The sequence below is a fragment of the Salvelinus fontinalis genome, chromosome 8, assembly GCF_029448725.1.
Source record: "Salvelinus fontinalis isolate EN_2023a chromosome 8, ASM2944872v1, whole genome shotgun sequence".
Lineage (NCBI taxonomy): Eukaryota > Metazoa > Chordata > Actinopteri > Salmoniformes > Salmonidae > Salvelinus > Salvelinus fontinalis.
In genome coordinates this window covers 13,940,309-14,012,397 of record NC_074672.1, presented here as the reverse complement: position 1 = coordinate 14,012,397, position 72,089 = coordinate 13,940,309, and the positions used below count along the sequence as shown (strand labels likewise).

The following is a 72,089-nucleotide window of genomic DNA, read 5'->3' as shown; positions in this document are numbered from 1 at the left end:
AAAGGTTGAATTTGAAGGCTAGGGGTTTACCCCTGAACGTGATTACAACTATACAGTCGGCGTGTGCGCTCTCTATGAGAGGATTGTATACAGTTGAAGTTGGAAGTTCACATATACTTAGGTTGGAGTCATTAAATCTCGTTTTTCAACCACTCCACAAATTTCTTGTTAACAAACTATAGTTTTGGCAAGTCGGTTAGGACATCTACTTTGTGCATGACACAAGTAATTCTTCCAACAATTGTTTACAGACAGATTATTTAATTTATAATTCACTGTATCACAATTCCAGTGGGTCAGAAGTTTACATACACTAAGTTGACTGTACCTTTAAACAGCTTGGAAAATTCCAGAAAATTATGTCATGGCTTTAGAAGCTTCTGATAGGTCATTTGAGTCAGTTGGAAGTGTACCTGTGGATGTATTTCAAGGCCTACCTTCAAACTCATTGCCTCTTTGCTTGACATTATGGGGAAATCAAAATAAATCAGACTAGTAGACCTCCACAAAAATCCTTGGGTTCATCCTTGGGAGCAATTTCCAAATGCCTGAAGGTACCAAGTTCATCTGTACAAACAAGATTACGCAAGTATAAACACCATGGGACCATGCAGCCGTCATACCGCTCAGGAAGGAGACGTGTTCTGTTTCCTAGAGATTAACGTACTTTGGTGCGAAAAGTGTAAATCAATCCCAGAACAACAGCAAAAGACCTTGTGAAGATGCTGGAGGAAACAGGTACAAAAGTATCTATATCCACAGTAAAACAAGTCCAATATCGACATAACCTGAAAGGCCGCTCAGCAAGGAAGAAGCCACTGCTCCAAAATCACCATAAAACCAAAACCATCGTAGCCAGACTACCACATGGGGACAAAGATCGTACTTTTTGGAGAAATGTCCTCTGGTCTGATGAAACAAAAAAAGAACAGTTTGGCCATAATGACCTGTGTGAGCCTCCATTTGAAACATTGGTGTCTGTAGACCTGAAGATCCTTTACTACAAGCCTGTCCTGCTCATGACCTTGGCATCAGCCAAGCACTTTGGGGATCTCCAAGCACTTGGTTCTATATGTACACCCTACCTGTTTAGAGTTTGTGCCTGACGATTCCAAAGTGATGTTATGTCCTTATGCAGCTTTTGCTTCGAAGGTTATGCCTATGTCTTACAGGTCCCTGGCTTTTGAGCTGTTCCCTTTCTCATCTGCGTCCAGTGAACAACGGAGGTTGCATGCTCTTTACGCATGTTTATGGATAGAACCAAGGATATCTCCATTTTTTACTAGCTTTTTGTCTGTTTCACTAATCCAGCTTGGGGTAGGGCGCTATCCAAGTAGCGTCTTTCTTATTGGATTGTGGAGGCTATCTCCCCGGCATATGACAGCAAAGGACAAGGGTTGTCTAGTGGTGCACCTAATCACTCCACTAGGGTTCTGGTGTCTTCTTGGGCATTTTTCAGGGGCATGACAATTGCTGATGTTTGTGTTGCAGAGAGCTGGTGTTCCCCACGCACCTTTGTGAGGTTGTGTCACTCGGATGTAACTGCTCCCAGTGTGGCTCATAGTGTTCTTATGGCTGGGTTTGCGGGTTTGTGGGTTTGCACCTCGGGCTGCCGTGGTTCATCGACTCTGGTTGAGGCTATGCAGTGTGCGTGTGCGCTTTACCAAACACACACGCGTTGGTCTTGTTTTGGTCTTGCGGTTCATTGAAATGAGCTCCAAGGTACGTATTGTTCTTGGAACCATGGCTTCTATGGACTTGGGCTGCAGTGGCAGCATGTCAGCGCTAAGTTGCAGCAGGTTCTGGCTCCCTATATGGGGCTCTGACAGTTCTCTGGTAAGTTTTTGTGAAAAAGGTGGCATCTGTAACCCCTTTTTGGAGCCAGTGGAACCTGTGTGTGCTTGGGCTGCCGTGTGCCTTCTAGTTTAGTACCCCGTGAGCCTGCTTGGGGTGTGACTATATGTCCCCATAGTATGTTATACCGAGTGACCGACTGAAAGGGAACGTACAGTTATGAATATTACCACTGATCCCTGAGACAAGGTATAACATATTTTGGCCCCTCACCATCAGGAGAGCGATACCTCCATTGGCCCGTTGGGCGTGATTTCAGGTTCCTTCAGGTTGATATGATTGGTCGTTGACTCCCCATAGTATATTTTACCTTATTCTCTCCTTCAGGGAACAGTAGTTATATTCATAACTGTACATTTATGAGCCAATCTTGTGAACTCTGGGCTTACTGTTGCACAGGACTTTTTGGGGCTTTTGGACTTGTGACTCTGCTCAGGATGTGGGGAGAAAAGATAGAAAGACACTATTTGTTGATCTGAAACGTATAGATCTGTGAATATACGACTTGCGATTAGCTAAAAGAATGCTTAATTTTATTTACCTGCTACAAGTGTAGAGAAGGTCAAGTTTAACATCAATCGAACTTACCTGAATTTGCCTAGTGTTGAGAATATAGCTAGTCTTCGTCACTTCAACAACAACTACCCTAAGTTTTGTAGGAACGGGGGCTGCAGAGGACAGCTTTGTTTCGATAAGGGGTTGCTCCCTCTGCTGTTTCCTGAAGTCCACGATCATCTCCTTTGTTTTGTTGATGTTGAGTGAGAGGTTGTTCCCCTGACACCACACTCCGAGTGCCCTCACCTCCTCCCTGTAGGCTGTCTCGTCATTGTTGGTAATCAAGCCCACTACTGTTGTGTTGTCTGCAAACTTGATGATTGAGTTGGAGGCGTGCATGGCCACGCAGTCGTGGGTGAACAGGAGTGTACAGGAGGGGGCTGAGCACGCACCCTTTTGGGGCCTCAGTGTTGAGGGTCAGCTGTTGAGGGTCATCGAAGTGCAGATGGGGGCGGCCCGCCAGAAAGTCCAGGACCCAATTGCACAGGGCGGGGTTGAGACCCAAGGCCTCCAGCTTGATGATGAGCTTGGAGGGTACTATGGTGTTGAATGCTGAGCTGTAGTCAATGAACAGAATTCTTACATAGGTATTCCTTTTGTCCAGATTGGATGGGGCAGTGTGCAGTGTGATGCCTATTGCGTCGTCTGTGGACCTGTTGGGGCGGTATGCAAACTGAAGTGGTTCTAGGGTGGCCGGTAAGGTGGAGGTGATACGATCCTTGACTAGTCTCTCATAGCACTTCATGATGACAGAAGTGAGTGCTACGGGGCAGTAGTCATTTAGTTCAGTAATCTTTGCCTTCTTGGATACAGGAACAAAGGTAGCCATCTTGAAGCATGTGGGGACAACAGACTGGAATGGGGAGCGATTGAATATATTCATAAACACACCAGCCAGCTGGTCTGCGCATGCTTTGAGGACGCAGCTAGGGATGCCGTCTGAGCCGGCAGCCTTGCGAGGGTTAACACGTTTAAATGTTTTACTCACATCAGCCACGGAGAAGGAGAGCAGGGGGGGGGGGGGGGGTAGTCCTTGTTAGTGGGCCACGATGGTGGCACTGTATTATCCTCAAAGCGGGCAAAGAAGGTGTTTAGTTTGTCTGGAAGCGTGACGTCCATGTCTGTGACGTGGCTGGATTTCTTTTTGTAGTCCGTGATTTCCTGTAGGCCCTGCCACATACGTCTTGTGTCTGAACCTTTGAATTGCGACCCAAGTAGGTGTGGTATATGGCCAATATACCACGGCTAATGGCTGTATCCAGGCACTCTGCGTTGCGTTGTGCATATGCATATTGGCCATATACCACACCTACTCGGGCCTTATTGCTTAAATATTCACCTTATGACGGCCTGGCAACAAGGGCACATCCAATTTGATGCGATTGTTTTCGTCATTCCGGACCATTCACAAACAAGCAAAACGTTGTTAAAAATCAATTAAATTTGTAAAACTATTAAATAATGTGCACAGAATTTGAAATATATTTTTATTCTATGTTGAGAAGAATGATTGAAAAAATGTAAAGGTTTGTTTTCACCTAGAATAAGCACTCGATAGCAACGTTCATTAGCATTAGCATTCTCATAGAGAATGACTGGCGGTGTTCAGTAGTTCATTTTGTGGCACAACAGATTGAAAATGTCCAAATGTTTCTCTCTTTTGTCATTGATATACTGTCTAAAAACATTGACACTTCATGCATTGATCTTTGATTGAAAAGGGATACAGCTTGGATAACAACCATTAGATAGTCTAATATGCTAACTAGCTAACACCGCCAGTCATTCTCCAGGAGAATACTAATGCTGATGAACGTCACTATCAATTGCTTACTAGGTAAAAATATTATTTTCCTTGACATAGAATGAATATATCTTGAAAATTATGTGCATGTTATTGAATAGTTTTGACAAATGTTGTATATATATTTAACCTCTCTTGGGCACGTGAGACGGTAGCATCCCACCTCTTCAACAGCCAGTGAAACTGCTGGGCACCAAATTCAAATACAGAAATACTCATTATAAAAATTCAGAAAACAAAACATATTTCACATAGGTTTAAAGATTAACTTATTGTGAATCCAACCACGGTGTCAGATTTAAAAAATGCTTTACGGCGAAAGCATACCTTACGATTATTTGAGAACATAGCCCACTAGACAAATCATTACAAACAGTAGCCAGCCAGGTAGAGCAGTTACACAATTTAGAAATAGAGATAAAATTAATCCCTTACCTTTAATGATCTTCATATGGTTGCACTCAGCAGACATTCATTTACTCAATAAATGTTCCTTTTGTTCGATAAAGTCTCTTTATACCCAAAAACCTCTGTTTTGTTCGCACGTTTTCTTCAGTAATCCACAGGCTCAAACGCAGTCAAAACAGGAAGACAAAAAATCCAAATTGTATCCGTAAAGTTCATAGAAACATGTCAAACGATGTTTATATTCAAACCTCAGGTTGTTTTTAGCCTAAATAATCTATAATATTTCAACCGGAAAATAACGTTGTCAATTTAAAAGGTAAACAAGAAACGCAATCTCTCGGTCGACGCATGAAAAAGCTCTGTGACACGGCAGGGTCCACTCACTCAGACTGCTCTTACTTCTTCATTTTTCAGAATACAAGCCTGAAACAATTTCTGAAGACTGTTGACATCTAGTGGAAGGCATAGAAACTGCAATTTGAGTCCTAAGTCAATGGACACTGTATTGGCATGGAATAGAAAACTACAAAACCAAAAAGAAAACTACTTCCTGAATGGATTTTTCTCAGGTTTTCGCATGCCAAATCAGTTCTGTTATACTCACAGACACTATTTTAACAGGTTTGGAAACGTTAGAGTGTTTTCTATCCAAATCTACCAGTTATATGCATATCATATATTCTGGGCCCGAGAAGCAGGCAGTTTAATTGGGGCATGCATTTCATCCAAAATTCTGAATGCTGCCCCCTACCTTAGAGAAGTTAACTAAGTTTTAGGTAAATATTGTATCTATTAGGAATATTTCTAGCCTCTTGCATTTGCCCCTAGCGAGTCAATATCATACAACTTAATTTAATCACCATTATTCTCATGCTGATCTATTAGAGTCTTCCATCTATCTATCTACAGTGCCTTCAGGAAGTATTCATACCCCTTGACTTATTCCATATTTTGTTGTGTTACAGCCTGAATACAAAGTGGATTAACGTGATAGATGTTTTCTCACCCATCTACACTCAATACCCCATAATGACAAAGTAAAAGCATGTTTTTAGAAATTTTGGCAAATGTATTGAAAATGAACGACAGAAATATCTAATTTACATAAGTATTCACACCCCAGAGTCAATACTTTGTAGACACACTTTTGGCATGATTACATCTGTGAGTCTTTCTGGGTAAGTCTCTAGGAGCTTTCCACACCTGGATCTTTTCAAAATTCTTCAAGCTCTGTTAAGTTGGTGCAGCAGGGTAGGCTAGTGGATAGAGCATTGGACAAGTAACTGAAAGGTTGCAAATTCAAATCCCTGAGCTGACAAGGTACAAATCTGTCGTTCTGCCCCTGAACAGGCAGTTAATAACCCACTGTTCCTAGGCCATCATTGAAAATAAGAATTTACTTCTTAACTAACTTGCCTAGTTAAATAAAGGTACAATTTTAAATTTAAATAAAGTTGTTTGTTAATCCTACCTAGACAGTCATTTTCAGGTCCTGCCATAGATTTTCAAGTAGATTTGAGTAAAAACTGGAACTCAGCCACTCAGGATCATTCACTGTCTTCTTGGTAAGCAACTACAGTGTAGATTTGGCCTTGTGTTTTAGGTTATTGTCCTGCTGAAAGGTGAATACATCTCAGTGTCTTGTGGAAAGCAGGCTGAACAAGGTTTTTATCGGATCTCAGGAAAAGACCCAGATGCAGACAGCTAGAGTCACAGATGTTTATTGACCCAAACAGGGGCCAGGCAAAAGACAGGTCAAAGGCAGGCAGAGGTCCATAATCCAGGGCAGAGTCACTAAGGTACAGAACAGCAGGTAGGCTCTGGGTTAGGACAGGCAGAGGTTTGTAAATGGGTCAGAATCAGGCAGGTACAGAACGGCAGGCAGGCTCTGGGTCAGGGCAGGCAGAATGGTCAGAACTGGGGTAACTAGGAAACAGAACTTGAGAAAGCAGGGAGATGGGAAAACACGCTGGTAAGACCTGACAAGACAAGTCAAACTGGCAACAGACAAACAGAGAACATAGGTATAAATACACTGGGGATAATGAGGAAGATGGGCGACACCTGGTGGGGGTTGAAGACAAGCACAAAAATAGGTGAAACAGATCAGGGTGTGATAGTTTTCCTCTACGATTTTGCCTGTGCTTATCTCTATTCCGTTACTTTATATCTAAAAAAACAAACTCCATAATCCCTGCCCATGACAGGCATACCCATAACATGATGCAGCCATATCATGCTTGAAAATACGAAAAGTGGTACTCAGTGATGTGTTGTGTTGGCTTTGCCCCAAACATAATTCTTTGTATTTAGGACACAAAGTTCATTCTTTGCCAAATTGTTTTCAGGTTAACTTTAGTGCCTTATTGCAAACAGGATGCATGTTTTTGAATATTTTGATTCTGAACAGGCTTCCTTCTTTTCACTCTGTCGTTTAGGTTTGTATTGTGGAGTAACTGCAATGACATTGATCCATCCTCAGTTTTCCCCTATTACAGCCATTAAACTGAAACTGTTTTAAATCCCTGAGAAATCCCTTTCTGCTTTTTAATTTTTTACCAATCTACCACTTTTTGCGAGGCCTTTTAAAACATCCCTGATTTTTCTGGTTGAATCTGCATTTGAAATTCACTGCTCAACTGAGGGACCTTACAGATAATTGTATGTATGGGGTACTGTTCCTAGGCCGTCATTGAAAATAAGAATTTGTTCTTAACTGACTTGCCTAGTTAAATAAATGTAAAATTAAAATAAATAAAACAGAGATGGGGTAGTCATTCAAAAATCATGTTATACATTATTATTGCATACAGAGTCCATGTAACTTATTATGTGACTTGTTAAACACATGCAACTTATTATGTGATGTCATGACTGTCCACGAAAACACGCCCTGTTGTAAATCAAGGGAGAAGATTCTGGTCTGCACTCTCAAGATTCACCAAAGAAATGCCCTTTTTTTCAACAGACTTTTCCCACTGAAACGCTAACACTTTCAAAAGCGAATACTGGAACAATATTTCTAACATAGAACATGGGGAATGGTCAGAGGCGATCTATAGAACACTAATGTAATTTTGTTTGTTATTTTGTGATGTCATTAAAAATGTTATTAAGGAAATACTGTAACTTGGAAAGTATTCCCACTACATGTAAGAAGTTTCCATACTATGTGATGTGCATGTAATATAAAAAATTATGAAAGTGTTTTTTGTTAAGAGAGGGATGTGATTTGAGAAGCTATAAGAGATAATTGTTTTTTATAACTGTGCACAGTAATTAGTCACCGACCCTGAGAGAGGTCATAAAGCGTGTCAGCCTGCCGGAACTGCCCCTTTCCTGCAAACTATAAATGAGCGGTTAAGAAATTAACATACCAGACCAAAAAGATGTGAAGCTGCAGCTGCACGTTTTTTAACTTTGAATCTCAACACGCGGTAGAGATTATATACTCACCTCCCAGACAATCACTGGTATGGCTGATTAGCTCTCCTAAGTAAAGTATCTTTGAAAACAATTTGATGTAGGACCATCCTGTTATTCTGCTCAAACCATCGATACAGCTGGCTAGCCTATCTTCAAAGAAGCCTCTTCAAGAGTGAATGGAAGGGAAGTCAACTCTGTAGTTCTGTTTAGGACTACAAGTCAAGTCACCGGATTCCAGGCAACTGCAGAGGACAGCAGTAGAAGATTTGTCTGAACCATTTCGGACAATCAGAGCCTTACAAGCGTGCAGCGAAAAGGCCCAACTCCCTTTCCAAGAATGCCCTGTTCATCGGGAGAGATCCCCGGCAAACCCAGGCATTTCACGTAAATACATTCATGATTTCTTACTCAATGCGGGTGGTGGTTTGTGTGCAAAGTACATGTATATAGATACTGATGGTGAGAGTACTTTCTGAATGTATCAATGTTAAAGGTCTCTGTCCCTCTCTCTCTCCCTCTCCATCTCTTCTTTAACAAGCAGCCATGTTGTTGTCATTCCGCTAGGGACCTGTTTTCAGCGTATTAAGTCCCCAATCAATAACCTGTGCAAAGTGTGTATGTTTATCCTGTGTTCCCATTTAATTAGCGAGTAAATAAATAATTAAACCAATTTGTGTAATACTGAATCATAAGTAGGGCTTGGATTTTTGCAGATGCAAGGAGGTTAAGACTGTTCAGAATGATAAGATGAAAAGAGTTTCTGATTAATACGTTGACTGTTTATAGATGTGATAGGTAAAGACCTTTTAGAGTTTAATCGGGAGATGGTAAATTCGGGAGATGGTAACTATTTAAAGAACCGCTCTCGTGGTGCCCCAGATCCTAATGATTTAATTGTTACATGATTAATTTAATCGGGTAACAATTAAACATAGTTAATTAGATAAATAACAGTCTTCAGATTAATGTTGAAGTCAAGTCACAACATTTTTACTCCTGAACTTATTTAGGGTTGCCATAACAAAGGGGTTGAATACTTATTGACACAAGACATTTCAGCTTTTCATTTTTTATTAATTTGTAAGTATTTCTAAAAACACAACTCCATTTTGACATTATGGGGTATTGTGTGTGGGCCAGTGACACAAAATCTACATTTAATCAATTTTAAATTCAGGCTGTAGTCGAATATTTTCTGAAGGCATCTATCTATCTATCCGTTATATTACAACATGAAAATATACAATAACTGAACAATACTATAGAGTAGATTCATTATAGGCGCATCATCCCACAGCTGCCATTGGGACTTCCATTAAACCCAGTGTTCCCGGAGACGTTCTGGTCTGATTTGATTCATCAGGACGACGTTGGTTGGCATGATTTATCTATGCCACTTACTTGTTTTCATTTTGCCTGAGGGCTGCTGCCAGCATCAGGGGCTTCTTTTTGCAACCTGACAGCTCCATCTCAAGAGAAAAGACTCCCACAATGCAAAAACAGTGCATCAAAACAAATAAGGCCCAAGCCACTTAAGAGACGTGGCTGCGATCAGTTCCCATTTTCACAACATGTCAACCAAATGATGCAAGAGAACGCATGGAAGTGCACCAATTCTATTTGTATAGGGTATTAGTCTGGCCTTACCCCTCTGTTTGGGTTGGCAGTCTTGTGCATGACCTTATAATATGGATTGTAAAAAATATGGAAAAACTGTATAGCTGTATATTCAAATTGCACCGAATTTGGGATAAACATTTGGATGAATATTACAAATGTAATATGAATATGTTTTGTGTCTATGTAGGAACAGGTTTCCATCCCTACTGTACCTATCACTGTAGCAAAACTGAAATTCTTTGAAAATTCCCCACCACCTCTACAGTACCTACCCCTGCCCTTCCTTTCCCTTCTCTTCCCCAAATCCTGGAGGCAACAGGACGCTCTTGTACATTAAATAAGAACTGTCACCCTGGGCAACTTGCAGCAATGAAGCATTTATTCTGCCTCACATTTCTTTGCACTTAGAATTATTTCCTTCATGCCTGATAACCAAATTACAATATGGCAGGTCTCCCCGGAGCCACGGGATTGTTAGTGCCAGCTCACAACATACTTTCAACTGATGTGGCATTTCATGTACAGCTGCCAATCAAAGACACTGGAGAAGGGAAAGATGTAAATGAGGGCGGGCCCGACGATGTTCAATTACTGCTCTGAGCCCTGCATAATCCCCCCATCCCTGCTACTGACTGACTGACTGACAGAGACAGACAGACAGCTGCACATTTCCTCTGATTCCTAGTTTTCCTCCCCAATTTCAATTCCAACATTTTCACTTAGACCAGGATTAGAACAGCCATTGGAAGTACCTTGGAACAGTGTTTACATTTGGCAATTATTGTTGTATGAAATCTCACACTTATCCGAAGGTTCTTAAAATGTATTGCATTGTGTCCTGTATTCTGAAAAAATATATACGTTCACAATATTCTGACATGAGAGAAAACATGTTGTAATACTTTCTGAGACTTTCACATTTTCACTGAATATCTAAGTGTATTCCGCCCAATAAAGATGGAGGTGGTGGATTACAAGACATTGACATACATTTCAAACCCCTCTTTCAGTCTCAAGGAGCGGATGTCTCTTTACCTGAGAGGGATGAAGTGCTCTGAGCTGCCTGTTCAGCATCAACCTTTAGTAAATAGTCAGATTAAGGAGATTCATGAATAGAATTCGTCTTCCTTTTTCATGTAAAGGGAAGCTTTAAGATTTCCACTAATCCTTGTGTTAAAGGTAAGCCAGCTTAAGCAATGTTCAGCAAGTGTGCCAGAATTCAAAGATGAAGGAAAATATGTCACAGAGAAATGGTTTTATAACGTAGTATATCAACTGATGGACACTGTTTCAGGTAGCCTGACTTTATTCAATTCATGTGTTTTTTCTTCTCTTCTGTCACCTGATTTCATGTCTGGTGTCTCCATTGTCTTCCTTTTCTCCAACCTTCTCTTTTTTTATGCTCTTTTGTTGCATTCCAAGAGGTTGATAAATCAATCCATCAAAAAATTATTTGCGGTGAAACTCAATCAAGAAAGGTCATGTCTGCGGGAAAAGAACAGATTAAATTAGCATTGAATTAGACATGGAAAGTGAGCTCTGTCAAAACCATCACTGTGCTCAGCACAATTAGAATATGTTAATTATGCATTTCATTAAGGGCCTAGGCGCTCTTTGAATGTGAGATGAAATGTCACTGGTGTAGGCAGCCGAAAAATGGAAGATTGCCAGGCACAACTTTCTTTGTGCAGTGTGTGACACCTTCATTAACATCGGGGATTGCTAGTCTGATTAGACTTTTTGTATTAGTTTAAGCCTTTAGGCTTTCAAATGCTCTGGCTTTTTTCTGTTTTTTGATGTGGCAGCCTGTAAAAAGCCGTCTCTGTTTCCTTACAGATATTGTCTATTGGTTTTATTCTTTGTTCAAACATTCCTGAACATAATGTCATGACACTGGATGTAACATCTTGTTGATGTTGAGGTGTTTCATGAGTATTTTGAGTCAATTTAACTGATTACAGTGGTGTAAAGTACTTCAGTAGAAATACTTTAAAGTACTACTTAAGTCGTTTTTGGGGGTATCTGTACTTTACTTTACTATTTACATTTTTCACAACTTTTACTTTTACTTCACTATATTCCTAAAGAAAATAATGTACTTTTTACTCCATACATTTTCCCTGACACCCAGAAGTACTTTACATGATGAATGCATAGCAGGTCAGGAAAATGGTTCAATTCACACACTTATCAAGAGAACACGTGGTCATCCCTACTGCCTCTGATCTGGCAGACTCACTAAATATAAATGCATTGTTTGTAAATAATGTCTGAGTGTTGGAGTGTACCGCTGACTATCCGTACATTTTAAAAACAAGAAAATGGTGCCATCTGCTTTGCTTAATATGAGGAATTTGAAATTATTTGTACTTTTACTTTTGATACTTAAGTATATTTAGAACCAAATACTTTTAGACTTTTACTCAAGTAGTATTTTACTGGATGACTTTCACTTTTACTTGAGTCATTTTCTATTAAGGTATCTTTACTTTTACTCAAGTATGACATTTGGGTACTTTTTTCACCACTGTTAATTTGTGAGTGGTTATTGTGTACATTTAGTGGTATCGTGTTTGCTAGTATGAGTTTATGATAATGCCAAGGAAGTTGGGTTGTCATGCTTTGTTTCTTCCTTTCAATGTATTTTTCTGAGAAGCTTTGGAAACGTGTTTGTTATGGCGATGTTATGGCAATGTTATGGGGATGTTCAGGGAGCATTATGGGAACATTATGTAGATGTTATGGTATGGGGACATTATGGGAACATTATGGGAATGTTATGGGGATATTATGGGAATATTATGGCGATGTTATGGGAAAATCACAGGGACGTCATGGTGATGTTATTGGAACATTGTTGGGACGTTTTGGGGTTGTTATACAGATGTTATGGGAACATTATGTGAATGTTGTGTTGATGTTATGGGAACATTATGGGGATGTTATGGTGATGTTATGGGACATTATTGGTATGTTATGGGAATATTATGGTGATGTTATGGGAACCTTATGGGTACGTTGTTGAAACATTATATGGATGTTGTGGGAACCTTATGGGGATGTGATAGTGATGTTATGGGAACATTATGGGTGTGTGAACATTATGGGGATGTTATGGTGATGTTATGGGAACATTATGGTAATGTAATGGAGAGATTATGGGGATGTTATTATGACGCTATGGGAACGTTATGGAATGGTTATGTTGATTGTTATGGGGATGTTCTGGTGATGTTATGGGAACATTATGGGGACATTATGGGCAGCATTTTTTAAGGAGTTATGGGGCAGTCAGATTTAAATGGTGTTGTTGTTGTTGTCTGTATGATGAGGCATTGTTGCTAAGTCTACCTTTAAAATAAAGAATTGTGGAATATTCCAAACAACGTAATGGTTGAAAATCCCCACACATGAGAGCCATACAGAGAATACATGAGAGGTCGAAAGAATGAAAAGAAAAACTTGGACCGGAACAGCTTACAGATCAGTCAACTTGAGAAATTTCATTAAAACAAAATGAAAGTACTTGCCAGCACACTTAAATTAAATAGAAATGCTTGGGAGAGGGATGATGAGAGCTCAGAGTGGGAGCTGTCTGACAATTTCAGTGTTCACATTCTTTCATGGGCATAAGATGATTCTTTGTGCCGAAAGTGAAACAGAGAAATTATTATCTTTAGAGGACTGCATCCCGCAGATGTAATATAGATGTCTTGAATGAGTGACTACCTGCAGGTCAGGCTACAGTATGTAGCCATAATGGAGATCAGAAATATACAGTACCTGTATGTACTGCCTGTGGAGAGCTGAAAATGTTCACAAGCGCTGTGTTATTTGTCCTGAAGAGCATGATTGAAAACTCAAATACCATTTAACCTATTATGATGAAATAAGAAGAAGATGTTGGAATATGGTGTGACCAGTGTCACTCATAGCTACAACATTTTTCTTTTATCATCTCTTACTGATCTTAATTTCACCTGCATGTATATTGTCAAACGCAAAACAATCCTGCAGCAACAGGATTTGGATGCTTAGCTCATAATGTTGTTTGATCAGTGGATAGGCTATTAGCTAGACAAAAATAGGCTACACGAAACGTGTAATACTGTTAATGATGTGTCAGTGTGGGTTTTCAGTGAATTTCTGTAAATCACGACGCTCATCCGCAATTCTCGGGCAACAAAAGAGTGATAAAATGAAGATCCTATATCTGTATGACAATTGGTTTGCACTTGTTTTCAAAAATATTTTTTACTTATACCACCCAAGTATGTTGGGATTTCATGATATTTCTGACTTCATGAACCATTCTGAGAAAAAGTATTACACCAGGCAACTATGTGACAATTCCATATTCTATGTGGCTATTGTACTTTTTCTTCACTGGTTGGTGTGGTCAGCATTATGTTCCATGTGGTTAATGGTTCTCAAACTCCACAAGGCTGAAGGGCCTGTAAATAATGAAGTCAGATCATTCACTGTTTCATCTCCATCTATGTTTTGGGTTCTGAAGGTTCAAGCAGGACAGAGAACTCTGATGGGGAACATTCAAACTCTTTAGTTTGCCACAGGTGTGTCATTTGCTTTTCTTGCCTTGCTGTCAAACGTTTGTCACATTAAAAACGGAAACAGTTCTGACAGCTACTCCCCTTAGAGAGGCATGATTATTAAAATGTAATACAAAAACAATGACTTTTTTTAGCTCATACACCTACTACTTCTTGTTTGATTTCATAAGGACTGTTACATCACAACAACGATTGAAATGTTAAAAAACAAGAATCTCTACTTATAACAGCACCAACTGCAGGAAGCACTCAATCAAATGAGAGAAATGGAAGCTCACGTCCCGAGTCCTAAATGTATTCCGTGGCCGGAGAATGAACTTGGCGGCCATGTGACACATGATTTACGCACGAAAGGCCACTGACCCTCTACAATGATAGATCTCCGCCTCAGTCTGCTCAGCCTCATTCTATGACATATAATCCTTCTCTTTTAAGCTGTAAAATAGAGATAGATAACAAAACGCTGTATTGATTTCCCTGTCTACAGACTGCCTGGGCTTTTTAAGAGAGCACAAGCACATCATGTCCATGTCTGAATCCTAGGCATAATGACAAGATGACTGCTATTGCAGTTTTTTTCTTATTTTTCTTCTGTTGTAGATAATGTTATTCAACTTTTTACGACTGATGTTTTTACCGATTTTCTATGAATTCCTGTATTCATTCAATAACCATTTTCATTTTGTTTCACACGCTATTATTGTATTGTAAATGTTGAATATAATGCTTATTATGCATATCAACTTTCAGGGCATTACCTTTACACTTCTATTGCATTCAAATAACAGCTGGCGATGGTATTGGATGGAATTTGAATTTGGTTTTGTGAGTAAATTGAAAGCAATAATGTGGGTCATGTACCTGTCCTGAGGTCAGTCGTTTCAGGGCATGGGGAGTGCAGGGCAGGTTGTTCTTTGGCTTTAGGCCTGCTATGTGAACTCTGCCTGTGTTTACAGACTCAGAGAAATGGCTTAAATCTGCTGGCGTCAACCCTGATTCATGTCACTGTGAGTGAAGGGTGACCCAGGAGCCGCTGGTCTGACAGTGAGACGGATTACAAGTGAGCAAAACGCCAACAACCTCTGGCCTGCTGTGGGGCAACAGATGACAGGAGAGGAGGGCAAGAGGTGGAGAGGCAACCCTGGGCCTGCACTCGTACTCCCATCCCCCCTTTTATTTATCTCTGTAAGCTCTTAGACAGACTAGGCCAAATAGACAGAAGAGGGGTTGAAGAGCATCCTGTAGCCTAAATTTCACCTTTCTGTTTTTCATCAATCTAATCATAGACATATCATGAAGTACAGAATGAAGCATTTGCGACATATTATGATATTTGCTTATGAATTATTTCTGAATACTATTATGTAGGCCTTATATAGGTTTTATAATGGCTTCATTAAGGCCTTCATTAATGTTTTGACAATATAGCTGCATCCAGAGTTGGTTTAGTACCCACATTTTGTTCCATCAAACAACCTAATTTGATTCGAATGAACACAGAAATTATTGCAGATGTAACCTCTATTTAAATCTCATCCTTGTCTTTATCTCCTCACACTCTACACACATTTTTACAAGCGTATTAAAGTCGTCTGATAAGCATAGGTGTCACCCCCATCTCTGGCGCCCAGCCATTAGCGTTTGGTCTGTGAGTCCGGAGATGCTTGGGAGGCACAAGCAGCCAGTCGGCATGAATTAGAGAGGCATCCGTGATTGTGCTGACGTCTGCAAGGGGGCTAGGCTGCACATTAGGCCCCAATAAAAATGTGTGATTTGTTGCTTTCATATTTGGGAGATGTCAGCTTCAATTTGAGCCAGCACGCTGCCTTGAGGCACGCTCTGTGACACATTTGAAGGATGCACTGATGAACTGCTGGCAATCAAGTGTTATTTCTCTCATCCAGTATATGATGGCAATGAAACGTTGCCCATGCATTCCTATGCTAAAATTTGTCCACAGTTCTCTGTGACAAACTCATACTGTAAAAAAAACTTTGGAAGGGGAATACAGAAAGATGTGGACTTTAAACAATCTTTTGAATTAAAGCCACCCGTGCAGTCTTTTTAATTGTATTTTTAAATCATCACAATCCCCGTGTGTGTTTATTTCATGAAAATAACAGTTTAGGGAAGGCCCTTTCCTGTTTCAGCATGACAATGCCCCCGTTCACAAAGCGAGGTCCATACAGAAATGGTTTGTCGGCATCGGTGTGGAAGAACTTGTCTGGCCTGTGCAGAGCCCATACATATGGAAGCAAGTCCCCGCAGCAATGTTCCAACATCTAGTGGAATGCCTTCCCGGAAGAGTGGAGGCTGGTATAGCAGCAAAGGGGGGACCAACTCCATATTAATGCCCATTATTTTGGAATGAGATGTTCGACGAGCAGGTGTCCACATACATTTGGTCATGTAGTGTTCTTTGAGAGGGAGGGAGACTCTTTAAAAGTGACTTCAATTGACTGACCGACACATCGGTGAAGCCTTTCAAATGTTATTCTCCTCTCACAGAGAAGTAACAACATGCGTTTTTTTGTTGTTGCGTTGAACACAGAAATGAAACCAAATGAATAATAAAGGACGACCATTACAAGTTGAACCATAAGAGACAGACAGAAAATCACGAGTAGGCCTAAATTCTGAAAACAAAAAGTTTGAACTATTGTGATAGAAAGTTTTGAAGACAACAAAATGGATTATCACACTGTACTCTATACCATCCACTGCATCTTGCCTATGCCGTTTTATACCATCACTCATTCATGTATTTTTTATGTACATATTCTTATTCATTCCTTTAGACTTGTGTGTATAAGGTAATTGTTGTGAAATTGTTAGGTTAAATTACTCGTTGGATATTTCTGCATTGTCGGAACTAGAGGCACAAGCATTTCGCTACACTCGCATTAACATCTGCTAACCATGTGTATGTGACAAATAAAATTTGATTTGACAATAGAAAAAAAGGAAAGTCTATATACAGTGTGTGTAAATGGCATGCGGAGGTAAGGCAATAAATAGGCCATAGTAGCAAAGTATTATCACACACTGTTCCTGGGTTTTCACCTTCACTTTATCAACCCTTATATTTTCTTGTTAGAATCAGGTATCAGGTTACATGATTGATAAAGCATGCATGTGCTATAATTGATAAATGACCAGGAGTTGATATTCATGATGCACGATGAATATGCAGTACCATGTGGCTTAACTGATTCATCAAATGTTTTGCAGTATATTGATCAAGTGTTTCACGTGATTAGCAAATTTGTAACAACACAACAATCTAACAGAAAGACATGACAGATAGGCCTACCCAAAGGTGGTGGAATGGAGATTGCTATTCGTTTAGACCACATCTTCAATCCAGTCATAGCTCATGTAAAACGGCATGTACATGAGAACTGACAATTGAGGCCTGGAAGTAATGACTCACTTGGCACACACTGGTGGAATCAACATTGTTTCCATGTCATTTCAATGAAATTACGTTGAACCAACGTGGAATAGACATTGCATTGACATCTGTGCCCAGTCGGGAGGTGTGATGGTGAGATCCATGATGTCGTAAAAAGGACATCACAAATCATAAGGATTTCAGGGAAGAAGAAATTAAACTCAAGGGCTCGGTTTCTGTCCCTTTTCGCTAACACTGTTAGACTAAAAGGTAATTAAAAAAAAATAGTAATTCATTAAACAAATTAGATTAACATATTATGATGTTGTGTGATGAGCTTTTCTGCCCTCTTTTTCTCTGTGAATCCCAGATAATGCAGAAAACACATCCTTGTCTAAGCCACAGAAGGAAACAAAGTCAGGCAGATAGTAAATGTTTTGTGTGTATCCAAGCAGGCAAATTCCAGTGCACATTTGTCCCATTACAGCACATCAACATCAGAGGGAAGCATGCCAATGTAAGCAAGGAGCGTACACTGATCATTATTTGATAACATGTTTAATGACAGATTGACAAAGGATTTGCAAATGCGAGCTGGCATCAATTTTGCTAAGTTTGGTTTTCACAACCGCCTCTGCAATGCAAGCATACTTATGTGCATAATTTGATTTTTCTACTAAGCTATTAGTACGGTTTTTAAAAAGAATCCCCAAGCCCTGGCCTGTGTGAAGAGTGTAAGCTGTTCTGATGTTTCGTATCCATCAGACTATGAATAATCAGAATCATGACATTTATAGACCTTAAGATGGTTTAAATGGTTCAAAAACAATTTTAGAGCTAGACATACCGCATAATGGTATAGGCAGGCTGTTACTTTTGATTGTCTGCAAAACATTGGGTAAGAATCATTTCTTTAACACGATATGACTAAGACAGAGAATTACACACATACTAATATTTTGCTAAAATGTATTTAATGTACTTTTCCTTCATTCAAGTTTCATGGATGAGAAGGAACGTGATGACACATAATACAATCTAACATCGATAGAACACCACAACTGCTGGATGTACAGTACTGTGTCTCTGCTAACCATGTATAGAGCCCCACAGTGGAGGTGTCATAATACCTATAAAACCTTGTGATCAGCCAGCGAAATGGTTCCAATCGTTTTTCCACCATTCATTTTTCACATAGGGGATTTTACCCTGGCGTGACGTTTTGATAACTTAGCCATGTAAATCTCTCTAGGATAAGGTGACTTTTATCAATATATTTGCCTGTAAGGTGTAAGTAAGTGTATAATTATGGTGTCCCATATTAGATCAACTGTATGGATTGTTTGGTAACGCCACTGACTTGCTTACTTGATATGAGTCCACTTTTTTTGGGTGTGATGAAATGGTATTTTAACCTTGTGGAATATTTGTTTAGCTCATGGTCACATATACTTATCTTTTACTTATAGACTATATCTTCTCTGTACAGTAGCAATACATAGCCAATGTGACACTGACTTATTGAACCAAATTCAGGTAAGAAACAATACTGCTGCATTGATGACAGCATTTAATTTTTGCTAAGCCTATGCCTAATGTGGATCCCTTGCTCAGAGAGCCAAACATTTGTATATGCTTTGAATAATATTGTTTCCCCACATGCAATATTGCAGTGAATTTCTATAGACATTTCAAAAAGGATATAACAACTCAAGCTAAATTGTGTAATTCTAAATGATTACAGCTGCAGCAGTACTGAGGCATATCTCCTTTTTAATAAGCCACTTCAATCTCACATTTCATTTCCATTAATAAACACAAAAGATCTGACTATTGCAATCAGTGTTTCACTATGTTCCACCCATACCTTAGCCTCAATTTAAAATAAGTTGCTACTCTACAACATAATGGCTCGACAGACGAATCAGAGGATCCATTGGTGGGGCGAGACATTAAATCATTTATAGCTTTAATCTGTTCACTGAGGTGTGTGGTCTATGAGAGTAATTATACATGCAAGCAGAAATTATATCTGAATATATTTAACTGCATTAGGAGTCATCTGATGAACAATTGAGATTGCCTGCTCATTTCCAACAATAGAGGGCAAGTTGGTGTCACAGTATTCAAATCACCATAGCGCCCATGTGCTCTTTCTCCATTTGACATCAAATGTCAGTCGCCTGTTATAAAACCTATTTGATGGGTGGTGAAGGGTGGTGGTAATTGATGGACTTGATTGCTTGAAAAACAATTGATTCATTGTCTAAAATGTCTATGAATTTAGCAGGCAATTATTTGTATAGCTGCGAAATAAGAGAGCAAAAGGAAATGTTTAATTGCTATGAAGAACACAGTCACTCCCAACCACACGTTGGTCTATGCATATATTGTTAATCTATTTCAGGAGACATACAGGAGATTCGTGCAAACTTAAAATGAACACAGGCTGGTAGCAAATGTTAAGTCTTTATTTCAGTTGGTAAAAAAGATGCAGGTATCATTTGTCTCACTGTCATCCTTTCAACATGAAACACTAATCATTTTTTTGTCTTAATTTTTCTTGTGTCTTTTACATGTGAGACGTCCTTGTTTCCAACCTGTCTAAATGTGTTGGGTTCATGTACAGAATCTGAGCCTAAACTGGTGATTTAACATTTATTAAAGTGCTTTTCTGTTCTATCATTGCAACACAAAACATTTTTACATAGCAATATACTGTACAGTTCAGTAAATGTGTTAACATGTGTCTGGCTACCTGTTTAAAAAACTGCATATTTATGCAGGTATCATTGGAGTTAAAAATTACAATTTACCCATTACTTTGTCTTTGAAATAATACAACTGAAACTTGACATATCATACAAATAAATAGTAGTCATAGCCATAGCTATTGCATGCAAACATCAGCAATTGTGTTTCAAGCATTAATACATTTCATTACTGGTGATGCATTTGAGCAGGGTGCAAAGGTATAAGTTGGTGTATTATTTAACATTTTAGGGTTTAGTCTAGCCAGTGTGTCCATGTCATCTTCAATTAAATGTTTTCAATCATTATGCATACTACACAATGCTACTGGAAATATGGTTGGAATATCTGACCCGTGTTTTAAAAATCAATAACAAAACATTTAGCAAAAATGAACAACTCCTACTCTTTGTCCATTTCCACATATTGTGAATGGTTCTCAGGGGATTTGCTGTGAGTTTTACTCAAATGGAGTTTAACCGCATGGTTACTAGCAAATGTCCTACAGCACAGCTTACATTTGAACTTAGCGTCAACGTCCTCCTCAGTGACCAGCGTCTCTGTTGCCCGGAAACTGAGAGCCTTAGACAGTTCTGGCTTCTCTACCTTCGTCTGATGTTCGATAGGCAGTTCGCACATATCTTTGATTTGGAACCCTAGGTGTGATTCCAGGTGGGAGATGAAGGCTGGTGGTGTCCTGAACTGGGAAGCACAGTCATTGCAGTAGAAGATCGGATGGCCAGTGTCCATGCTCTTCAGAAACTTGGTTCCCCCTGTTTTCCTAAGTTGGTATTTCACATTTGCCAACCAATGGCTGATGGTTGTCATGGACAGTCCAGTAAACTTGGAGATGTGCATTCGTTCCTGAGGACCAAGATCTGAGAGTAAGTACTTGCCCTCAGAAGTCAGAAAGAGGCTGGAGGCGAACTGGGCTTGGAGGATGAGAAGATGCCGGGGGTTCCAGTTCGACTGCCTTCCCTTACGTTTGTGAACCGAGTATACCTCAGCCGACACATCCTCAAAGCGTCTCACGTCTGTTTCCAGTTTCATGGTGGGTATCCTCGATGGCATGGATGATTTTGGTGTGGTGGCTTTAGGAAGAACCTTGACCATGTCAGCAATGTCAGACAGAGCGTGTTTCTGTGGCATTGGAGCAGATGGCCGTAGATGTGAGGAACTTGGCTTGTTAGGTTTATATTTTGTCAGGTCTATTGGCTGATCATTGCCAGTAAACAGAAAGGCATTGTTAACTCTGTTCCTAGCAGGGGTAGCCTGCACCACTGCTGGTTTCTCCATACTCCGGTTGAGTTCAGCGAATATAGATTGAGAGCAAGCAGAGAGTTGACTGTTTTCAGATCTTGAATTGGTGGGCTTATTTGCTTTACCCAAATGATTGTTCAGAACTGACTGCAGTGCACTTAGAGGGTTTATGCACAGTATTTCTGGGGTGTCATAGACAAGCTCTGAAGTAGCGCTTCGTCCATTGCTGGCAGGAGGGCTTGGTGTCTTGCCTCTGTCTGAGAAATCTGGGCTCAACTTCCCTTTGATCGCATCACTCCCTTCATTCAGACAGTCTGCTTCAAGCTTTGAAGAGGTAGAGAAATTGTCCTGACAATCGCTGTCATCATTCTCCACCAGATCAAACTTAATATTCTGACTTTCTTTACCATCGCTAATGCCAACCTTTTCTTTTTTGATGTCCGCATTTTGATGCTGTTGCTGTCCCTTCTGAGTTTCAACTCCCACAGCACCCTGAAGAAACTTCCCCTTTGGGGCGATCGATCTGAGCTTGTGGTTGAATGTCTGCTTTAGCTGAATAGGGGGAGACACTGAGAAGGGATTGCTGCTCTTGATGATCCCAGAGAGTTGATAGGCAGCATGGATACTGGGGTAGGCACTCCAACTGGGGGTCCCAGTCTGAGCCTTGTTGATTGCAGAGGCCACTGTGTTGGCTAAAGACTTGAGGATATCCCCTCCTCCACCTGATGATCCCTGCTGCTCCAGATCCTCCTCGCGGAGATATGGATATTTAAATGCCCCTTCCCCTGCCTTTTGATCCTTACTCTCATCCTTGTCATCCTTCACTTGACTTTCTTCAATTTTGTCCAATGTGCCTTCCCTCTGGTTATCTTTCTCACTGTCCCCTGGGGAAGCAGTTATTGGAGACACTTTATCACCTTCAGTTTCATTAGCAAGAGGCTCAGCTAATACCTGCATCTTCTCTATAACCAAGGGATCCAGAGCTAACTGTTTCCCCTTCTTAGAGGCTGAGTTTGTAACTTTTATGAAATGTCCAGTGACCATCATATGAGTGGTGAGCTGTTGCAGGGTATCATGTGAGCTTCCACACTCCATGCATTTCAGAATCTGAGACTTGCATGTCTCAAACTGCCAAGTGTAGCTAGCCCCATTCTGATAACCATAACGATTACTGTTAGCATTTGAAATAGCCGCGGACCGTTGGGCCTCGCTGTAACCAGCTAACCCTGTGGTAGAATCAGGAGAACAAGGTCTATTGGCTTCGTAGGCCCGTTTCTTTGCTGGTGGCAGTAATTTGGGTGAGAGTACTGGGATTGGTTCTTTCAAAGGCACTTTTTGGTAATGCTTTGTTTTTATCATATGGACACTCAAGTCTTGAAGGGATTCAAAAGAATGGCCACAGAACATACATTTCAGAACTTTCTGTGCATCGTCTTTCCCTTCCATGTCTTGCAAATTTCTTTTTCTTGATTTGGAGGACGTGGAGGCATTGCTCGGTTTGCCGTGGTTGTTGTCCTGGTAATGTCCGCTCTTGTTCATGTGCACTGTTAAATCCACAATAGAGTCGTAGGCAGCACTGCAGTCCTTACACTTGAATCGACTTGCTCCTGTGAACCCCGTCCCACCTGCTTTGCTGCTCTGTCTGTAGAGGTGGACCGAGCTGAAGAGGTTGGGTTTGTACACAGGCCTTGGGGATTGTGTTTGCTGGAAGGTTTTGGAGAGTGCATCCTGGTGCCAGTCAAATTCACTCTTGGTGCTCCCATTGGTGCTGTCACAGTTGGCTTTGCTGGGTGTTTTGCCAATTTTCAAGTCCATCCCAATCCCTGTCCAGTAGGAATCTGAGAGAAAGTTAGCATACGCAGCCCTCATTCTCTCCAGACTGCTGTGCATGTCATCCTTGTGTTTTGAACCGCTGCTCTCCTCGACTTTCTGACTTTCAGGTGGTGAGGCCATTTTGAAGTCTGAGAGCGACAGTCTATCGCTGGCGTCGCTAAGGCGTGACTCCAACTCGGCCTCTTGATTAGAAAGGACACTGACGGGGGAATTCTGGTTGCTGTAGCTGTTACTGCTTTTGTTGTCCATCTCTTTGTCCTCTGAGGCCTTGGGACTCGTCTTCTCAGAACCCTCCTCTTCAGTTGGAGTGTCATTCTCTCTGTCATCCTCAGGGATGGTCTCTTGCATGATGCCATCTTCATCAGGCTCATATACTAACAGAGAGGGAGAGAGAAGAGATTCAATTTAGTGACCATTTCTTATTACTCTGTACAAGTCTGCTAATAATAGTAAGAAATCGTCATTGGGAGAAGGAAATGATTTGCCTTGCAATCATTACAGGGCGTTTGAAATAGTTCCAATGTAAAACATGCAAGCTATTTTTGAAAAACTGGAAAATCCACACAATGCTGCACAATGCAGGCCAGAGCTACTTGAGAGGATCAACGATATGGACGGACATAATGCCTGTACTAACAAACTGCTGGTGGTCAAACAGCTCCTTGTGATTCACGGCGGGCCATTGACTTAGTGCTGTGTCAAAGGTTTCCCTGCCTCATGTTGAGATGTTTACAACAATCGTTTGACCAATGACTGACAAAATGCAATTGATTTCTCCTGGGGTTTTACTAAGTGTTTTTGCAAATGGCCTATTCCAAAGTGATGAGTGTCTCCAAACTGCAATGAAAAAATGTAAGCTTTCTCTCTTGGATAATATTTTGCCATGCGTGGATCTAACAGATTGTGTTGCAGCATATGACACAGACATAGATAGTCTAATATCCCACAAGTGTTCTATTAATAAATTAAAAAGCCTGAGCCTTGCAAAATGAGAGGTGTTTACTTCAATTTCATATTTTTTGGGGGCTAAAATATATAATTTCTCCATTTAAGTGGTCACAGAGTGTCTGTAACAAAGTACTTCATTTGTGTTGACAGACAAATGTAAACGCTTTATGCTAAATAAAACCTAAATATGGCTAATTATTAACAAATTATATTGTTAATCACAGCAAAGAAACAGTAATATGTTTGAAAATGGATTTACTTAGTATAACTAGATCATTATCTAAAATACCGAGAGATTACTGGCAACCTGTCACTTCGTTATATTGCCCTTGACAGTCTCGTAAACAGCAATTATCTATTTCATTATTCACCTGTTCGTTCACACTCATAGGGCACAAATGCTATTACATCAATTAAGTGATAATTAAACAACAGTATTTTTAAATCAGTAACCATCATCTAATTTGTATTACTTGTGATACAGCATATTAGGCTATTTTGATGAGGTTGGTGGATATGTTAGTCAAAAGGTAATATCAGCAAAACTATAATCAACACAATACAATCAAAATATTCTCTGTTGATTAAGTTGCCTCTTAAATGTTGCCAATCCACAATATGGATACACAGAACACATCAACAGCAGTCACAACACTTTCGAAGAGACATCTTACAGTATATGCAGTTTGTCAGCTTTGTCATATATACTGAACAAAAATATAAACGAAACATGTAAAGTGTTGGTCCCATGTTTCATGAGGTGAAATAAAAGATCCCAGAAATGTTCCATACACATACACATAAAAAATGTGTTTATATCCCTGTTAGTGAGCATTTCTGCTTTGCCAACAGAATCTACCCACCTGTCAGATGTGGCATATCAAGAAGCTGAACAAACTGCATGATCATTACACAGGTGCACCTTGTGCTGGGGACAATAAAAGGCCACTCTAAAATGTGCAGTTTTGTCACATAAAACAATGCCACAGATGTCTCAAGTTTTCAGGGAGCATGCAATTGGCACCCTGACTGCAGGAATGTCCACCAGAGCTGTTTCCAGATACTTGAATGTTAATTTCTCTATCATAAACTGCCTCCAACACCATTTTAGAGAATTTATCAGTACCTCCAACCAGCCTCACAAGTACAGACCATGTGTAACCAGTCCCGGCCAGGACCTCCACATCCAGCTTCCTCACCTGCGGGATCATCTGAGACCAGCCACACGGACAGCTGATGAAACTGAGGATTATTTCTGTCTGTAATAAAGCCCTTTTGTAGGGAAAACCTAATTCTAATTGGCTAGCCTGGCTCCCCAGTGGACGGGCCTTGGTCCCAAGTGGGTGTAAGGCCCGCCCGTGGCTGAGCCCCTGCCCAGTCATGTGAAATCAATAGATTAGCATCTAATTTATTTATTTAAATTGAACTGTTGCATGTTGTGTTCATATTTTTGTTCAGTATATAATCCGTTATGTCCTCTTCGAATTCATGTTTGAAAATGTGCATTTTGGGAGAAGTTATGGCAGATGTGCTTTTAGTTAAGTATAAATAGGACACAATGGCCTTGTCCAGGCACTTATGCATTTCATGTGGGTAATATTTTTTATTTTGAGTTAGGGGCACTCTATGGAGTGGAATGTTGAATGTAAGTAGCACTCAGTACACTGGGTCGGCCCATAGAATGTAGAATGTCATCCTCCTTCGCATTCTGAAAATAAGCCTTTTCTATCAATATTTCACAAGTGCCGCAGGAGAAACCCTGGAGGTGAACTCCTTGCCAGCTAATGGATGAAGATGGAGATGGGACTCAGCCTTTCAAAACAAACATGCAGAATGGGGCCTTTGTGAACAAGGAGCCATGCAGCACACCAGAGGTTCCCCAATGCGCTGTGACCCTGATCTACCGCAGGAGAGATTTCTGGATTGGCCAACCGAGATCGTTGATGGTCTCAAAAACACCCTCTTCCAGGGTGAAGAGGGAGTGAGTTTTGCCAGAGTACAGAGACATGTTTTATTGATAGTTTTATATATAGTTTTCAGTGAAAAACGAGAATACTATCTGCTATGACAAGCTTCTAGTTTATGTCTTCTCTTTTGAAAGTCTTGAGAGAGACTATGGACAGAAGTCAATGTAGCATAGCTTTTTTGCCAAGTTCAAATTATTGTAGAACCTTTTATTTCTGTCTTCCATAACTGAACATTGACTGATAAAATGTGCATTATCAAGTCAAGATTCAAGGAGGTTGTCAAGCATGGTCCTATGGACAATCAATGGAGTAATGATGCCCTACCGTATAACTAAGTTTCCCACGACAAACGTGCATGTTCATGATTCTGTAAAATATCCATCCATATGTAACATTTACATTTGAATGATTTTTTGAGGCGGTAATACAGTATACTGGTGACATATTGCAGATATAGCTAAACTGATTTTCTTCTTCATGGGATACTTTATGGAAATAGCAAGCTCTTATAACTAATTAATGGTTTAGGAATTAGCATGAATAAATATTTAACTAAGAGACACTCCGCAATCATACAGCAATGGAGCATGCGGACACACATCCAATAAATTGTTATTTCATGGCAATTAGATGATACGATTTACCATGTTCAAGTAGCTTTATCTACCCTGCCATAGAGCACTATGAAATCCAGTATTGCTATACAAACAAAAAGTTAATCAAGATAATGTAATTTTATTTTTGATTGGTGTTGACTAAATGCACACATTATGATACAGATTATCACCTGCAGTTTATTAAATAATAATTATACAAAAAAAATTCCCCAATAAATGGTTTGACTGACAAGACTGACAGGCATATATCCACAGAAATTGCCATATACCATTAGCATAATCACTCATTATACTATGGATATATTTCCAGATGACATTGACACAATTAACAGCAATTCCTGCCATTTTGCCCCTTAGATCAGAAGCTCTATACATCTAAAGGCACCAATTAAACTTTGGCAGGGGTCACTCCACCCACACGTCTACTTCCACTACTCACACTATTCACCACTCCAGTTTGCCAACCCTTGGTTGATGCCAAGGAGCATGACTCTTCAATGCAAGATCAAATGCAAGGGCAGAGACATTGTGTAAGCTAGGGCCAGTCTACAAGACCTCATCTCTGACATGAAGAGAATACATGTGTAGCAATAGAACATTGGAATATCCTACACTAGCAATAGATTGTCAACATAATTCCTGTAGTTATAGAATTATAACTGTCAAAATACCAGACGTAATACTACAAGTACATTTTATGACTTTTATTCATTATTCCTAAACTTCAAATTAAGCCTACTGACCAAATGTTGTGACTTTAGTATGTTAAAGGCAGCATTCAGTTCAACTAGGCTTAAAAAATAAGAGGGCTGGCACGCCAGGAATGAGATTTAGCATGTCATAAACCCCTGTAAAGCCTCCAATCTGTGTCACTACAAATGTATATCTTCAGACAGGAGTATGCAGAGGTGAAAAAACCTAGGGTGTCCATCATAAATCAGCTACTTGAAGTGATAATAACACTAATCCGTTTGAACAAACTCCTGGCACAACAAGGCCTGAATATCCAGGAGTGGCAGCCGGTTTGGGAGTCAAGTGCAATTTTACTCAATGTTGAGAGCACAGCTAACTGAATGGGCAGTGGTAGTAGTAGTATAAGAAATCATGTTCTCATACTTACAGGAGTGATTTGTTGTCTGTTAAAGCTATACTGAATGGACAACAATACTAAACATTTTCAAATGTACCACTAAATCCTTACGTTTTTCCTTCAATCTACTCTCAACACAGGACAATCAGAGTGCAGAAATGTGTCAGTATGTTTCCCCAGTAACAGTATTCAATGTCCACTATTAGCCTGCTATTAACTTTTGTAATGGCAAAGATATCAACATTTATCCCATGGAAGGTCAACATTTCCCTTATTAAAGTGACAAGGCAATGTGAGTGAGCAGCCTGAGGGGGTTAGCTAATGGACAGCTTGCTTGTAATACCCTGCGATACTCTGAATATCCCAGGAAATACTATCTCACAGAAGATTGGGTAATTCATATCTGCAAGTGCCAGGTCTGCATGTCTGTGCCACTTTCCCCAACTGGTCTCCGGTTGTCTCAAGCTACAGTTTTCCCTGCTCGCAAATCAATATCTCTTTTTACTTCTCATTGATTGCCTGGCGGTGGACTGACCTAAGCAGGACTGTTATGACATTTCTAGATTTCCCCCTGTCCTTGGAACAATCAATTACACGCACATTGCAATCAAAACCTCTTTGCAAAATGAACCTGCTCCGTGACATTTTCATCTCCCGGATTTATGCCATGCTAGAAAAGAAAAACGAAAAGAAGAAAAAAAACACAGCAGGCCCGTCCGTCTACGGTGTCCCACATAAGAACGTAGCTTCTACACGTTAACAAAGCAGGTCAGGCAAGCGAAGCAATGCACAGACATCTCTCAGCCTGCTAGAGTCCAATCTTCACCCCAACCTCTGGAAGACTGTTGTCGATATACTCGTAAATGAGCCTTCTAATTTGCTGTCACCATAGATCTTTGCTATATTTTTTATTTATTTATTTATTTCACCTTTATTTAACCAGGTAGGCAAGTTGAGAACACGTTCTCATTTACAATTGCGACCTGGCCAAGATAAAGCAAAGCAGTTAGACACATACAACAACACAGAGTTACACATGGAGTAAAACAAACATACAGTCAATAATATAGTAGAAAAATAAGTTTATATACAATGTGAGCAAGTGAGGTGAGATAAGGGAGGTAAAGGCAAAAAAAAGCCATGGTGGCGAAGTAAATACAATATAGCAAGTAAAACACTGGAATGGTTGATTTGCAGTGGAAGAATGTGCAAAGTAGAGATAGAAATAATGGGGTGCAAAGGAGCAAAATAAATAAATAAATAAATACAGTAGGGAAAGAGGTAGTTGTTTAGGCTAAATTATAGATGGGCTATGTACAGGTGCAGTAATCTATGAGCTGCTCTGACAGCTGGTGCTTAAAGCTAGTGAGGGAGATAAGTGTTTCCAGTTTCAGAGATTTTTGTAGTTCGTTCCAGTCATTGGCAGCAGAGAACTGGAAGGAGAGGCGGCCAAAGGAAGAATTGGTTTTGGGGGTGACCAGAGAGATATACCTGCTGGAGCGCGTGCTACAGGTGGGTGCTGCTATGGTGACCAGAGAGATATACCTGCCTATATGATTAAAGTAAGTAAGGTATGTTGTAGGTTGCTTTTCAGAATCCTATAGAGCTGGAGGGCTCAGAAGTTTGGAGGGAGACACACTACTCAAAACGAGTCTGTGGTGGGCCAAACACACTGTACTTTAATCTTGATCAAAAATCTACTAAAACTATACTTTTGTTGTTGACGTCATACTGTCTGCAAGATGGCTACGCACTTACCAGGGTTTCCGTTAGGAAAATGTGGCGCCGGACATTTACCGCAGCACTTTAATTTACCGGACATTTGAGAAATGTACTAAACCCATATGTATTGGGTGCGTAACCTGATTATGGCGTCCACCCACGGTGCTCAGAATGACAGAAATCACATTTAGATTATGCTAATTCATATTAACAGAACATGCAAGTTGATGATGCAACTAGGTGAGGTCTTTCTTACCGAATTCTGATGCTCACTTTGAAGGTGTTAGAATGACTGTCCAGATTTACTTTTCCTCAGCCAACAAGACACGAAACGAACAGCAAAATCAGCCTATGTCAGTCTACTATCCCCCATAGTAGAAAAGTTTACCTATTCTATTGGTCAGCTTGTCAAGAAAGATATAGCCTGTTCCAAACAGACTCTCAGACAGTTGTGGGACGATAGATCCCAAATTCATACAACCAGTAGGCCTAGGCAACATAAAGAGTCTGATGCAACAAATCAGAACAATTAGCATAAAATGTTGATAAACTATTAGTTCTTCATATTACAAGCGAAGCAACGTGCGCAAAGCAGTAGGCTACACGTGAATATTCGTTCAATAATGTAATTACTGGGAAAACCCTGTTGTCAAAAGCGCATCGCACATGCAAGCGGTTTCATGTGACAGAGATTCAAATATCTGTTATATATTCAGAGAGAGGAGAGATCTAATATGCAACAACTAACTAGCATTGGTTGCTAATATGACTGGGATTGTGCCTTTGGCTACTGGACAATGAAAGAAAGTTTATATGAAATCATTTCCTCCATGGATATGATTTTGGCTAGACTACTTTGAAGCAAGGTAAGACATGCCTCATAATATGTAGTGAAACATTCAGGTTTCAAGCAATTAAATAGGTTTTCAAAATGCATACTGCATCCAGCTCATTGCAAAGTGGTGTGTAATGTACTAAAGAAGCTTGTCTTCTACTGCCTATGCATTTGATGTTTAAGATACTGTAGCAGCAGCTCTCGTGCTGTCCGGCTAACGGAAACCCTGACACTTACAAGGTTAGCCATCATTTTGTACAGTATTAACTTCCGCTGGATGCACAAGGCAATCATAAAACTATCTGAGCCCAACATGCCAGAGATGTTATATTTGACAGAGATGTCAGTTAGGTAAAGTCAGGTGTTACAGTACGCTGTTTATCAAGATCAATCTGAGAGCAGGATACATGGCTGACATTGCATGAGTTAATTCTTAACTGATCACATACCGTAACATTGTTGTGAAGCAGTGAACTCTGTAAATACTTTCCTTCATTGTTTCAAGTCAAGATAGAAGACAAATACTCCCTCAAGTGAAGGACACTATAAAATAAGGAAATAATAATTGAACTTACAGTAAGTTATTGTCTCTTATTAATTATTACTGGAAGGTAATACGAAATATATAAAAAACACTTATCTTTATTATTTAATTGTGAATTCAGTAGGCCTAAATAACTTTTATGACCTTTCTCACCACCTAGCCTAATGTGTTAAGCGTTTCCTCATGACCCCAGCTGGTTTATATAGTGAGATACAATACGTTAACCCCACAGTCATAGATATACCCAGAACAACACTGTTATGTTACCAACAACCATAAGATGCAGTCATACAGTGGTTTAAATGCTGTAAAAGGAGTTTAAAAACCTATCTACCTTTCCACAAAGTGGTTATGTTAAGATCTCTCTGAGGGTACTGCCGCAGTGCAAAACCATACGACTCAGAGATTAGTGTTAATTTTTGTATGCATGAAAGGGATGTTACTTAAAGCGCATTACCTACTTCACTAAACAGGGGCTATTCATGCAGATAAATGCCTTGCTTTCATACACCCGCACATTAAATATTTAATAGTCTAATATACTCAAATAGAGAACCTTACCATTTCAAACCAGACAACATGGACAATGTGAAGAAAGGCAGACTGTGAATTTTGCTTAAGGCAGCAGGATGTACTGGGAAGGACTCATACCCAGATTAATATGATAGGATCACAGATATGACACCATATCCTACCATCTGGCTGTTCATTTGGGCAAAAGTGATCACAATAATTATGGCAATTAATCAAAGAATGTTTTTTTTTTCACAAACCAACATTCTGTTCATTAATGACGGTAAAAACTACTTGAAAACGTGACTCTACAACCTTGATAGCAGCCTCTTTTATAATGTCTATAACACATCACAACCCTAACATGCTGACCGCACTGCTCGCGTCGCGTTCGGAGCGTTTCAAAATAAATGTACACATACATGTTATTCAATCATTGCGCCCACGCCGCTCGTGCGCGTCAACGAGCGTCTGCGTGGCCAGGTGCTAAAATAGAACGCGCTGCAAGTCCCGCCTCTCCCATCTCCTCATTGGTTTTTAGGAACATATACCCACGTGAGTGATTGAAAGATGAACTGAGGTCCACACTCCATTGCAGTTGGTGGTGGTAATGGACCTTAAAGTTTGTTGCCAACTGCAATATAAAGTCCAAAAAAGGAGGAAAGATTACTAGAAACAAACTCGGTTTACCCCTTTATCTGTGAATTAATTGTCGGAGTAGAGGCCCTTGTGCATTTCAGGTAAAATAACAACCCAATGTTTAGATCTCAGGAAAAATTGGCTAGCATCAGCAAGCTAGCTAGCTAGCTAAATTGCTATAAATGTTTAATGCTTTTTCGACCTGTCCCCAAATTAATATAATTGGTTCAGAGTTTGGTTTGATATTTCAACCTGCGTGTACTGATCGCGTCTGGTGTTGGCGGACAAAATCAACATGCATGCTATGGCACACGCGGACGCACGCGAGCGAGCGTTCTGGTCAGCATGTAAGACGGCTGTGTTACAATGCTGTAAGAGAAAAATAGTAGCGAGATTTTATTTGGAGATTTTATCTTTTAGATTTGGGATTTTCATGTTACAAAATACAAATGCTCGTATTTGCTAGTGTGTCCCTGTCTCTCCATCGATATTAATCACAATTCTTACTTAGTCACATCAAGCTGTGGCTGCCATCCTACAGTAGCTCCAGGAGTCCTGTCCCTCCCTCCATGATGTTACTGAGCGACGCTGCTCTTTTTGATGCCTGGCTGCTAGAAGCTTCTGCTCCAAGACGCATCACTCGGCCCGCTGCCTAATTGGAAGTGAGCAGCGGGAGAGCATTCCAATCTGCACTCCAGCACCTAAGTCATCATTTTGAGCGTGCCACGGTGCTACCGCCAGCCGCCATGCCGCCTGCCTGCCACCGCCACACAGGCAGTACTATTGCTTCATGTTGCATTTCACCAGAAGAGGGGGGCCACCCTTTCAGGGCTCTCAGGTTTTACAGCCCTTCCCAAAAAATATGGATGGAACCACGTGAATATTGCCTCAATGGCAGTGGCACTGCTCTCCAAGTTCAAGGATTTTAGTTTCTGGCAAATGCTAAATATCCTTTCTTAGAAATAAGAAAACTATATTTAATTATGAACAGAAAAAATTGTCAACATAAACTCAGCAACAACAAAAAAATGTCCCTTTTTCAGGACCCTGTCTTTCAAAGATAATTCGTAAAAATCCAAATAACTTCACAGATCTTCATTGTAAAGGGTTTAAACACTGTTTCCCATGCTTTTTCAATGAACCATAAACAATTAATGAACATGCACCTGTGGAACGGTTGTTAAGACACTAACAGCTTAGACGGTAGGCAATTAAGGTCACAGTTATGAAAAGTTAGGACATTAAAGAGGCCTTTCTACTGACTCTGAAAAACACCAAAAGAAAGATGCCCAGGGTCGCTGCTCATCTGCGTGAACGTGCCTTAAGCATGCTGCAAGGAAGCATGAGGACTGCAGATGTGGCCAGGGCAATACATTGCAATGTCCGTACTGTGAGACGCCTAAGTCAGCGCTACAAGGAGACAGGACGGACAGCTGATTGTCCTCGCAGTGGCAGACCACATGTAACAACACCTGCACAGGATCGGTACATACAAACATCACACCTGCGGGACAGGTACAGGATGGCAATAACAACTGCCCGAGTTACATCAGGAACGCACAATCCCTCCATCAGTGCTCAGACTGTCTCTGAGAGAGGCCGGACTGACGGCTTGTAGGCCTGTTGTAAGGCAGGTCCTCACCAGACATCACAGGCAACAGCGTGGGCACAAACCCACCGTCTCTGGACCAGAAAGGACTGGCAAAAAAGTGCTCTTCACTGACGAGTCGCGGTTTTGTCTCACCAGGGGTGATGGTCAGATTCGCGATTATCGTTGAAAAAATGAGCGTTACACCGAGGCCTGTACTCTGGAGCGGGATCGATTTGGAGGTGGAGGGTCCGTCATGGTCTGGGGCGCTGTGTCACAGCATCATCGGACTGAGCTTGTTGTCATTGCATGCAATCTCAACTCTGTGCGTTACAGGGAAGACATCCTCTTCCCTCATGTGGTACCCTTCCTGCAGGCTCATCCTGTCATGACCCTCCAGCATGACAATGCCACCAGCGATACTGCTCGTTCTGTGTGTGATTTCCTGCAAGACTGGAATGTCAGTGTTCTGCCATGGCCAGCGAAGAGTCCGAATCTCAATCACATTGAGCACGTCTGAGACCTGTTGGGTCGGAGGGTGAGGGCTAGGGCCATTCCCACCAGAAATGTCTGGGAACTTGCGGATGCCTTGGTGGAAGAGTGGGGTAACATCTCACAGCAAGGACTGGCAAATCTGGTGCAGTCCATGAGGAGGAGATGCACTGCAGTACTTAATGCAGCTGGTGGCCACACAAGATACTGACTGTTACTTTTGATTTCAACCCCCCCTTTGTTCAGGGACACATTATTCAATTTCTGTTAGTCACATGTCTGTGGAACTTGTTCAGTTTATGTTTCAGTTGCTGAATCTTGTTCATACAAATATTTACACATGTTAAGTTTGCTGAAAATAAACGCAGTTGACAGTGAGAGGACGTTTCTTTTTTTGCTGAGTTTAATTATTAAACTGCATTTAAATTGACTTAAAAAACAACTACATTTGTATTTGAGAAAGGGAGAGAGCTGCTGCCCAGTCCAGCCCAGTGCTGCAGCTTTCTACTTTCTCTGTCACTTGGTTTTTGAAGAGCTTGTGACATGGCTCTCCAGGAGCGACATGATGAGGTCTGATGGTTCCTTTCTGCAGAATAGCAGTTTACCCCTCATTCACCCTTATCAGAGAGAGAACCCATCATCTTAATGTACGCCACTCAACCCTCGCATATTGGAGCTGACCAGTCAAGCAAACAGGGAGGAACTAATAAAAGACCATCTTGCTTCGGTTCAAATTTCCCTGATTGAATGTCAGTCAGGAATGTTTGCGTGGCTTGGCAGGCAGGCAAGCAGGGTAGGGGAAAGTGGGCCATCGTTTAAAGGACCACTGCCTCGTACAGATTAGGCCTTTGTTCAAAGCTTTTATGAGCCACTGGCTGATAGGAGGAGGATGTGACAATCTATTCTACACTTGTCTGATTGGACTGGGAGTTTATGATGCCCAGCAGTTCTACCACATACAAACTCATTAAAAGGTCCACAATAATTTAACCAGGTCATTTGATTGCATATGTCTTTTTATATATGTGGATATATTTTCATTCTACACAGAGGAATTGGTTTGAATCCTTTTGGAATATGTTCCAAAATGAAATCAATTCAATTATATTTTGGCCATTTCTATATGATGTGTATAGTGATACAGTGTGTTTTCTAAATAACATATATCATATCAGAGAGTATTCAACATGTGATAATACAATACAAAATAAAAAGGCCGGTGTTGGTTCATCTCACTCCAGACATACAATGCATTCGGAAAGTATTCAGACCCCTTAACTTTTTCCACATTTTGTTACGTTACAGCCTTATTCTAAAATGTTTCAAATTCGGGGTTTTCCTCATCAATTTACACACAATACACCATATTAACAAAGCAAAGAATTTTTGAAATGTTTGCAATTTATTTATTTTTTTATTAAAAAATAATATCACATTTACATAAGTATTCAGACCCTTTACTCAGTACTTTGTTGAAGCACCTTTGGCAGCGATTACAGCCTCAAGTCGTCTTGGGTATGACGCTACAAGCTTGACACACCTGTATTTGGGGAGTTTCTTCCATTTTTCTTTGCAGATCCTCTCAAGCTCTGTCAGGTTGGAATGGGAGCTATTTTCAGGTCTCTCCAGAGATGTTTGATCAGGTTCAAGTCTGGGCTCTGGCTGGGCCACTCAAGGACATTCAGAGACTTGTCCCGAAGCCACTCCTGTGTTATCTTGGCTGTGTGCTTAAGGTTGTTGTCCTGCTGGAAGAAGAACCTTCACCCCAGTCTGAGGACCTGAGTGCTCTGGAGCAGGTTTTCATCAAGGATGTCTCTCTACTTTGCTCCGTTCATCTTTCCCTCGATCCTGACTAGTCTCCCAGTCCCTGCTGCTGAAAAACATCCCCACAGCATGATGCTGCCACCACCATGCTTCCCCGTAGGGATGGTGCCAGGTTTCATCCAGACGTGACACTTGGCATTCATGCCAAAGAGTTTAATCTTGGTTTCATCAGAGCAGAAAATCTTGTTTCTCATTGTCTGAGAGCCCTTTAGGTGCCTTTTGGCAAACTCCAAGCGGGCTGTAATGTGCCTTTTACTGAGGAGTGGCTTCAGTCTGGCCATTCAACAATAAAGTCCTGATTGGTGGAGTACTACAAAGATAGTTGTTCTTCTGGAAGGTTCTCCCATCTCTACAGAGGAACTCTGGAGCTCTGTCAGAGTGACCCTCGGGTTTTTGGTCACCTCCCTGACCAAGGCCCTTCTCCCCCGATTGCTCAGTTTGGCCGTGCGGCCAACTTTTTCCATTTAAGAATGATGGAGGCCATTGTCTTCTTGGGGACCTTCAGTGCTACAGATATGTTTTGGTACCCTTACCCAGATCTGTGCCTTGACACAATCCTGTCTCGGAGCTCTACGGACAATTCCTTCGACCTGATGGCTTGGTTTTTGCTCTGACATGCACTGTCAACTGTGGGACCTTTAAATAGACAGGTGTGTGCCTTTCCAAATCATGTTCACAGGTGGACTCCAATCAAGTTGTAGAAACATCTCAAGGTTGATCAATGGGAACAGGATGCACCTGAGCTCAATTTCAAGTCTCGTAGCAAAGGGTCTGAATACTTATGTAAATCAGGTATTTCTGTTATTATGTTTAAAACATTTGCAAAAAAATTGAAAAGCCTGTTTTCGCTTTGTCATTATGTGGTATTGTGTGTAGAATGATAATAATTTTTTATTTTATTTAGTCAATTTTTCGAATAAGGCTGTAACTTAACTAAATGTGGAAAAAGTGAGGGGATTTGAATACTTTCCGAATGGACTGTAGGACACTCGCTGTTACATTTCCTCTTCCCCCTGAGATAAGTCACAGTCACAGTTACAGCATCATGAACTTTACATGAGCCAAAAAACTGGCCATCAACAACAGCAGACCTCAGTCAAGGTCAAGCCTAGCCTGATGAATCTGATACTGCAGCTGCCTGGACAAGAGTGCATATTCTATTAAAACAATCTGCATTTCACTAACTCTCCCTCCCTTCTCTGACTCTCTATGGACCCTTCATTATATTCTGGATGGGATCCAGCCTAGGCATTCCCTTATACAAGCAGTTTTCAGCAAAGGGAGGCATTTTTCTTTTTTTAAATATTCTAAATTCATTAATAGTGGATTGTTTTTAATGAAGGGAAAAAGTGTCAATGAGGCTACACAGTAAATTTGCAACAGAAGCGTGGTACTGTCAGATGGTTTCTTGTGGGACCAAAGGCTGTTTCATGGCAAGCGTAAAGGGGAGAAGCAGACCCGCCAAACCTGCAGCAGCTCTGGGGGACGAGACGAGCTAAGAAAGGCAGAAACACTCTGCCTCCCTCCCATTCATTTTAAAGGCAAATTTGTTGTCAAATGTCCTCTTGCAAAATGATTAGGGCCTGCTGTTTTTCTGAAAAGCGTAAACTTTGGGATTTGCCTGGCGCTGCATTGTCACTTTGACAGCCCGTTCTGAGAACAATGGCTGCCCAAATAGTGAAATGTGTTGGCACCCAATCACTGAAAGTTTCCTCTCAATACAGGCTGGCTTCTTTCTGCTGTTTGTGGATATTCGGGAGCATTGATATCTAGATGTCGATTAGAATGAAAAAAGAAATACGCCAGTGAATTGAAGCTCCCTGAGGAGGCACATCAGCTATTGTTGAGAGATTGACAGTCACTCCATTGAGTCAATGTTTCAGTTCATAAAAACCTATTTCTATAGGAGCTGCTTAAAGAGTACATTGTTGGAGTGTACGCCTCGATTTGTAAATCAGTAACATTTAAAGTAAAGCAATATCATTTAGTGGTAGGGGCCTACCACTAAAACTGTTTTCACTACAAAAAAAACTGTACATACCATAACCTTGTAACCCTGGCTACATTATTTTAGGATGATATTATTTTAGGTTGTTTGATTTTCTAGAGTTCAGTAATATTTGTATGTAACCGAGTGAGAAAAATAATCGCTTATAGTGTAGATGTGAGCAGTGGAACTAACAGCCAAATACATATGGAAAATCTGAGTAGGCTACGTTTATTATTACATGCATATAGAGGTGTTCCAATAATATTTCCATTGCAAAGTTAGTAAACCTACAACAACACAAATGTTGTCTTTGCGCTATATCCTCATTTACTCTGAGCTTCTCAGCAGTGACATTTCTGTGGTGTTCAACCGTAATGGAGGAGGAGGAGGAGGAGGAGGAGGAGGAGGAGGAGGAGCTGCCTGCCTGCCTGCCTGACGAGTGCAGGGCCTTTTTTATTCATTGGTTAATTTATTGAAAAGAAGGTAGGCGGATGGACGAGGCAGTGGAACGGAACCGATACCCCGTGTGGCTGTAGCTTTTGAACTGAGGAAGAGGGAGGGAGGGAGGAAGGAAAAGGAGGGATGGAAGGAGGAGAAAAAATAAGGTTGAGAGGAAGGCGGAGACCAGAGCAACAGAGGAACGTTAATGGAAATGAGTGACAGGCTTTCAGGATGATTTACAACGGGTGGCGCGCCGGCAGAGCCGGAACTTGATGGATGATCCTGAAAGACGGAGACGAACCATAAATCATGTCTTTGAATCATTGACAGAGATAAAGGAGAAGGAGGAGAAGCGATGGCATTGACGTTCATTCTTCCAATAATGTACATTGACGAGTTACACTACGGAGCCTTAATTAAAAAGTGAACACGGCGGGTCCTCTCTCTCCCCCTCTCCTTCCCCTCCCTCGTTCTACTCCTCTATCCTCCCTTCTTCCCTCTCTCTCTCTCTCTCTCTCTCTGTGGCGATATCAATGGTAATTAAAGATGTAGTAGCATCCCTGTCCCCTCTCCCTGCTCCTGTCCCGTATAGCCGCTTCCTCCAGCTTCCCAAAGCACAGCGGACAGATTAGATAAGTGCACTGCTTAAAGATAATGTCACTCCTCAACAATATCAAGGAGGTCCTACTCCATTTGTTTTCACGTGTGCAAACAGACCCGGCAACACACACTGAGAAAAACATACAGCGGGCCTACACACCTACACAGTGATAATAGCGTGGAGGTACACACTAACATTTTATTTGTCACATGCGCCGAATACAACAAGGTGTAGACCTTATAGTGAAATGCCTACTTACAAGCCCTTAAAAAACGGCACTGTTGGTTAAGTAAGAAAACAGTTGCAATTTAAAAAAAAAAAAATAACACAATAGAATAACAATAACGAGGTCATCTACAGGGGGTACCAAGTCAATGTCGGGGGTACAGGTTAGTCGAGGTGATTGAGGTAATATGTACATGTAGGTAGGGGTAAAGTGACTATGCATAGACAATAAACAGCGAGTCACAGCAGCGTTATAAAGGGTGTGAATGCAAATAGTCTGGATAGCCACTCGATTAACTGTTCAGCAGTCTTATGGCTTGGGGGTAGAAGATATTAAGGAGCCTTTTAGACCTAGACATGGCACTCCGGTACCGCTTGCCGTGCGGTAGCAGAGAGAACAGTCTCTGACTTGGGTGGCTGAATTTTTAGGGCCTTCCTCTGACACCGCCTGGTATAGAGGTCCCGGATGGCATGACGTATTTGGGGAAAAAAGCTGATTTAATAGAGTAATAAACGTCAGTTCAGTCTTTGACCACAGGGATTGGCTCAATGGAAGAAAACAAAGCTAGAAGAACCCTGGAGTAGCAGTGAGGCTGAATGAGTGCCATTCCACATCAGCTGAGCTCTGTTAAAGTGTACACAATGGAGCACCGAGGTGAAAGTAATCCTAAACATCTGTCGTATGTGTCCTACAAGCACACACTGTTTGTTCAAGTTTTACGAAAGGTATTAGCAGGCCGAGGAAAGAGAGGGACATATCAATTCATGCACTAGTTTCAGGGATTCAGAATGCAGACGACATCTGCTGTGCGTTGTGTCACTGCTCAGGGAAACAAAATGGAGATGACTGCTCTAGTAATGCTAACACTTTGATTTTTGGAAGATTAACAGCAAAGGGATTCTCTACATCTCTGTTTGTTTATGGATGCTTTAACACACTGTGACATCAAGTAGTGCCCCGGGGCATTACCGTGTGGGTTGTTGCGTGTCCGCGGCCTACATGATGATTATGTAGCAGGCCTGGTGGACTGTCCTAAGTGTCTTATATTCGATGGGGGCAGTTGGGATGTATACTGGGTGTGGGGATATTCACCGTTGTTGCCTAAGGACAGACAACGCACTCTCACTCCAGCTGGGAAAATCTATTTTGGCAGGCTAAAATGGAAATGAAGACACAATGGCCATCTAGAGTTGAAAAGCTGTGACAGTAGAAGTCATATTGGTGACTACTGTGAATATAGTATACACAAGCTCACATGCACATTGACACACACAGCTTTTCAAACACAGTAGTAATCATTTTCAGGTGGGATTTGACATTGTATATCAATCATGTTTGATCCAACAACGGAATCAAGCGAGTTTGATGGACAACAGAAGTAATTGCTTGTCATTCATCTGTTTCAGTTTTCCTTTCTCTGTTTTCTTATTGTAGTCCCAGCTCATATTCTTTTTTTTCAAATTCAAGCCACTGAGGGAGATCTCAGAAGTCAAACAAATAGCATATCTCCTACAAATAAAATAATAATGTAGTGAATGTCATAACACTGGTGGTATGCGTACTCGGGAAAGAGAAAACAAGCACATCAAACAAGTGCTGTCCAGTTGAATGAATGAAAGAGCTTAACGAACCTCTGTGAGTGTTGGAGCAGTCATTACTTGACTCTGTGACTCTGGGCACTGTGATCTTAAATGGTCTTAAAAGATGATCCATACAGTAATGAAGCCAGTTCTCCTGTTGGCTCCCAGCCCAAAGTGGAACATAATCAAAGTGAAGTCACAGGGGATAATACTGTAGCCCTGACTACTAAACCACAATGTTTCTTCCTTGTCATATTTATCTTACAATTTACAAAAATGTCTGTTTCGATAAAGCATCCTGAATGCTTGTATTCAATGTATCCTGAATAATATTGTTTGCATTCAAAGAGGCAAAATCATATTCAACGAGCCCTACCCACCAGCAGGCTGAACTGAAGTCTACTGCGTCTGTGCAAATGCAGCATGTAATGGCTAAGGCCCACCCTGTCCCTCTTCCTGACTCCTCTGCTCAGCTCAGACCACCCTGCTCGCTGCGTGGCTGTGGCTGGAGCTGCACGTGACAGGATGATGCTGCTCAGTCCTTGGACCCATCGCATTGTTTTTCCTGGACCGTGGTTAAAAGCAAATAGCAGCTTAAGGGCCCCGGCACTCACAGTAAAAACCAAATACCCGTGGAGTCATTCATCAAAGCGTCAGACAACCTCCCCCACCTATAGTACCTCCCACCCCCCAAGACATGGCTATCTCACCCAACTCTGGGTTTTAACTAGGACTCCAAATAATTCCAGAAATGACAAATGATACTTATAGCTCTTGCCTGTGCTGAATCAATAAGCATGCAGAACAACTATCCATCTTGAGAGGTATTGACAGCAGCGGCTTGACCAACATTGGTGGAGAAGCTCTTGGTGGCTTTATGCAAGAGTAGGATGCGGCGGGAGAGAGACAGAACACACAGTAGATGAATAATATTATATAGTTCAAAATCCAGCCTTTATGAACCCATTTAAAAAATGGCAGCCGCCTCGAGATAGAAGGATGTAAAACAGTAAAACCTCACAATGCAACGTGAAGGAGAACAGGCCATGTCCTCTATCCTCCCACTAAACAAGGACGACTATCCATCCATTTGTGGAAATAATGTGACCCGCTGAACTGGGACAGGGGTTATTTTGACAGGAGCACCTGCACGTGTTTACATGGCAGTTTGTAACTGGGCTGTGAGCTGATGGGCACTGATAGGGCCCCTCTTCTCTCCTCTCTGGGGGTGTCAGGCCTGTATCAGAGCAGCAGCTGACAGATAGCACTTCAGCCCAGCTTTAGCTGCAGCTCCCCTTGAGGGCCTGTGATTGATGACTAGCACTGCCACCTAGATCCATTTTCTGCTCCAATCTGACTCTTCTACCCCAGGTAGCCTAGCTGGTGGATACCCTACACAATCTGTTATTTTTAATTCCCTTTTCTCTTCTTCCGAAATTCAAGGGTTGTTTTAGTGAGAGTTTACAAACACAGTCACTGGAAAACATCTAGGTTAAACAAATGATTTAAACTCAAAGCTTGCTAGTGAATCTTGATCTTAAACATCATTTAGAATGCCGGATGTTCAGAACAATAATACCATTAGTACTGAAAATGTTTGGACCCCAGACCCCTGCAGGTCTAAAGGCATTTAAGAACACTTAGCTTAGCCATCTGGTAGACAATTACACAGGAACAAACACTCCGCCTCAGCAAATAAGGCTTGGGTCATCAATCACAGAGGATAGCCAGAAGTTCAGCTGCTATTCCTCTAATGATTTAATAACCCCATGAACTGAAGTCCTCTTTTCTACTCTCTACAACAAGGTTTCACTCAACTGACGAGCGACACAAAAATAAACCATCGCGTCCAATTGGTGGGGGTTCGATTCTGAAAGAAAGCTGTATTTTAGAGTTTAATTTTCAAATTGTGATATCAGCTATCCGTAACAAATGTGAATAGCTATAATTTAAAAACAAAACAATTTGTTTTAAGACACAGCAACTATAATGAGTATGCCAGTGAAATGCAGCATTATCATTATCTTAATGTGCAACAGGCAACAAAGATAAAAATGGAACTTAAATTGTAGCACAGGGTTATAAGTCAAGGAATTTCAAGCATTCATTGTTTTCCCGTTTCAAGCAGTTTACTTAATTAACATTTGGCCCATGCTTTTTAATTGCAATCATGGTTCCCTAAGGGATTCATAAGGGGGCTGTGCAGTAATTGCGAACGTTTATATGAGTTGGTGACACATTCTCAACTCTCCATGGTGAATTTTCAGAGTAGAAAACAGATAGACCAGCAGGTTGATTAGTCATGCCTGCCTACGGAACATCAATACACTAGATGACAGAAAGAAGATGCTCTGTGTTTCCATTCCTTCCACTGTAGTAGTGCTATGTTAATTTATTTTATTTATTTAACCGTTATTTTACCAGGTAAGTTGACTGAGAACACGTTCTCATTTGCAGCAACGACCTGGGGAATAGTTACAGGGGAGAGGAGGGGGATGAATGAGCCAATTGGTTAATACTGTTAGGATACTTACAGTTCATATACAGTATGTCACTGTAGCACTATAAGGAAGTTGGATGATGGTTTGATGCTGTGAAGGCTGTGGCTAAAGGCTGAACAAACCCTGTAAACCACCTATACATGTTTTATGCAAGGAGGGTGTTTCTGAGCTAATAAGAATTCATTGGGTTGTTTCTGGGTTGTGGCCCAGGCCTGCATGGAGACAGTAGAATAAGTAGGCCAGCACCACACTACAGTCTCTAGTCTAGCTCTCCTCTCCTCTGGTACACGTGTCACCTGCTTGCCTGCCTGCCCATGTGGCCCAGTTGAGACGTGACTTGAGCAGGTCTGGCAAGAACCAAATGTTTTCATTTACCTCAGGGGCAGCTACACTCTCCTTCAGCAGGAAGTGGCAGCCTTACATGTCAAGATACCGGCCCCAGACTCTACTGCTACCTGAAAAGGTTGTGCACTCTGAGTTGGGTTTAGAAGACTCCCCGACACACCTCTGCACTCAGTGAGAGTGAAGGTTGTGAAGGGAGCGACGATGTCTGTCTACAGTGGCTAGGAACCTGGTCTGATGTTTGTGTGTCTGATAAACAGTATGAAGTAAACCCAGGAAGTTAATGGCACAATTGGACATTAAATACAGGTATATTATGCCTTTTCATAAAACCTAGATTCTAATACTGTATGTAACAACATAGTGAAAACTGAACATATGTTCAATCAATTGCACATTCAAAGTATGATCAGGTTTGCTTATGAGTTCACCAGATTTGATGGATCTCTATTCAGCTGGGCAGCAGGGGATGGAGGTACTTTATAAACTAAGCTCAACACATTTATTTCTAGCTGAGGACTTGGTGACAGCACATTTAACATTGTGATCTCCATATGAGACAGTTAACACTGCTCACAGTTGAAAGGCTCTGAGCGTGCAATTTCCTATAGGCCTACAGTATGTTCTCGTCACTTTTCATTGGACGGCGACAGAGTATCACTTCCTGATAAAACCTTTAGTTGGACCAATAAACTTAGATTTGATTTTGGGGGAAATAAGATGAACAAAGATTGCATTCCACATTCCAGTAAACCCACAAAAACCAATAAAGTGGTGGTTAAGGGTGTTTTCTTGATGGGGTAGACACAAGAGGAGGGTTGGGGGTTGGGAGGCTGGGTCTGTCTATAGAAACCAGATTCATGATGTACTTAGTTTCGTGTGTGTGTTCACAGGTTTCAGGGATTTACAGTCAATTAGAGCAGCAGGGGTAAAAAGGGGAAGGAAAGGAGGTATTTCTCTGAGAATAAGTTAAGGCTTGACACATTTATTTCTGCTACTGCAGCTGAAGACTTGGTGACAGCGCATCAGAAAAGATTTTGTGTGATCCCCATATTCAAAACGTGAGAAACGGTAAATGCTGGAGACAGCTGGAAAAATATTCCAAAAGAGATCAAAATGCCTGCAGCTCCTCATTTTACAGTTGGTAGTGTGTTTTGATTGTTTTGAGTATGTAATGATTATTCAATGTTTGATTGATTATTCAAACAAAACCTACCACAGAAACCACTGGATATCAAAACAGTTGACAGATATCAGTTAAAATAAAAAAAACATTTCATAATAATACCGGTAGCTCTATTTGATAACTAATCAGAATTCAACACACCTGAACGTTTTCACACCCGACAAGGTACTGCTATTAGCCCCTTCAAATGTTCTGTAATTATAAGCAGATGTTAGAAAATGATTAGTATACCAAGATCATGCTAAATTGCCAACCCAACAAGTACTGCAATGTTCAGTTATGGATCTACCAGCAGGTTGAAAAATCCTACTGCTAACGATATGTCACAAGCCTTCTGTCTCCATTGAGATATGAAAACTCTTAAATCTTCTTTCTTGAGACATTGAGTGATTGAGCCAACCAGTGCAACAGGGCACAAAGTAACATCTAGGAGAGGTACTACTCATATCCCCCTTTGAAAAACTCCAGCGTTTAATGATCCCCCACTAAGGAGAATCCACACACCTCCGAAAGAATTCAAAATCTCTTTTCCCACAGCCTCTTTCAGCCTTTATGATAAATGACACCCGTCATTCCGCCGTTGCCAAACAGCACAGAGGGGAATTGAACTGATATATGATTCACAAGAACAGGAAATAAACTCTCCCTTTCTCTATTGCTGCGTCTCTTGCCAAGTAGGACGGACCTGGACAGTGTCAATGCTCAGTCTGAAAGCTCAGCTGAAGGACTGAGGCACTGACTAAACCTAAAAAGGAATAGACAACAGTATCAAAACCTGAACTCTACCCTTTCTCAACAACTTGAGCTGTTACTAATTGATGATGAAAGATGGGTCATTGTTTAAAAAAAGAAAAACCTTACAAAAGAATGTATGAGAACAAGCTGAGGAAAAGACAGGGGGAAAAAATCAAGCTGGCTTGAGCAACCTAAAGTACGTCATTATAAAATAAATGTAAAAAACCTTTGAGAAAGAGCAACCTCTCCTCCTGCCCTCAATTACTATAAAGCAAGTCAGGCTAATTACCGCTCCTTGATTATCTCAGATTCCTGTGTGAGTGAGTGATAGAGAGAAGGGGAGAGAGAGATACGAGAAAAAGCAGGAGAGAGAGAGAGAGAGAGAGAGAGAGAGAGAGAGAGAGAGAGAGAGAGAGAGAGAGAGAGAGAGAGAGAGAGAGAGAGAGAGAGAGAGAGAGAGAGAGAGAGAGAGAGAGAGAGAGAGAGAGAGAGAGAGAGAGAGAGAGAGAGAGAGAGAGAGCACGAGGGATAGTCCTGTTTGAAATTGAAAGTTAGCAGGGCACACAACAAACTGTATTGATATGTTATAGTATGTGTGAGGCTAGGTGAAGAAACATTTATCACATGATCTACTAAACGTGTTTATTATGTTTCTCCACTACATCCATGGTAACAATATGATTAAACACACAATTTTCAATTTTCATAAATGTATGTAAGTTTCTCCCCATAGATGTAGTCCTAATATGAGACAAAACCCCATTTGCTCTGTGTTCACAGTGTAGCTGGCTGGTCTCAAAAGAAGAAAGGGTCTCTGCTGCTTCTATGCTGTGTGTGGCTATATGACTGCTCCTGCTCGGCCTGCTTTAGGAGTAGAGCCCCCTCAGGCCAGCCAGCCAGCCCAGTGCTCTGCTCAGCTCAGCGGTAGGCCTCCCACTCGGGCACTGAGCGTAGGGATGTGCCCAGGGCCAGGAGCAGGAGCACTCAATCATCCAGACAGCGACATCCTTTCGCCATCACCATCAGAGGGGCCCCTATGGGGGGACGGGGATATTTATGAGCAGCACGTTCAGACACACGCCCATGCGGCTGCGATTCCGCTGATATACTACCGGCTGGACTGTGGGATGGAGACATATAGTTCATCTACTCCTCATCCCAGAGTCAGAACTCTGGAAGTGCTCCTCAGAGCTTTGTACTGCAGGTTGGGTCAGCCACATGTAAATCTGTTCAGGATATGTTGTTAGGATGTCTGACTTGAATTGATGTAATAGTTAACGGGGTCGTTGTTAACAACACCTTTAAAAGTGAGAATACGTTGACCAACAAAATGCTTAACTATCTGTGATGGTAAATAAGGGCAAAAATGTTTCCATTGCTGTGATGCATCTGTATTATCACTAAGTGCCATTTTGTGTTTTGAATGCATCAATCTAAACGTAGATGAAAAAATTTGATTTACCTCAGAGTGTTGTGTCGGTATCTTTCTTTACTTATATTTCAGCGAGTAGAGTGAGACCAACGGAAACCATGTATAGCCTACTGACGTATAAGGAAATGAATTGGAAACGGCTTAAAACTGTTACTGTAAAGAAAATGCTCCTTTGCACCACAAGGGGTTTCTTTCCTCCGGGTGGGTGGGTGTGTCGAGGGATTAAAAAAGCCATAAAAAGATCTCTGTAATGGCATTAGTAGTGTTTCACTGCCATTAAAAATGTTGAGAAAAACATTTGCTTTGCATTTTTCAGTCCCTCTGTACTAATTTGTCTTCCAAATGATATCTTTGTGAGCACTGATTTAAATGCTCTCACCTTTTTTTAACAAAACAAAATGTAAAGTATAAAAAGTAATTTATATAAACATACTCTATGATATTAATCGTACAATGGAAAAGTATTTCACTCCCACACCTGAGCCAACTATATGTGTCTACTACCATTACATGAAATCAGAAACCAATAAAATAACTAACTTGTGATTAGTTTATCGTAATTGTGTAGACACTGTCAATCTGTAGCGTCAGCATGTACAGTGCCTTCAGAAAGTATTCATACCCCTTGACATTTTGTTGTTGTTACAGTATGAATTCAAAATTGATTAAATGGAATTTATCACCCGCCTACACATAATACCCCATAATGACAAAGTGAAAACATGCTTTTAGACATTTTTGCTTATTTGTTGAAAAGGAAATATACCTGGGTCAATACTTTTGCAGCGATTACAGCTGTGAGTCTTCTTGGTAAGTCTTTAAGAGCTTTCCACACCTGGATTGACATCATTTGCCCATTATTCTGTAAAAAATATTTTCAAACTTTTCAAATTGGTTGTTGATTTAAGTCAAAACTGTAACTCGGCCACTCAGGAAAATTCACTGTCTTCTTGGTAAGCAACTCCAGTGTAGATTTGGCCTTGTTTGTTAGGTTATTGTCCTGTTGAAAAAGTGGATTCACCTCCCAGTGTCTGGTGGAAAGAAGCCTGAACCAGATTTTCCTCTAGGATTTACCTGTGCTTAACTCAATTCCATTTATTTGTTATCCCAAAAACCTCCCCAGTCCTTAAGCATTACAAGCATACCCATAACATGATGCAGCCACCCCTATGCTTGAAAATATGGAGAGCAGTACTCAGTAATGTGTTGTATTGGATTTGCCCCAGACATACCATTTGTATTCAGAACAAAAAGTTGAATTGCTTTGCCACATTTTTTGCATTATTACTTTAGTGCCTTGTTGCAAACAGGAAGCATGTTTTTGAATATTTTCCTTCTTTTCACTCTGTCAATTAGGTTAGTATTGTGGAGTAACTACAATGTTGTTGATCCATCCTCAGTTTTCTCCTTTCACAACCATTAAACTCTAACTGTTTTAAAGTCACCATTGGCCTGATGGTGAAATCCCTGAGTGGTTTCCTTCCTCCCCGGAAACTGAGTTGGGAAGGACGCCTGTACCTTTGTAGTGACTGGGTGTATTGATACACCCTCCAAAGGTAATTCATATCTTCACAATGAACAAAGGGATATTCAATGTATTATTTATTTTTAACCATCTACAAATAAGTGTCCTTCTTTGCAAGGCATTGGAAAGTCTTCCTGGTCTGGTTGAATCTGTTTGAAATTCACTGCTTGACTGAGGGACCTAATTGTATGTGTGGGGTACAGAGATGAGGTAGTCATTCAAAAATCATGTTAAACACTATTAGTGCACACAGAGTGAATCCATGCAACTTATTGTGTGACTAGTTAAGCAAATTTGTACTGCTGAACATACTTAGGATTGCCATAACAAAGGTTGAATACTTATTGACTTAAGACACTTCAGCTTTTAATTTACAAATCATTTGTAAAAAAAAAAATACAAATAAAACATAATTCCATTTGACATTATGGGGTTTTGTGTGTGAGCTAGAGACAAAAACAATCTTAATTTAATCCATTTTAAATGCAGGATGTAACACCAACAAAATGTGGAAAAAGTCAAGGGGTGTGAATACTTTCTGAAGACAAAACATCCACAAACAACACAATGTTTATGTTATTTTTATTTTCTCGCCTCTCCTCCTACTAAAAGAAAGAATGTATAAAGCTTAGCATTCACATTCACACCCAGGTCACATAAAAGGAGCCAGTGTTGAGTAAACACCTTGATTGCTTTATGGCTGGCCCTCTAACCGTCAGCTATAGCAGCCCTGTCTGTCTGTCTGTCTTGTCTGTATCCATCCTCTGTTTGGTTCTGGGAAATCCAGGCCCCGCAGTAATCTTTTCCCTGCTAGCCCTTTAATAAACCACAGGCCGCTTCATTAGCCTGCGCTCACACAGTGATTGATTGCTGCCAGTCACAGAAACCCCATCCTACCTCTTCTCTCCCTCAACCCACAAAATGAGCCACTTTTTCAGCTACCACCCATCATACTATTAAAGGAGAGTATTCACTTGGAGCCAGAGAGGGGAGTGGCCTCAGCTCTCTAACATGGGCAATGTAACAGTGTTCCTTTTGTTCAAACGCTTGGGTCAACATCGATTTATGGGATGCGGTATACAGCCTCTAATTCTATTATTTAGGAGTTCACATTCTGTTTTGGTACGAGTAAAGACACCAAAATGATCCAATGAGCGGGTTCAACAATGAGCTGTTCATTCTAATAAGAAAGACAGTTGAATGCACCTTGATTGTTAAAGAACCAGTTGGCTTTAGTAGGGAACGTTTTTGTAGATGACATTTAAAGAAAAAGTCATATATCATAATCTCAGTTGTAATTCCAATTTATTTTGGGCACCACATTATAGTCCTGGGCACACATTCCTATTTTGTGTGGGAAAGTCTACTACATTGTAGTAAATTAATTAATTTCAGAAATAAAACATTTTTATGGTGATGTTGGTGCTTATAAAATGGAAATATCGAACATAATACAAATGGATAACACAATTTAGGTTCATATTATAAGGTGTAAACAAGTCGGTGCTGGAGAAAACACCACCATTACTACTAAGGGCCACAACTACAGTAATTTAACAGAAGACCAGGAAACTGTATGATGCCTTTAGCTACAACAGTGATAGAATATACAGTATAAATGGTTAATAAGGCTTTATGTTTGGGTGGCTTTTCATCCTCCTATCCTGTACTGTACTGAAGTACCGTTTGAAATATTCCCTTATCTAAAATGTATGGGCTATGCGATCCTTCACAATACTCAATAGAGGAAGAGAGATACAGAGGGGAAACGTGCTAGATGGTGTTCAGCTGCAGTAATATCACTATCTCACTCTCCTCACCAAGAATTGCTATAAAGCTATTTTGAAAATTGCACCCATATATTTCTGGGAGACAGTTAGCTCCTCTTGGTGACAGTGCATCTTTTACATTGAATTATGCCATTCAGAGGAGTTATAAGAGCAGGTCAATTACTCACAGCACAGGCCGGACTCAGAGCCAGCCAAGCCCAGTGCCTGACGCCATAGCCAGCCTACTGCCCACAACCTACTGCCTTCTGCCCCTGCAGAGAGGACTCAATATAGACATTCACAGTCACACCCCTACGGTGCTCATATCTGTCTACACACCAATTCAACACAACACCTTCTTTCGCTCACAGTATTCAGATACTTTGACTTTTTCCCCATTTTGCTACGTTACAGCATTATTCTAAAATTGATTAAATTGTTTTTTCCCACATCAATCTATACACAATACCCCATAATGACAACACAAAAACAGGTATCTAGAAAGTTTGCAAATATATTAATAATAAAAATATGAAATAGCACATTTGTGTAATTATTCAGACAATTTACTCAGTACTTTGTTGAAGCAACTTTAGCAGCGATTATAGCCTCGATACACTACAAGCTTGGCACACCTGTATTTGGGGAGTTTCTCCCATTCTTCTCTGCAGATCCTCTCAAGCTCTGTCAGGTTGGATGGGGAGCTTTGCTTCATAGCTAGTTTTCAGGTCTCTCCAGAGATGATCGGGTTCAAGTCTGGGATCTAGCTGGGTCACTCAAGGACATTCAGAGACTTGTACCGAAGCCACTCCTGCGTTTTTTTGGCTGTGTGCTTCGGATCGTTGTCCTGTTAGAAGGTGAACCTTTGCCCCAGTCTGAGGTCCTGAGTGCTCTGGAGCAGGTTTTCACCAAGTATCTCTCTGTACTTTGCTCCGTTCATCTTTCAGTCGATTCTGACTAGTCACCCAGTCCCTGCTGCTGAACAACATCCCCACAGCATGATGCTGCCACCTCCATGCTTCACCATAGGGATGGTACAAAGATTTCTCCAGACGTGAAGCTTGGCATTCAGGCCAAAGTTTCATCAGAGCAGAGAATCTTGTTTCTCATGGTCTGAGAGTCCTTTAGGTGCCTTTTTGTCAAAGTCCAAGCGGGCGGGAAAGTGCCTTTTACTGAGGAGTGGCTTCCGTCTGGCCACTCTACCATAAAGGCCTGATTGGTGGAGTGCTGCAGAAATGGTTGTCCTTCTCTCATCTCCACAGAGGAACTCTGGAGCTCTGTCAGAGTGACCATCGGGTTCTTAGTTACCTCCCTGGCCAAGACCCTTCTCCCCTGATTGCTTGATTGCTCAGTTGGGCCGGGCGGCCAGTTCTAGGAAGAGTCTTGGTGGTTCCAAACTTCTCAATTTAAGAATGATGGAGGCCACTGTGTTCTTGGGGACCTTCAATGCTGTAGACATATTTTGGTACCCTTTCCCAGATCTGTGCCTCGACACAATCCTGTCTAGGAGCTCTACGTACAATTCAGTTGACCTCATGGCTTGGTTTTTGCTCTGACATGCAGTGTCAACTGTGGGACCTTATATAGACAGGTGTGTGCCTTTCCAAATCATGTCCAATCGTTTGAGTTTACCACAAGTGGACTCAAATCAAGTTGATCATCTCAAGGATGATCAATGGAAACAGGTTCCACCTGAGCTCAATTTCGAGTCTCATAGCAAAGGGTCTGAATACTTATGTAAATAAGGTATGTTTTTTATTATTAATACATTTGCAAAAATGTCTAAAAACCATTTTTTTCATTGCCATTATAGGGTATTGTTTGTAGTTTGAGGAAAAAAACACATTTTAATCCATTTTAGAATAAGGCTGTAACTTAATAACAAAATGTGGAAGAATTCAAGGGGTCTGAATACTTTCCGAATCCACTGTATATTATGACAAAACATTTTGACGTTTTTGTTAGTTTTGATCTACTGCAAGGTTTTTTTTGTCTCTTTGTGCACATAAAAATGTATCAAGAGGCAAGCCAAAGTCGGTAGCCAAAGTCTATGCCTCTTCGTCTGTGATTGGTCAACAGTAGAGATTCTTCAACGAAGTGTTTGTTGTCATTCAACGAGGGATGACTTGTTTTCATGCATATTTTTTCATTGAGAAATACTGCACCAAACATCTTAGTTAGATGTAAAATGAATGGCAGATTTCTTGAGTTATATTAGATTAATTTGAACTATTTTGGCTACGGCGTCTCAAGATTGACAAACAGTATTTTTTCACATTTTTTCAAGCGAATGTTGGCTACAGTAGGCGCCAGCCGAACCGAAACACACTGACGCCTTAACACAGTTAGTACAAAGTCAATTTGCAAGTGTTAAAATCTCAGTGTTAAGGTAAAATGTGTTGTGAGCGTTATATCTGAGAGTTGATTCTAGGGGGGTTAACACCAGGGGGGTTGAAATTGACATGACATGCAGTGAATAAATTAAATGTTATTTGAATCACTGTGGAATGAACACTGCATGGTGTTGTTGTTACTTCGACTGTGTCGGGTTAATTTCCGTTAACTCTCCCAGAGTTAAAAAGACGTGGGAGGGGCCTCATTATCATTCTTCCTTAGAATGCTTTGTTGCAGGTACGTTTTTTAGAATAGTTTGTTTTAATATCTGTTTCTGCATGCACATTGATTGATTAATTAATCAATAAATAACAAATAAAAATCTAAACTAATCCAATCTGTAAGGAGACTTATTTCAACCGTTACTGAGACTATTGTTCCAGTTTAGATGGTTTAGGTAGTCTTGAATGCAGGTTGTGGATGATAAAACATTCCAATTGTTGGACATCCTTCCTCTGGCTCGATTCTGATGGGAATTACTAATCATTTGACAAACCAGACAACAACAACCCCCCCCCATCCCAATAGTTTAACACTATTTTGGTGGGTCACATCAAATTTCTAAGAAAGTGTTGAAGGTGTTTAATTTAACACTGTGGCTGTTAAAATTCTGACCTCAAATTTGCTGTGTACGATTCCATTACTAATGAAAAACGTATTTAGGCACTGTAATTATACTCTTTTTCTATTATATTTTGTTTCAGTTTCCATTTAGTATCTGAATCTGGCCTTTATAACTGTCACAGCTGCCAATACAGTAGGTACAACATTATGACTGTTAATATGAATCCCATCACCTATTTCAAAGAAGAAGGAGGTGTTTTTACAGTAACTGTAGTTATGTTTCTGTTACTCAGATCAAAACACATGGTTCTGTTCTTGCTAGAATAAGCATAAACCATCATATGACTTTCTGTCATGAATAATGATCAATGTGGGCTGTTTGCAGACCGCAAACACTCTGTTCAATGTGCCTGAAGGCGGGAGGGAGGCAGAGAGCAGGGAGCACATTCCTCTCTGACTGAACAGAGCTGAGACAGAGACCCCTCATGATCGGAGCCAGAGGTGGAGATGATCCTCTCAAAGCTAAGGCACTGAGGTTGTGTGTATGTGTGTTTAGAGTTGACATGGCAACCATACAGAATCACAGAGCTATAGCGAAGCTACCCAGCCCAGGCTGTAGAAGAGGGGGAAGGATACTTATTGTGCTGATGATACCGGAGGTTTGGATAAATAGGGTGATGCGTATACTGTCTGTGTCATATCATCAAAGTATGCCAGTAATTACAGAGTTGAGTAACATGACTGACTGACTGTTATTTTCATTACCATTCATTTCCTCAGTAATATACAGCCAGCAGTCTTATGATAGGGTTGGCTATTTATTTCAAACCATCACAGTTATCTCTATGATATCATCAGGCACTAATAGCTTTATTATATAAAGCAACTAAGAATGTCATTACACATTTTTTCAGTAAAAACTTGTACGCTCTAAATATGAAGGATCTCAACAAAAAGAGGTCAAACATTTTCTTCCACTTAGTCACTTCCTGAACACTACACTCAGTAATCATCTTTCCTAACATAGAGCTTTCCTTCTTCCCTTTGGTGTGGCATGACGATCATGTGTAAATAGTCTCGGGTCTAAATCCAATGGGAATGAGTGTGCAGGTCTTTTCAGATTTACGTTGTGTTGTAAGTTACGCAGGCAAACTTGGCAGGAAATAAGAGAGGGGGGAAGAAACTCGCCTTTCATCATTTCCCCCAAATCAGAGAAGGAAATGAATATGGATGCCCTCCGGCAGGCGAGAGGGAGAGGGAGAGTGGGGAAGGAAATTCAGTGCCTGATGAGGTCCCTAAAGAATGAGTCTGGACACAGCCGGAACCTGCTCAGCTGGGTCCGTGCCAGGGTGGGAGGGCTACCATGGAGCATGTAGGGAACATGCTAACAGACACACATGCACGTACACACAAACACATGCGCAAAAATACAGTGTTGTCAAAATACGATGGAAATGCAGTTCAAATGTAAGATGGATAGGCCTACATTGTTTACAAACAAACCCCGATCTATATAAACTACATCAAATGTGTTCCATCTGGTATATAGTTTCACGTATCAAACAGCCAATCACAAAGTCCCCTTTTTCAAATGTAATCAACCCCCGTCACTAAGCCTCTTTCAGCCAGCCTTACAGGGCTGTGTATGAATACATATATTGTACTGAGACATGCCATGGTTGTTGCTGGATACAAACAGAACTGAACCCAGTCTGTCTCAAAACATAACAATGATAGAGGTTCAGACTGTTTAGATGTATGTTTATAGTACAGTAGATATGAAGGGATAGGCAGTTCAGCTGAGAAAGAGCCAGTCCAGTGTTAATGTCATGGCTCCGGGCAATGGGCTATGATCTGTGTATGACCTCTGTGACGTTGTCGTGGAGATGATCTCCCCACAGGCAACGGTTACCAAAGAGACACCAGAGCCCTGAGTTCTGGTCATGTCACTCACAGACTCACAGACGATTGCTGTGGCTTATGGCCAAGGAGACGACTGGTTCGTGGTTGAATCCAAATATGATCACTCTCACCACCAGACGCAATGGCTTTCCTCTGTCCCAAACACTATACCACAGACAGTCATGGAGAAAATGGCCAATCTTCCAGAACTTCCCAAAATAACCTGAGGGAACTGTGAGGTAATTCGATCAAACAAAAAGGAGAATGCTGAGCTCCCAACAACAAGACGTCCTACAACAGTTTCTGATCACGTCACTGTTAGCTCAATGCTAATATTTAATGCCAGAGTATACCTAAACAACTACAGGTACTCAAAAAATTGTAAAGGGAAACAATAAATAACAAAGATTAGTCATGGATTTGAAAAAATAATTTCCTATATTTTATTAACATAATATCCCTTTTCCCCTTGTATTTTACATTTTATTGAAACACATAAAAATCGACACTGTATGTTCAGGGAACAGCAGAGGAAACGCCTGAGAATATCTAGATCTGGTTTCCATTGAAATGCATATTGTCGTTATCCCTCCGAATGAATTGAACTACAGTATGATGTGGAACAGGATCCTGCTAACCCTTAATGACTCCCTCTGGCAGTGTAATGGCAGGTATTAGAGGGCTGATTCCACAAAGCCCTGCCTCCCTGGCCTAGACACACACACACAGGCCCCTCAGACTACTTGCCATCATCAGACCAGACGATCTAGTTAGTTCTCAGACGTCACCCGCCTTCTCACTCAGTTCATTTTCATGTTCAGTACAGCAAAACGTTTTACCACAGAAAATGAAAATGAGCGTTCCTTATCAGTCAGGTTCAGGTACTACCTCCCTGTTTCACTGTTTCAAAACGTTTTTTCCTTACTGCTTTTGGTTTCTGAGTACAATCTGAAAGACAGGAAGAGAAACATGGAGATACTTCACTAGCTTGACAGCATGACTTATGAGAGGCCTGGTTAGTGACTGCTTGAATGTACATTATGTGATGTGAAATATGACGAGCAGGGAACACAGGGACAACCGACAGGGGATAGGATACAATATACTTTATTGCCCATTTACATGGAAATTCCTTTAGTGACGTCAGCATACAAATACACAAACACAATATATTATATGCAGTACAGAAAACTGTAAAGGTAGTACACAAGTCATTACATTTTCACATATTCAAAGTCTCTGCGGCCTACTGTCCGACAATGTATTGGGTCTGCATCTGTCCAATGTCCAACTCTTCCCTGAAATTCCTGTATCACAGGACACAGATTAAGCTGTATCTGCTCATACTGTACTGTATGTGGATAATCAGTTATTACTAAAGTAACTGGTATTACTAGGTATTCAATAGATAAATGTTACCTTGAAACTTGTATCCAATAACAAAAATCTTACTTTGGTTTCATATTAATTCAATCCCTTTTCAATCACAATACCTACCTTTTTTTTAAACGAGTTATTTGGAAAAAGTTGCCTGGGTGTTATTTAGAACTTTGTAGAAATGCCAGAAATGCATTTGTCCAATCAGTCATGAAACATTTGCGGTTCTCTAAATCTCATCTGTGACATCTTCACGGCATCCAACACCCACATTAACCTTTCCTGATGACAGCTAATGTTCTTTCTTATGTGTGAGATGATCATCTTAAAGAAGAGGTGAGGAAAAGGCTAAGAAAATCCCTAAATAATCAGGGGTTCGCAGCGAAGCTCTGAAACCTATTGTTATTCTGTTATTTTTTTTTTTAAATGACATGGTCAAATAACTCAAGCATAGATTGGGAACTTTTTTTCTAATTTGACACACAGAAAGTAGAGGCCATGAGTAAGTTGGTAAAAAATAATGGCAATGATTGGCCTATAGGGGGCAATGTTATAAGCATCATAGCTGTCACCGGGTTTGACCTAGAAATTATACCATGCTCTAATAAGCTAAAATATGCTAAAAAAATACATCAAAAGTATTTTTCCCATGAACCATAGGACCAATGACACCACTATCATCAAGATGAACCACACTGAATTTGGTATTGATATCTCAAACAACAAGGAAACTATTAACAACTCATTCTTTGCATAATGTAACGCTAATGCTCAAAATCATCTGCAATCATCTTCTTCTCATGATCCATACATCAGATTCACTCATTACATCAGTGTTAATGGTTTTGATAATAGATGCTGCATTAAAATATGGCTACAATGTACCTATAGATGCACGTTAGCACATATGCTAATGCTAAAAATACTTTAAAGATATTCCAATCCATCCACCTGACGGTGTGGTAAATAAACCTGACTAAACAGCATGATCACTACACAGTTGCACTTTGTGCTGGGGAAAATAAAAGGACACTCTAAAATGTGCAGTTTTATCACACAACACAATGCCACAGATGTCTCAAGTTTTGAGGGAGCGTGCAATTGGCATGCTGATTGCAGGAATGTCCACCAGAGCTGTTGCCAGATGGTTGAATGTTAATTTCTAGACCATAAGCTGCCTCCAACATCGTTTTAGAGAATTTGGCAGTACCTCCAACCATCCTCACAACCGCAGACCATGTGTAACCACGCCAGCCCAGGACCTCTACATCCGGCTTCTTCACCTGCAGGATCTTCTGAGACCAGCCACCTGGACAGCTGATAAAACTGAGGAGTATTTATGTCTGTAATAAAGCCCTTTTGCGTGGAAAATCTCATTCTGATTGGCTGGGCCTGGCATGCCCTCCCAGGCCCACTCATGGCTGCGCCCCTGCCCAGTCATGTGAAATCCATAGATTAGGGCCTATTGAATATATTTAAATTGACTGATGAAATGTAACTCAATAAAATTGTTGACATTGTTGCATGTTGTGTTTTTTGTTCAGTACATGTATACTCAATGAATTAGCCTCTAGTAAATTTGAAAAAAATAACCAACCTACAGCACTAGTTTATTACTTCACTTGTGTCATCCTTGTGGTATTATGAGATAAACATGACAATGCTTTCACTGATTGCACATAAAGGAAGATAGTTCCTACATGATAGAGTGCATGCTTTGTATCCAAGTGATCTTGTGTCCTTTCTGTCTTCCTGTGGACCCCGTTCATAGCTGCTTGCAGCTATATTATTTGAAAATGTTTTTGCACTGGTCTCTAAACAGAAGCATAACATATCCTCATAAATATAAAAATATACAATCTATGCCCTTTTCATGTATCAGACATGTGAGACAGGTTACCACCAGACTATAACAATGTTAGAAAATATCTTCTGAGTAACTTGCTATCATAGATTTCTTGGGATATTAAGTGGAATTAGTCAATCTTCATGGTGTATCAAAATGCAACAGAATCATTATATCTTGGGTTTGCCCGCATACATTTTCTTTCCTTAAATTATACCATTCGTCATACGCTCATTACAAGGACAGTCAATTTTGAACCAACTCCAATTTCCTTTCATTGCAAGCTTAGATGATACAGGATGCATATTTTTCAAAACTCTGTCTAGACTCTGTTATTGTAGCTAAGAAAATACATTGTGCCCTGCATGAATAAATACAATAATAAGTTAACATGATTCACATTTTAGGTTGCATGCGAACGGTCCTGTTACTGTATGTTGAGCATGTTGAGTTTTCACGATAACACTTTAAGTTAGGTTCCAGAGTAACTACCAGTGGAAAAACATGTGTAATTACAAAGTAACAGGCTATTACAAGCTTTTACATACATATTACAAGTTATTACAAACATATTATTAACGTATGCAGTAATTGCTCAATCGTTTGTGTAGTATTGTATTTTATTGCAAACGGAAATAACCGTGATAAGTATTATGCATGTAAGTAACCTATAACTGTTACCTAATATGTACATATGTGGTACAAAGTCATTACACAGGTTATTCCCTTTGATGATTTACCTATGCATTCTACATACCAGAGTAGACCAAGGCATACAACATTAATATGTTCTCTGGATCCTCTTAATCAAGTTGCAAGTACAACAGAATTATTCTATATTCAACACGGACACCTAAGCTGTCAGTGCTATTTAATGAGTCTCAATTACGATGTTAGTTTCAACAGACTGGCTCAGCACATGCAGGCAAATTCTCAAGGCTTGAAAAGCACACCAATGGAAAGTGAAGAGCAAGAATAGTCTTACATTATCACATTGTGTGGGTACTCGTACTACATTTAACATATTTCCAACAATGTCGCATTTTAAGGAATATTGTACAGTATGAATCTTTATTGCCAGATGTTATTAAAGAGGCCCATTAACTGACATTATGAACTGAAGCTACCATAAGAACATGGTTTAAAATGGCAAACATCAGAAGAAATCAATATACGGTTCTGCTTAGGGAATCAAGGAATTGATTGATTGTCAAATACAATACTTATACAGTAATTGACATTGGAAATATCATGTTTTTATTGGCCGCTGTATATTCCTGATCGGTTGTATACTAAGAGGTTCATATCCAAGCATCGTTCTTCTAGACACCAAATGTGATTGAATTGGTGAACATTTCAAAAGTGAAAGCCCCCGTTTGACACCAGTCTAGAGAATGGAGAGCATAGGCCAGGGAGGTCAGCCTGGACGACAGAGTATTGAGTTGATTCATCAAATTAGGTCCTATGTAATTACACTGTGGAACGACTCACGAAAGGTGTCAGCTATAAAACAGCCAGACGGGCAATCAGTGCTCATATTAAATGAAAGTGCAAGGTGTCCAACTTCCTATTCCTCTGGCATTATAGAGATGAGGTGTTTTAAGCCGGCTTGGGCAATGTAGCAATTAAGCCTGCTGATTACCTCAACAAATGCAATTTTCATAGATGAATTTGCTAATCAATTTTGTTACGCCTGTCAATTTTGAGAAAGCAGTACAATAGTTTTTCTTCAAATAACACAGCGTAACAGCACATTACCAAAAAAACTAGTTTAAACCTATGAAGAAATGTAGTGAGATTGTTTGGTACTTGTTCCAACTTTCTGAAAATAATTAGAAGAATGGAGTCTTTCCAATATACTAATAAACTAAATACGAACAACATTCAAATGCAAATTGAACTGCCTGTTAACCTTTAGGAAAAGCATAGAGGCACAGTATAAAATCAGTTACCTTTGTAATTGTTACAGATCACACCATTAGCACAATATTGTCATAGCTCCTGCTACTGCAGACAGTAACTACTGAGGGTTAATTTGCATAATACATCTTAATTGAAGCCCATTAAGGATTTGATTAGAATCAAATCAGGTACGCCGCAGATAACTTCAGATGAATATTTCCCCTGTGTTTTGGCTTTTTGTTTATCTTGTATAGTTCATATAGTTTTTCTGTCCTCCATTTTGCATTTGCTCTATGCTATTATGTTCTTCGCAATTTAAGTAACTTACAATACAATGTGGCATGTAAGTCCTTGTATAGAGCTGAAATGAGAGGACATCTTGGTATCTAGGATATTCTTCTGTGAATTGTGGCAATTAGAACAGATATGGATCTGTATGGATATCTATATGAGGCATATGGTGGTGGATACCTGATCCGGCACTGACTTCAGAGCCATATGGCCGACACTTTGGTGTACAACTACACATTTCAGTCAACAACTCATGTAGCGGTCCTATTTGTTACTTCATTGTGTAAGAGTAAACTGTGTTTCAGAAGGTGATGTACAGGGTAAAAGTGCTTATTACATTCTTATAAGAATGCAGTGCGCTTTGCAAGTATACAAACTCCACTTCACTTCATCCTGGACAAATGTTCTTGTCATGTCATCAAATAGCAGGACCACAGAGTGTTGTTATATTATCTATACTAGTCCCTTCCCAATTTTCATCCTCAAAGTACATTGATGAACTGCCTTTGCTCTTCAGTCTTTTCATCATTTCGGTCGTTAACCCATTGTATCTGTAGGGACCTGGACAAAACACAGTGCCGTGGCATAATTTCCTTTATACTTGGGATGTCAGGTAGAAATAATGAGATTTAGCCTGCTTACAATAAACTCTCCCAATACTCTAGTTATTGTCTGCCTTAATGAGGAAATAAATCATAACAAGAAATAGTCTTTTTCTGCTGTGATGATCACATGGAAACATTATCCACATGAATCACCCAGCCCAATAGCATATCAAATTGTGTAATTTGCCTGGAAACTAGTGCAGGTCTCAGAGGGAACACAAGGTGAATGAGCGGTTGCAGGCTGCAGTTCCGTTGTGACTGAGGAGCAGTCAGGCACTTGCCTTAAGACCAATCATAACAGTCTGTTTTCCACACAGGAGAGGAGGAGAGGAGAGCGAGATCAGTACGCTGGAGGGCACAGTAGTCTGTGTTCTTATCACCTAGACAGTGCACCGCCCTGTCTGACTCCCTCTCAGAAAAACAAAAGCCTTCCAAACTATTAGCTATCCACACCTGCTGTCATCTCACCTCACTGGCATGCAGGTGGAAATGCAATGAGATCAAACAATACGACCCCATATTACTCTTACACCAAATATAAGCCAAGGATGGGGGCAGCTAAAAAGGGGAGCAAAACCAAGCCACCAAAATCCAAGACATGCAGCAAAGTCTACATTTTTGGAACAAAACATGATAATAACAATGGTGGTAATCTTCTACAGAAAAACAGGCCAGGTAATTTCTCACTATTTTATTTGGTGGTGTGATTTCCTTTTATCCATGTCACTCAAATCAAACAGCTGCATTGGACTTATTTTTACCTAAACTAGGATCAACAACATCTGCCTTAATGGTAAGATGTTTCCAGAACAAACCACTTAGGAGGAATTTCAGCTAGCCAATTCCCACAAGCTGCTGTCACTCACTTAATGGTACTGCAACACTTAATGCCTTTGTCTGTTCTCCAGTTTATCTTGTTAACAGCAAATTGGGCTAAGGGTTTGAGGCACAGCTAGAGGTATTGTAAAACCGATAAGATAAATACTTCCACTGCCGCAAAATAAACGTATGGCCACTTTCACTCAGAAATGTATTTAGTCCACTTATAAGGACTAACCACTTATAGGGTTAAACGTGCATCCAACATATGAAACCAAAATACATATTTCATAAATGTTTACTATATTCCTTCCCATATTCATGAACTTTTCTACTTATATCTAAAGGTTTAGCGTGTTCTACAGTGTGCCAGGAAGGAATTGTCACTTTAAGTTACATTATGCACAATGAATGTTGAAAAAATCTAATAGTGTAACTGGCCTTTACTTGAATGTCTGTAGCCTCAAATTTACAAACATACCTATTAATAGTACTATTCTCCAAGGAGAAGAGAAGCACCCTGAAATCCAAATGTCCCATGAATTAATGTGTACCCTGAAAACCAAATGTCTCATGAATTAATGTGTTGTTGCTTGAGGATATTGTCTTTACTGCCCCTTAACATTTTTAATTTTCACAGAGGGATAGGCCAACTACATCTTTAAGAGCACTACATATAAATGAAACCTATTCCTTGCATCTCTTATTTCAATACCACTCTCTCCTTGTTCCCTTCCACACATCATTAAACATATTATTATAACATGACTGTCAGCCCACGTCTCTCTTCGCTCCATTCTTGCTCTGCCAGGTAATCAATTTGTCGTCACTCTCTGTAACCCCAGTAAAGTCATCAAGCGAAATGAGTTACAGCTGCAAAGACCTTTCAAGAATACAGAGAAAAAAAGCGAGCGAGAGAAATGACAACACAGCCCAGGAATATTCTGCCGCCTGATAGCACATCCCAGGTCTTGAAGATGAAATATTAATGCACAATTTGTTTATCTGCAGGCCCACATCTCTCCAGTGCCGAGCTGTTAATTTTCTATCGGCACAGACAACGGATCAGTCAGTCATGAACTCTTCACAGCCATTACCGGGAGACATTTTGATTAAGTATTCCTAATGTAGTGGATAGGAAAGAATGAAAACACTCTGCCTGCCAACTTTTGATTGACCATTAAGCCACTGATGAATGTGCCTGTCAAAGAGGAGACAATTACCTCAACAATGAAGAAACTCTTCTGGAAGGCTTATTTCTCTATAGGGCTGACACATTTACCAGATTACAGGCGAGGCAGCTGAGAGCGTGTAAAGGGATCGCTTAGGAACTCTCAACAGTTCCCAGAATAATAGTGGGATGGGGCTTTTTTTTTCAGAGTGGAATGTGGGACAAATATTTTGTGTATGAATATAAGGATGAGTCTCTGTGTTCGGTGATGTTTTTCGTTATTCTCTCTGTGTGTGTGCGTGTGCGTGTGTGCGTGTGCGTGTGCGTGTGTGTGTGTGTGTGTGTGTGTATGTGTGTGTGTACATACACTTGAGTGTGTCTATTAGATAAGGGTTTCACTATCTTAAGCGGATACAAAGATCCGCCATTATTGGCAGAGAACAATCACCATCTGGTGTCTACATTGCAACCATAAAAAGGACCGATAACTTCTAAACCCACTGAACAGCATCCCACCACCTCCACTGATAATACCCGTCATCAATTCATTCATATCCATCATCTCAATTATTTTGATTCCCTCTTTTAATAAAGCAACTTGGATGCACTATAGTATGCTATTGTGTAAACACTATCAAGAACAAAGTCAAGGTTAATCATACGAGTGATGAATTACTAAGCAATAACAAATAATTATTTTGCAGTGTGAGGTAACAAAGGATGAACGAAGGAGCAGTTTTTTTGGGGGGGGGGGGTACTGGCCTATCTGGTCTTAGTAACCAGGTTTGTAAACACTCAAATGAGTTGGTCACCATAATAAACCCTTTATAGGCACACTGATGACCCTTAACACTACAGTAGGCAAAAGAGCGTGGTCTACTCTTGTGTTTATATTTTGCACATTGTACTGTAAGTGTAGGCCTACTGTATGTTTTCAGCTGACTGAATCCAGATGAGTGACAACCAGGTATAACTATTTACATAAAATGTGCATTAGACTGTTACAGTGTTTGTCAATGATTGTCTCAGGTGTAATCCATCTAGGAAAAAGAATAATTGTTTATGAACATCATAAACAACACAGTACACACACACACACAAGCCAAAATGTGACATGCTTGAATAATAATAATTATGTATTTTTTAAATTTAAAATATATACTCTCTCTCTCTCTCTCTGCGTGTGCGTGCTTGTGTTCTCCATTTGTCTGGGCTATAGATATAAAGAGTTCATCGGAAGTTCAAATGTTTAGGACAGCCACCCGAAGCACACATGAAATATACATTTACGCAAGTCTTAATTGTTTATGGCAATACACACCACTTTTGCGTTATACTAAAACAACTTTTGAACGACTTGGACTAAATTACAATACATTTCCTTCTTATTCAAAAACAGAAAACTTAAAAATTATAGCCGAAGATAGCCAAATATTCAAATATGATACTCGGCTATAAAAGATTGCCGAGTATCATATTTGAATAAATTGCACCTTCGTCATCCGGTATTACTGTCACTTTGGCATTCGATTTGGGCCAGTGAAGACGGGCTACTACCAAAAACATCATACAGATCAAAGTCTACTGCTATACTGTTTAAACATATACAATATCAGTTTGATAATAACAACATCTAATATTGTTTAAGACTAATATGATAGGTGTGAATGTCCTCTTACCCGCAGCCCGTTTCGGCGCCTGCTGTTTTCTCCTTGGCATTTTTTAACTGGTAGTTCACGTAGCTCACTCTGCCCAGGTGAAATCGGTATGCGGTCTAGTATGATAGTCCATGCAGAGAGAGCGACTCTTTATTTAGAGTAGCCTACTTCTCTCACTATAAAATCCAGTCAGAAAACGTTGTCTAGGCAAAACAGATGTCAGAGCAGTTATTCTTCTTTCACCTCTGTTCCTAGATCATCTAGGGCGGATTGTCTTCTTTTCTTTTCGTGTTGGACCACCAAAGCCATAGGACTACGTCCGTCAGATGCCAGGCAGTTTTTGAGAGCGCTCTGTATTGAATAGCGTGTGTTCAAGGAAGAGCGTAAAACGTTGGGTAATGGTAGGCTATCACGCACGGAGCAGGCAGGGTGAGGCGATGCCAGCAAACATCGATCCATAGAACAAACTGAACATTAAAAACTCCTCCCTCCTCGCCTGGACTTGATGGCAGCGAGACATTTGTTACACCAGATAATCATGAGTTTATTAAAGGGACAGGGGCCAGAGAACACACCAGGATATGTAAGGGCTGTTTCAGCTTTAATAATGTGCTAGATTGATTTAAGTTACATTTAGTTTTTACAAAGGTTTTCTGAGATGATGGAAGAAAGGAACTTTAATTATTTCCATAGATAGTAAATGCTATATTACCAAATCAAATTGTATTTGTCACATGCTTTGTAATCAACAGGTGTAGACTAACAGTGAAATGCGTTCTTATGTGCCATTCTCAACAATGCAGAGAGAGCGGGAAAAATATAAATAATAGAAAAATAATAACATTAGGAATAAATGCACAATGAGTACGCTACCTTGACTATATATATTCTTTAAAAGATGGCGCCAACAGAGATGGTCGCCTCGCTCGAGTCCCTAGGAAATTATACAGTATTTCGTTTTTTTTATGTATTATTTCTTACATTGTTACCCCAGGAAATCTTAAGTGTTATTACATATAGCCGGGAAGAGCTATTGGGTACAAGAGCAACGTCAACTTACCAACATCACGACCAGGTATGCGACTTTCCCGAAGCGGATCCTCTGTTTGGACCACCACCCAGGACAATGGATCTAATCCCAGAAGCTGACCCAAAACAGCGCCGCAAAAGGGGCAGACGGAGCGGCCTCCTGGTCAGGCTCCGTAGACGTGCACATTGCCCACCGCTCCCAAGTATACTACTCGCCAATATCCAGTCTCTTGACAACAAGGTAGACAAAATTCGAGCAAGGGTTGCCTTCCAAAGAGACAGAGATTGTAACATTCTCTGTTTCACGAAAACATGGCTCCCTTGGGATATGTTGTCGGAATCGGTTCAGCCTCCGGACTTCTCCACGCATCGCGCCAACAAAGATAAACACCTCTCTGGGTAGAGGAAGGGCAGGGGTGTATGCTTCATGATTATCAACTCATGGTGTAATCATAACAACATACAGGAACTCAAGTCATTTTGCTCACCCGACCTAGAATTCCTTACAATCAAATTACCTCCCAAGAGAATTCTTGTCAGTTATCGTCACAGCTGTGTACATTCCCCCTCAACCAGACACGAAGAAGGCCCTCAAGGAACTTCACTGGACTCTATGTAAACTGGATATATCCTGAGGCTGTATTTATTGTAGTTGGGGATTTTAACAAAGCAAATTTGTTAACAAGGCTACCTAAATCCTATCAGCATATTGATTGCACTATGCATGGGGGTAATACACTCGACCACTGCTACTCTAACTTCCGCGATGCATACACTGCCCTCCCCCTCCCTCCCTTCGGCAAATCTGACCACGACCAAATCCGACCAAAAGCTCTGGGAGCTTAGGATACTGTGTCTTTGTACAAGATGACTGCTGAAAATGTTCTCTGTGGTCCTGAAGTACATAGTGTTTGTATTGTCTTTTTATCCATATCTTATCTCAAAAGACGACATGTATATTATTTGAGCAATGTTTGTTGTGTGGCTTGATGGCACTATATTTTAATTTAAGTTCCACACACACATTCCTCTGTAATATCTCCTGGTTGTGAATGTGCACAACTCGCTCCTACCGTCTTATAGGCAGAAACTCAAACAGGATGTACCAGTGACTAGAACCATTCAGCGCTGGTCTGACTAATCGGAATCCACACTTCAAGATTGTTTTGATCACACGGACAGGGATATGTTCCGGTCAGCCTCATAGAATAACATCGACCTATACGCTGACTCGGTGAGTGAATTTATAAGGAAGTGTGTTGGAGATGTTGTACCCACTGTGACTACTAAAACCTACCCTAACCAGAAACCGTGGATGGATGGTGGCATTCGTACAAAATGGAAAGCGTGAACCATGCATTGGAAATAGGTCTGGGAATATGGCTGCATATAAACAGTGTAGTTATTCCCTCCACAAGGCAATCAAACAAGCGAAATGCTGGTACAGGGACAAAGTGGAGTCGCAATTCATCGGCTCAGACAAGAGACGTACGTGGCAGGGTCTACAGGAAATCACGGATATACAAAAAGAAAACCAGCCACATCACGGACACCGACGCCACGCTTCCAGCCAAACTAAACATCTTCTTTGCCCGCTTTGAGGATAATACAGTGCCACAGTCGCGGCCTGCTAACAAGGACTGCGCCCCCCCCCCCCCCCCCCCCCCCCCCGTCTACGTGGCTGATGTGAGTAAAACATTTAAACGTGTTAAGCCTCGCAAGGCTGCTGGCCAGAACGGCATCCCTAGCCCGTCCTCAGAGCATGCGCAGACCAGCTGGCTGGTGAGTTTACGGACATATTCAATCACTCCCTATCCCAGTCTGTTGTCCCCACATGCATCAAGATGGCCACCATTGTTCCTATACCCAAGAAGGCAAAGAATTGAACTAAATGACTACTGCCCTGTAACACTCACTTCTGTCATCATGAAGTGCTTTGAGAGACTAGTCAAGGATCATATCACGTTCACCTTACCGGCCACCCTAGACCCACTTTAGTTTGTATACCGCCCTAACAGGTCGACAGACGATGCAATCACCATCACACTGCACACTGCCCTATCCCATTTGGACAAGAGGAATACCTATGTAAGAATGCTGTTCATTGACTACAGCTCAGCATTCAACACCATAGTACGCTCCAAGTTCATTATCAAGCTGGAGGCCTTGGGTCTCAACCCCGCCCTGTGCAATTGGGCCCTGGACTTTCTGGCGGGCCGCACCCAAGTGGTGAAGGTAGGAAATAACATCTCCACCTCGCTGACCCTCAATACTCAGCCCCCTCATGTACTCCCTGTTCCCCCACGTCTGCGTGGCCACGCACGCCTCCAACTCAATCATCAAGTTTGCACCCGACACAACAGTAGTGGGCTTGATTACCAACAACGATGAGACAGCCTACAGGGAGGAGATGAAGGCACTCAGAGTGTGGTGTCAGGAAAACAACCTCTCACTCAAATGCATCAAAACAAAGGAGATGATCGTGGACTTCAGGAAACAGTAGAGGGAGAATCCCCCCTATCCACATCGAAGGGACAGCAGGGGAGAAAGTGGAAAGTTTTAAGTTCCTCTGCGTACACATCAACGGCAAACTGAAATGGTCCACACACACAGACAGTATGGTGAAGAAGGCACAACAGTGCCTCTTCAACCTCAGGAGGCTAAAGAAATTTGGCTTGTCACCCAAAACCCTGACTAACTTTTACAGATCCACAATCGAGAGCATTCTGTCGGGCTGTATCACAGCCTGGTACGGCAACTGCTCCACCCTCAACCACAAAGTTCTCCAGAGGGTGGTGCGGTCTGCACAACGCATCACCGGGGGCAAACTACCTGCCCTCCATGACACCTATAGCACCTGATGTCACAGGAAGGCCAAAAAGATAATCAAAGACAACAACCACCCGAGCCACTGCCTGTTCACACCGCTACCATCCAGAAGGCGAGGTCAGTACAGGTGCATCAAAGATGGTACCGAGAGACTGAAAAACATCTTCTATCTCAAGGCCATCAGACTGCTAAACAGCTATCACTAACTCAGAGAGGCTGCTGCTTACATGGAGACACAATCACTGGCCATTTTAACAAATGGATCACTAGTCACTTTAAACAATGCCACTTTAAATAATGCCACTTTAATAATGTTTACATATCTTACATTACTCATCATGCATCATTGTCACGGCTGTTGAAAGATGAGGTCCAAGGTGCAGCGTGGTGAATGTACATTTTCTCTTTATTTTAGAAATGACGCCGACAAAAGAATAAACAATAAAAAACAAACCGTGAAGCTCAAAGGCTATGTGCCCTAAACAAAGTCAACTTCCCACAAAGAACGGTGGGGAAAAAAGCTACCTAAGTATGGTTCCCAATCAGAGACAACGATAGACAGCTGTCCCTGACTGAGAACCATACCCGGCCAAAACATAGAAATCATAGAAACACAAAACATAGAATGCCCACCCCAACTCACGTCCTGACCAAACCAAAATAGAGACATAAAAAGGATCTCTAAGGTCAGGGCGTGACAATCATATCATGTATATACTGTATTTTATACCATCTATTGCACCTTGCCTATGCCGCTCTGCCATCGCTCATCCATATATTTTTATGTACATATTCTCATTCACCCCTTTTAGATTTGTGTGTCTTAGGTAGTGTCACGGCATTCATCGGAAGAAGAGGAATTGTCAGACCAAAATGCAGCGGGGTACGTGTTCATCTTTATTCGCTTAACTGACTGAACACTGAATACAAAATAACAAAAAGAATAGCCGAAACAGTTCTGCAAGGTGCAACCAACACTAAACAGAAAATAACCACCCACAACTAACAGTGGAAAAACAGGCTACCTAAGTATGGTTCTCAATCAGAGACAACGAAAGACAGCTGTCCCTGATTAAGAACCATACCCGGCCAAAACATAGAAATACAAAACCTAGACATACAAACATAGAATGCCCACCCACATCACACCCTGACCAAACAAAAAATAGAAACATACAAAGCAATCTACGGTCAGGGCGTGACAGGTAGTTGTTGGGGAATTGTTAGATTACTTGTTAGATATTACTGCACTGTCGGAACCAGAAGCACAAGCATTTCGCTACACTCGCATTAACATCTGCTAACCATGTCTATGTGACCAATAACATTTGATTTGATTTGAGATTTTGATTTACACGGGGTACCAGTAACGAGTTGATATGCAGGGGTATGAACTAATTGAGGTAGATATGTACATGCAGTACAGGAGGTTGGTGGCACCTTAATTGGTGACTAGGCAACAGGATATATAATAAACCGTAGCAGCAGCTTATGTGATAACTCAAAAGATTTAGTGCAAAAAGGGTCAATGTACTGTAGATAGTTAACTATTTAACCAATAGCTACCTGGAATAACTACTGTATTTATCAGTTTTATGGCTTGTGGGTAGAAGCTGTTCAGAGTCCTGTTGCTTCCAGACTTGTCGTGCGGCAGCAGAGAGAACAGTCAATGACTTGGGATGCGGGAGTCTCTGACACCGCTTGGTATATGGCAGGGATATTACGAGGTTATAGAGTTGTATAACAAGTATACAACCGCTGCATGTGTATATCTTTGTAATCTGCGACTCTTGTGCAGCATCATATTCATCAACCTCACATTCACCCTCATAAAAACACGTAGTGTAATAGATAAGCTTTCATGTTTTGTGATGTAAAGGTGTAACCCTAACCCTTGTGTTTTGGAAATATCCTGTACAGTATGAACTGTGTGAGAATTTACAATGCTGCAGGATAACTTGACCAACTGCTTCACTGTCCTCACTTCGAGATTATTGAGGTAATTGGGTACCTTTATGGTTTGACAAAGTGTGTTCCTATGACATAGAGAAGCTACTCATGACCTAACCAGAAACCAAGTTTAGGTGATATGATGGATGACTTTGGCAGACCTCTCAGTGCAACATGATCTCACGAATGTGGCCCTTTTGGAGAAACTGGTTTGCCCTGCCTAGTTCGTCACTCCATAAAAAATTGTTTCTCATAATATTCCATCCTCCCATTTATGTGGATGTCAGTTATCTTGCCCACAATGGCAGAGACCTCCCCTGAAATCATCCTGAATCTGTGTGATCAATCATGGCTTAGATCCAACCCCAGTCTGACAGCTCTTCACACCAAACCCAGCCTGACTGTGTGTACAAAAGAAGCATGTGCGTGTACACTGACAGGCAGGTCCCACACAACCACCATCACCCACCACCCCTCAATTCAGCTTATCTCTATTCTCTACCCAACAAGCTCTCACAGTATCACTGCAGAATTAGACGTTTTTCCATGTTTCTCCAAATGTCAAATTTCGAAGTCAAATCAAATTGCTTTGTAAACAACAGGTGTAGACTATTGTTGCAAACTACTGAAACTAGTAGCCAGTAGTGTATGATATTGTACGGTCCCACATCTTCCAGGTTTGTCGAGCATTTCTGTTTTACATGGCTGCATCTCTCTTACTTGGCTGCTTATGGATTTTCCACCACAGAGCTGATGATCCACTACCATAACATATGGTAGCAAATATATCGGTGGGATTGTTTTTCTATCTGTGGCTACTTGTGGCTTTATCCTTCCATCATTTTCAGCATAGCAGCAATTAGATGCATTGTGTTGCCTGCATGCTGAGAAGGCAGTTAAGAAAGACACATTGATGTGTGTATAGTTTGAGCTATGTCTGTCTGAGGATATCAAAGCCCTGGCATTATGAAATCAAATCACATATATGTTACCTGAAATTGAATTGCAGATGATGCTGCTCACATGTGCTCATGCAGTGATGAAACATGTTGGTGGTTGCTATACACAAGAAAGGCACAAAAATGCACTTAGACACCAATCAATCCAATTTGTTTGTCAAAAAATGCCTCAACATTTCTCTGTTAAATGTTGACAGTTTACTCTTTCAA

General features: G+C 40.8%; 1 protein-coding gene across 1 annotated transcript; it reads right to left on the bottom strand.

The window, feature by feature from the left end:
* Positions 1 to 20,082: 20,082 nt before the first annotated feature.
* LOC129860640 (teashirt homolog 2-like) lies at positions 20,083 to 65,600 on the bottom strand. Its single transcript, XM_055931235.1, has 2 exons — positions 65,134 to 65,600; positions 20,083 to 23,850 (listed from the first exon to the last, which is right to left on the bottom strand). Exons 1-2 carry the CDS (start codon positions 65,171 to 65,173, stop codon positions 20,786 to 20,788), a joined length of 3,105 nt encoding a protein of 1,034 aa, XP_055787210.1. The 5' UTR covers positions 65,174 to 65,600; the 3' UTR covers positions 20,083 to 20,785.
* Positions 65,601 to 72,089: the final 6,489 nt, after the last annotated feature.

Bases quoted from the DNA above. Each gene is read 5' to 3' on its own strand.
- LOC129860640 (XM_055931235.1), bottom strand. From the start codon at position 65,173: ATGCCAAGGAGAAAACAGCAGGCGCCGAAACGGGCTGCGG. The intron at 23,851-65,133 runs GTAAGAGGACAT...CCTCTCTGTTAG, and splicing joins GGCGCCGAAACGGGCTGCGG to TATATGAGCCTGATGAAGAT.